Below are 65,424 nucleotides of genomic sequence, written 5' to 3'. Positions count from 1 at the left end.
AAATAAGGTATTTATATTTAATACATTTGCAAAAAATTCTAAAAATCTGTTTTCGCTTTGTCACTATGGTGTATTGTGTGTGTAGATTATTTAGGGGAAATACATATTTTATCGATTTTAGATAAGGCTGTAACGTAACAAAATGTGGAAAAAGTCAAGGGGTCTGAATACTTTCTAAATGTACTGTGTACACCTGCCTCTGATGGTTATTGTGCGTGTGTGTAAAAACATCCACCATTGCCATACAATGCACAGCTCAAAGTTTCAGCAGGTGTTCAGAGTAGTAAAACTAAGCCGTTGGTAAATATACAGAATCCCCCCTCATCTGTCACACACACACACACACAGCCACTACTACTATAACTTCAAAGAGCGTTATGTCCCTTTGTCTGTCCAGGATTCCAAAGTTCAGTAGATGGGACAGACAGAGTTGCTGGCCTGTAGACTGGGTCAGAGCCATTACAAAGTCCTAGCTTGGGTATACAGTGTACTGTAGGGAGTGATGTGTGACGCTACGCCCTGTTCTGTCAATATATCACCCTGTCCCCACCCCTCCACAAAGAACAGAATTTGCATATTCACTTTAATATTTAACATTGTTACTGATTACTCACCAGGTTGACAAATAATGTATACATTTTAGGACCGTGTACTCTATGGGTAGGAATGGAACATAGTGGGAGCATGTTGGTATTTGTCAGCGTATAATAATAATAATACACTGAACAAAAATATAAATGCAACATGTAAAGTGTTGGTCCCATGTTTCATGAGATGAAATAAAAGATCCCAGAAATGTTCCATATGCACAAAAAGCTTATTTTCCTCAAATTTTGTGCACAAATTTGTTAGTGAGCATTTTCTACTTTGTCAAGATAATCCATCCACCTGACAGGTGTGGCATATCAAGAAGCTGATTAAACAGCATGATCATTACACAGGTGCACCTTGTGCTGGGGATAATAAAAGGCCACTCAAAAATGTGCAGTTTTGTCATGCAACACAATGCCACAGATGTCTCAAGTTTTGAGGGAGCGTGCAATTGGCATGCTGACTGCAAGAATGTCTACCGGAGCTGTTGCCAGAGAATTTAATGTGAATTACTATAAGCCGCCTCCAACGTTGTTTTAGAGAATTTGGTAGTACGTGCAACCGGCCTCACAACCACAGACCGCATGTAACCCCAGCCCAGGACCTCCACATCTGGCTTCTTCACCTGCGGGATCGTCAGAGGTGGGGGAGTGGGGGTGCTGAGGAGTATTTCTGTCTGTAATAAAGCCTTCAGGTGGGTGGGCCTGGCTCCAAAGTGGTTGGGCCTATGCCCTCCCAGGCCCACCGATGGCTGCGCCCCTGCCTAGTCATGTGAAATCCATAGATTAGAGCCTAATTAATTTTTTTCAATTGACTGATTTCCTGATATGAATTGTAACTCAGCAAAATCTTTGAAATTGTTGCATGTTGCGTTTATATTTTTGTTCAGTATACATGGGATTTAAATAGCGCTTTTCAAAGACCCTAAGTCGCTTTACCATTGTAGAAATGAAAAGAAAAACAGGAGTCAAAACAAAACATCAGACTAAACAAAAACATGAATAAAGAGAGGGGTGGGCTCAAATAATGGAGAGAGTTTGATTTATCAGTGTATGGGGAGGGTTGGGATTTGGATACGAACCCTGTTTAGGGTAAAGGGCGGGATCGGGGTTAGGATACGAACCTGGTGTAGGGTAAGTGTTTGCGTTAGGTGCTGCTCAGTATGGTGAAGAGAGGAGTTTCTTTGTAGTGTATTTCTTTGCGTGTGTGTGTGAGAAAGAGAGAGTGTGTGGGTGATTTGCATGAGAGTTTAGCAATGTTTGCAGTGTGTCAGAAGAGGCTTTTAAGCCCAACTTTGGTGAATGATGACTTTCTTGGGGCCCTGTGTTTGTGGAAAGGGCCTCAATCGGGACTTCTTAGTCATACGACTGACTTTGGGCGAGTGTGTGCTGTGGTGACTCAGAAAATCATGTCTGTTTCCAAAGCAAGCAGCAGAAATGGTCTTCAAGTCTCAACCATGGGAACATGGTGCCTCTACTCTGCAGTTGTTACTGCTCTCCAGTGTGGCTGTGTGTGTGTGTGTGTGTGTGTGCCAGTGACACGACTGCAAACAGGATACGGAAGGAACCCTTTGAGCCGAGTCCAGTGCTGTGGTCACTTTTATGGCAGAAAACACACACACACACATTCAGTGTGTGGCAGACCACTAGAGAGCTTATTAATGGAATCTTTCCCAGACCTTTCCTCCTTTTCTGGTTGTCCATGTTTTACTATCCCTTTATGAGTGGGTTGCCTGTAGAAGAAATTAGGGTGGGTGCAGGCTTATTTCTTGAACATGCATGACCAATGAATTATTTGCTTTTGCCTTTTGGGCAATGTTTAGCCTTGAACACACACACACAGCCAGATGGCTCTGTGGCTTTAGCCATGTTTGGTGTCAGAGGCTAAATTGAAGCGTTGAACTGTTAGCGATATGTTCAGAGTTTAATGTTCAGAGTTTAAGTTGAGGCATTTCATTGCTACACTAGTCAGTTCCAGCTCCTAATTGCCCCTCTGCTAACTGTAGGGAGGCTCGCCACAAATATGCCTTGCTCAGCGGGAGCTTACGGGAATGGCCAGGGAGAGAGAGAGAGAGAGGGAGGGAGGAGGAGAGACAGAGAGAGGGGGGAGCAGAGTGAAAGACTTACATTGGCTCTAACTGAGAAAATAATACGTTATAATACATACATTTTAAACATATACTTTTTTTTTTACTCTCATTATAAAGCTCTCATCAATGAAAGAGAGAAACTTTAGTGGCATAGAAAGACTGAGAACTTACATAAAAGTGTAGGCTCTATAACAGGAACAAGAGCAACAAATCATAATGTGTTTTCAAACATACACTGAACCAAAATATAAACGCAACATGCAACAATTTCAAAGATTTTACTGAGTTACAGTTCATATAAGGAAATCAGTAAATTGAAATAAATGCATTAATCTATGGATTTCACAACTGAAAATACAGATATGCATCTGTTGGTCACAGATACCTTAAAAACCAGTCAGTATCTGATATGACCAACATTTGCCTCATGCAGTGCGACACATCTCCTTCGCATAGAGTTGATCAGGCTGTGGAATTGTGGCCTGTGGAATGTTGTCCCACTCCTCTTCAATGGCTGTGCGAAGTTGCTGGATATTGGCGGGAACTGGAACACGCTGTCGTTCACGTCGATTCAGAGCATCCCAAACATGCTCAATGGGTGACATGTCTGGTGAGTATGCAGGCCATGGAAGAACTGGGACATTTTCAGCTTCCAGCAATTGTGCACAGATCATTGCGACATGGGGCTGTGCATTATCATGTTGAAACATGCGGTGATAGCGATGGATGAATGGCACAACAATGGGCCTCAGGATCTTGTCACGGTATCTCTGTGCATTCAAATTGCCATCGATAAAATGCAATTGTGATCGTTGTCCGTAGTTTATGCCTGCCCATACCATAACCCCACTGGTCTCAGACAATCCTGCTGATGAAGAAGCCAGATGTAGAGGTCCTGGGCTAGCATGGTTACACGTGGTCTGCAGTTGTGAGGCCGCTTGGACGTAATGCCAAATTCTCTAAAATGACGTTGGAGGCGGCTTATGGTAGAGAATTGTGTTGTGTGACAATACTGCACATTTTAGAGTGGCATTTTATTGTCCCCATCACAAGGTACACCTTTGTAATGATCATGCTGTTTAATCAGCTTATTGATCCGCCACACCTGTCAGGTGGATGGATTATCTTGGCAAAGGAGATGAAAACAAATTTGTGGAAAAAAATTGAGATAAATAAGCTTTTTGTGTGTATGGAAAATTTCTGGGATCTTTTATTTCAGCTCATGAAACATGGGTCCAACACTTTTCATGTTGCGTTTATATTTTTGTTCAGTATACATATACACTACCAGTCTAAAGTTTGGACACACCTACTCATTCAATGGATTTTCTTTATTTTTACTATTTTTTTACATTGTAGAATAATAGTGAAGACATCAAAACTATGAAATAACACATATGGAATCATATAGTAACCAAAAAAGGGTTAAACAAATCAACCAGCTTCATGAGGTAGGCACCTGGAATGCATTTCAATTAACAGGTGTGCCTTCTTAAAAGTTAATTTGTGGAATTTCTTTCCTTCTTAATGCGTTTGAGCCAATCAGTTGTGTTGTGATAAGGTAGGGGGGGTATACAGAAGATAGCCCTATTTGGTAAAAGACCAACTCCATATTATGGCAAGAACAGCTCAAATAAGCAAAGAGAAACGACAGTCCATCATTACTTTAAGACATGAAGGTCAGTCAATCTGGAAAATTTCAAGAACTTTGAAAGTTTCTTCAAGTGCAGTCGCAAAAACCATTAAGCGCTATGATGAAACTGGCTCTCATGAGGACCGCCACAGGAATGGAAGACCCAGAGTTTCCTCTGCTGCAGAGGATAAGTTCATTAGAGTTACCAGCCTCAGAAATTGCAGCCCAAATAAATTATTCACAGAGTTCAAGTAACAGACACATCTCAACATCAACTGTTCAGAGGGGACTGTGTGAATCAGGCCTTCATGGTCAAATTGCTGCAAAGAAACCACTACTAAAGGACACCAATAAGAAGAAGAGACCTGCTTGGGCCAAGAAACACGAGCAATGGACATTAGACCGGTGGAAATGTGTCCTTTGGTCAGGTGTCCAAATTTGAGATTTTTGGTTCCAACTGCCGTGTCTTTGTGAGACGCGGTGTGGGTGAACGGATGATCTCTGCATGTGTAGTTCCCACCGTAAAGCATGGAGGAGGAGGTGTTATGGTGTGGGGGTGCTTTGCTGGTGACACGGTCTGTGTTTAATTTAGAATTCAAGGCACACTTAACCAGCATAGCTACCACAGCATTCTGCAGCGATAAGCCATCCCATCTGGTTTGGGCTTAGTGGGACTATCATTTGTTTTTCAACAGGACAATGACCCAACACACCTCCAGGCTGTGTAAGGGCTATTTTACCAAGAAGGAGAGTGATGGAGTGCTACATCAGATTACCTGGCCTCCACAATCCCCTGACCTCAACCCAATTGAGATGGTTTGGGATGAGTTGGACCGCAGCGTAAAGGAAAAGCAGCCAACAAGTGCTCAGCATATGTGGGAACTCCTTCAAGACTGTTGGAAAAGCATTCCAGGAGAAGCTGGTTGAGAGAATGCCAAGAGTGTGCAAAGCTGTCATCAAGGCAAAGGGTGGCTATTTTAAGAATCTCAAATATAAAATATATTTTGATTTGTTTAACACTTTTTTGGTTACTACATGATTCCATATGTGTTATTTCATAGTAAAAAATAAAGAAAAACCCTTGAATGAGTATGTGTGTCCAAACTTTTGACTGGTGCTGTATATCTGTTTATTCACTGTGTGTTTGGATGTACTGTACAATTTCAGATATGACGTCACCGATGCAACACATCTCTGCTTCTTTGCATCATCGTTATCAGAAGCAAAATGTATGGTCTCTGTCACAGCTGAGGTGGTGAGCAGAGCTCTAGACTTAGCTCCAGTAGGTTCCGTTGTGTCACGGAAACCTGCAATGACAGAATTAGAACTCCAAAAATACCTGTCTGTTCTGTGTTCCTGGAACATGGAGTTCTATCAAGTTCCAGAGAATGCCTCCAGGAAATATTATCCCGCTCTCTCTCACCTAGTAAAAAAATAAGAAAAAATAAAGAAAACAAGAGCGTAAAGCCTCTGAATTTGCATGTGAGGTTATGCTTGTCCCTGGCAAGGGAGAGGAGAGAGTGGCGCAGAGCTGAGAAAAGGTGAAGAAAGCCTTCCTTCTAAAATAAAGTGACGGTTATGCAAATATTAAATTACACCTGAGGGCTTAGAATGGATGCAGGAGGAAGGGAGGGAAGAGGGGTGGGCAGGGGGAGCAAGGTAGAGAGGATAGATGAGGCTGTTACAGAGGATCCCCAAATACCACTCACCCATTTTGTTACATATAAGATACCAGCCAGCGTAGAAGGCAGGAGAGAGACAAGGGGAGCAGTAGCTGCCTAGTGGTGGCTATTCAGCAGCCTGATGGTCTGGGGGTAGAAGCTATTGGCCAGTCTCACAGTCTGACTAGGATCCTACAATGGCAATGAATATATTACAACATTCCTCACAGAATGTCATGTCAGTTTAAGACAGTAGAGAGGAAGAGACAAACTAGATTTAAACAATTATGTTCATTTAAATTGATAATATGGGTTCATTTACACTGTGAAACAACATTAGGGCCTACTTTAGGTGTGAGACTCACATTTACAGTATGTCTGAGGCAATCGACACCCACACACACATTATGTCTGAGGCAATCCAACACACACACACACACTGATTATTTTCTTCAATGGCATGGGAGGAGTTTAGACTGTGGGAGAATCTCAATTGTATACTCCTCGCGTCCTCTCTCCTTGTCTCCTCAAAACCCATTGGAGGAGAAGGTCAGAGAGGCGGGACATCTGGCTTTCTCATCCAATGGGTTTTGAGAAGGAGACGACGCGAGAGGACACGGTGAGAATGCAATTGAGATGGTCCCCAGCTCGCTCTCCCCTAGTCCTAGTAAATTTACTGTGTTTCCACCAGAGGCTGCTCACTCAAGAACGCGTGGGTGACACTAGAAGAGAGCAGAGCGTGCATTACCGGGCATGCGAAGCGAGAATGCCAGACTGGTTTGGAGGCGCCACACTGTATCCCCAAAGATCCCTATAATTACCGACAAAAACAGATATCCCTATAATTACCGACAAAAACCGTACCGGTTACTTTGATATCGACAATATCAATAATCCTAAATCTGTACAAGACAATTGGATTTCTTCTCTGATTTGTGTCTCTAGCAGGAGAGATGAGAGTTAACTTCCCTACCAGTTGGATATTTCAAGGCTGGGTCACGCATCTGGTTCTCACTCTGTGCGCACAGGTAAGTCATAGGCTACTCAAAAACTCATCGCATACATAAAAAAAAGTGCTGTATATAGATACTAGTTTTATTTAGTTGATGTATAGAGTTTTCTCTAGATCTAGAATAGGCCTTCATCTAGCCATTGTTATTGCTCTGGAGGAGTTGGAAGAAAAAATACATTAAAAGATTACCGTAGTTTATGCTTGAGCATCAAGTGGAAACATTTATGTTTGGGTCGCATCCATGCGCCCCCCGCCCTCTACCGGTACGGTAAACCACAGAAGCCGCGCTAGGCTTGATGCAGCTGGATGCACTCTTGCTGGCCTTAAGGTTGTTTTTACCGGACGTTCCCGTTTCGGCTCCAATATGTTGTGGGGGTGTTGTCTTGTTACAGTGTAAGTCAGGATCATGTGTCTGGGATTTAGGACGTTTTCTCTTCCGTCTTTCTCCCCATCCTACGGGTTTGTGTTGCAACTGTCTGGGGAATAGGCTGCATGTCAGATATTCCATTGAGAAATGCAGGACCTACAGTTGCCTTCAAGTAAATTGGCACCTTTGCACTTACCCCATTCATAGACGGCTACCTACCTTTAGGACCTATTGATGATAGTATCGTCTGGCCTGCGAAGTTTTGTTAAAAGCCCCGACGCTTGTTCTAAACGTACGGTTTTGGAAACAAAAGGAACGTATCTTTCATATCAGCCAGAAATAATTTTCCAAAAACAAAAGCTTAAATTACTACACACCTGTATAGTGTTAAGGTTCCCACATGGCCATATGCCCATGTTGCAGCGCTTGTTTGGTGAAAGAGGGAAGAGAGAGTGGACTACCTGTACTAATTAGCTAGGACTATCTGCGTTTCCAAACACCTGTGAGTAAGTCGGACACGCCACAAAAGTGTTGTCACTGAAAAATACTGTTGGCTGAAATTGTGTTACAACAGTGTACAGTAAGTGTGTATTTAGTATTTGTGGAATTATTTTGATCTGATGTGAAGGTAAAGGGCTTTATGTTTCTAGAACCTTACCACAATTGAGAATCGATTCAAGTTTAGATGGAGAATTTGGCTGTTTTGGCTGCCAGAGTCAATTCGCCTCTAAACAAAACATGTAAGGTTATTGGACAATAAGGAGTAACTTTAGGCTCCTTTAGTGCAGTTGTACACCAAACGTTTTTTGTAAATGTCAGTCTATTTGGCCTCAACTGTATACCATTTTTAAGTCACTGAGTTGTACATGTCCATCTTTTTAATGGCAAAGCTCTTGTTGTTACCAAAACATACATTTCTTGTCATATTTTCTCTTGTACTGACTCTCTTCTAATGAGAGATAATTTGTCAGTCTTTTATGCAATACCAAACACTAGTATTCATTCAGTCATTTATGTTGTGTCTACTGTGCAGGCAAACGATAAGTGTCTACAATATCTAAACGATAAGTGTCTACAGTACTAACTAGACCAGCCCAGGTGTTGCCTCATTCTCACTCCTGTAGGACAAGTCTTAACCTGACAGAGTGACAGACGAAGAAACCAACCAAGTTATGGACTGTGATACACATGGCTTCTATTTTGGGAGAAAATACATTCTTTAAAACGAAAATATATTGTAGAACCTAGATATAGGCCTATATATAGTATAGGCTGTTTTTAACCTTCAGCCTTATGACAGGTTTAAATGAGTTCCCCAGCCAGCCGTTCCGCACACTAAAATCACAATGTTTCCATTCCTTTAACCATTTATATACAATAATTATAACCGTACATGATTTAATGAAAAGCATTAAACATACACATTGTTTCACATTCTTTAATAACAGACTCATAAACACAGTCACGCAATAGGGTACCGCTTGCTTCACAGTTTCCCGGGTGTTTCACAGCTTCCCCCAGGAAAACGTGACTTAATGGAGCCTCGCGCGTACTAAAGAGTAGTGGACGAAGGAGTTCGCTTCTGCTGTAGCGTTCGTGGTAAAATATAACGCGTTGTGGTGGTGCTTCGATGACAGACAGACAGTCTACCACTGCCCACGTCCAGAGGCAAACAATACTTTAGATGGAGATCTGTATATAAAGGGCTGTAAACCATTGTTACATTTGTTAACCATTAGTAAACTGTTTGTAAGTCGTTACATATCATTTATATCACTTGTTAAGTAACATGAATGGACATGATATTATCATGCAATAATTCACAAAGTACCTAGATTTTAGTCTCTAGTCTACAAAGACCCAGGTGTTAAATCCTTAATGTGAGGGAAGTTGTTCTTGGCCAGATGTCAGAGCTTGGGGTGGCAGTTATGCAAATCTGAGAAAGTCTGGAATATATCTCATGTCAGAGGAGATGATGGGGATCAGGGATCACATCTCTCTCTATCTATCTCTCTCTCTCTCTCTCTCTCTCTCTCTCTCTATCTCTGTCATCTGATCAAAACAAATAAAGATAGTATTCTACAGGTGCTACTGGTTGTGAGAACTGTCAGACACTCTTTCTCTAGTCCGCTATCTCGCTCACTCACTCATTCACACATGCACACTCAGTCAGTCACTCATCTCTCTCTTTCTCTCCCGCTCTCTCTTCCCCTCTCTCTCTCTTCCTCTCTATTTCTCTATTTTATTCTCTCGCTACCTCTCTCTCTGAATTCAATTCAATTCAAAGGGCTTTATTGGCATGGGAAACATATGTTTACATTGCCAAATCAGTGAAATAGATAATAAACTAAAGTGAAATAAACAATAAAAAATGAAAAGTAAACATTAAACTCACAACATTTTCAAAGGAATAGAGACATTTCAAATGTCATATTATGGCTATGTACAGTGTTGTAACGATGTGCAAATAGTTGAAGTACAAAAGGGAAAATAAATAAACATAAATATGGTTGCCCTTTTCTTGTGACAACAGGTCACAAATCTTGCTGCTGTGATGGCACACTGTGGTATTTCACCTAATAGATATACGAGTTTATCAAAATTGGATTTGTTTTCGAATTCTTTGTGGGTCTGTGTAATCTGAGGGAAATCTGAGTCTCTAATATGGTCATACATTTGGCAGGAGGTTAGCACCTCGTTTTGTGGGCAGTGTGCACATAGCCTGTCTTTTCTTGCGATCCAGGTCTCTCTATCACGCACTCTCTCTTCCTTTCTCTCTCTCTCTCTCTCTCTCTCTCTCTCTCTCTCTCTCTCTCTCTCTCTCTCTCTCTCTCTCTCTCCCTCTCCCTCTCCCTCTCCCTCTCCCTCTCCCTCTCCCTCTCCCTCTCCCTCTCCCTCTCCCTCTCCCTCTCCCTCTCCCTCTCTCTTTCTATCTCTCTCTCTTCTCTTTAAGCTTTCGATGGTTCACAGCACACACAAAAACAGTTTGGGAACCACTGTTTGTAACAGAACTGACTGTAGTTGCACTCTCAGATCAAGTTAGAATGGATGGAGGTTAGAGGAGCCTATGTTATATCCTGGCCTTTCTCTCTAGCCTGTAATCATTTAGGGTGGATCCAGCCATGCTCTTATATATTTAGTGAATTAAAACATATTGCAGCAACGTCTCATAATTATGGCCTGATGTTCGGAGGCAGTGGAAACAGAAATACGATTCCTAGCATTCTTTTGGTTTCCTGTCCCCTTTCGCCCAAATCTGTCACTGACCAATACTGTCTGTCAAGGTTGGGTGTCAATAGTCTCACCCTGCCTTCTTCCCTCACCTCCTTCCTTCATATCCTTCCCTCGTCTCTGAAACAATGATCCATCACAGTTATACAGTAAGGCAGCGTTTCTAAAACTCGGTCCTCGGGACCCCAAGGTTTTTGCCCTAACACTACACAGCTGTTTGAAATTATCAAAGGTTGATGATTAGCTGATCTGAATCAGCTGTGTAGTGCTAGGGCAAAAACCAAAACATGCACCCCTTGGGGTCCCGAGGACCGAGTTAGGCCTATCTATATATGGCCCATCCAGGAATCAAACCTTCTTCTTCTTCTTCTTCTTCTTCTTCTTCTTCTTCTTCTTCTTCTTCTTCTTCTTCTTCTTCTTCTTCTTCTTCTTCTTCTTCTTCTTCTTCTTCTTCTTCTTCTTCTTCTTCTTCTTCTTCTTCTTCTTCTTCTTCTTCTTCTTCTTCTTCTTCTTCTTCTTCTTCTTCTTCTTCTTCTTCTTCTTCTTCTTATGGGAACTGTGTCCTTCTCCAACAGCTGTATGTTGATGCATGGCAGCATTGCTCTGATCTCAGTCAGCTTGTCTCCTCTAACACATGTTGATCATTATGACTGTGGTCACAACTATGAGTGGCATTCATCATTAAAAGCAAAACAATGACTGATGTGAGACACTGTGGAAGTAATTAAACACTGGTTGGGATCTCTGGCACTACAGACACACAGACTAAAACCATATCAGTGGGGTTTTTCAAAGGGTTGGTCGCAGAAAGCTGATTTGTTCTGAGTTGCAGCTTAAGACGTGGCCACAGACTTTGTTTTTGTTTACTTGGTGGGTCACAAGAAAAACTTGAATGAGAAAAGCTTTAGATGAGTTTCTGTAGTCTTTGACTGGGGTATGGGACAGGCATGGGGGAGAGGGGCACCGACAGCAGAGGGAGGGATGGAGAGGGGCAAGTGTTGTGACAGTAAAGTAAATCTACTGTAAGATGCTTTAGGTTGGGGGTCAGTAATATTAGGCAGAAGCACTCTGTGCCTGTGGTGTTTGTGAAGGTTTATATAAATGGAGTATGAGATGTTTTTGTTAGTTCAATTCCTTCACAAAGAAACTGTTGGTTCGGCATATTTTCTCTCATAACACAATTATTCTGTAATTCAGCACACTGGCTGGCTGGGGGGTGGGGGGGGGGTGGGGCTACATGCATATGTGTGTTTGTGGTGAGGGGTATTATATTAGCTTACCATTGCACCCCTGCCAACAGCAGTGGGTGGGTAGACCACAACACGATCAGTGTTCACAGCAGAGAGATACTCATAGACTCATATTTTAAGTGTCCATTATACAGATGTAGGATCTTAATTTGAGCCAGTTTGCTACAGCAGGAAAATAATCCTGCAGCAACAGGAAATGTGAATTATTATGTGAGTTATAATTAATGGCCATTTATGTAGTGGTTGATACATTTTTCATAAGGAAAAATCAAGTCTGAAATTTCGAAGTGGAAATTACAAACTTCAGAAGCCTTTTTAAACCTCAAATACAGTGCATTCGGAAAGTATTCAGACCCCTTGACATTTTCCACATTTTGTTACATTACAGCCATATTCTAAAATTGATTAAATTGTTTTTTCCCCTCATCAATCTACACACAATACCCCATAACGAAAAAGCAAAAACAGGCTTTTAGAAATTTTAGCAAATGTATAAAAAATAAACAACTGAAATAATACATTTACAGTGGCTTGCGAAAGTATTCACACCCCTTGACATTTTTCCTATTTTGTTGCCTTACAACCTGGAATTGATTTTTTGGGGGTTTGTATCATTTGATTTACAAAACATGCCTACCACTTTGAAGATGCAAAATATATTTTTTTGTGAAACAAACAAGAAATAAGACAAAAAAACACGGACTTTCAACTCCCTCCAAATATTTTCTATGGGGTTGAGATCTGGAGACTGGCTAGGCCACTCCAGGACCTTGAAATGCTTCTTACGAAGCCACTCCTTCGTTGCCCGGGTGGTGTGTTTGGGATCATTGTCATGCTGAAAGACCCAGCCACGTTTCATACATGGCCCCATTCATTCTTTCCTTTACACGGATCAGTCGTCCTGGTCCCTTTGCAGAAAAACAGCCCCAAAGCATGATGTTTCCACCCCCATGCTTCACAGTAGGTATGGTGTTCTTTGGATGCAACTCAGCATTCTTTGTCCTCCAAACACGACGAGTTGAGTTTTTAACAAAAAGTTATATTTTGGTTTCATCTGACCATATGACATTCTCCCAATCCTCTTCTGGATCATCCCAATGCACTCTAGCAAACTTCAGACGGGCCTGGACATGTACTGGCTTAAGAAGGGGGACACGTCTGGCACTGCAGGATTTGAGTCCCTGGCGGCGTAGTGTGTTACTGATGGTAGGCTTTGTTACTTTGGTCCCAGCTCTCTGCAGGTCATTCACTAGGTCCCCCCGTGTGATTCTGGGATTTTTGCTCACTGTTCTTGTGATCATTTTGACCCCACAGGGTGAGATCTTGCGTGGAGCCCCGGATCGAGGGAGATTATCAGTGGTCTTGTATGTCTTCCATTTCCTAATAATTGCTCCCACAGTTGATTTCTTCAAACCAAGCTGCTTACCTATTGCAGATTCAGTCTTCCCAGCCTGGTGCAGGTCTACAATTTTGTTTCTGGTGTCCTTTGACAGCTCTTTGGTCTTGGTCATAGTGGAGTTTGGAGTGTGACTGTTTGAGGTTGTGGACAGGTGTCTTTTATACTGATAACAAGTTCAAACAGGTGCCATTAATACAGGTAACGAGTGGAGGACAGAGGAGTCTCTTAAAGAAGAAGTTACAGGTCTGTGAGAGCCAGAAATCTTGCTTGTTTATAGGTGACCAAATACTTATTTTCCACCATCATTTGCAAATAAATTCATGAAAAATCCTACAATGTGATTTTCTGGATTTTTTTTCCTCAATTTGTCTGTCATAGTTGACGTGTACCTATGATGAAAATTACAGGCCTCTCTCATCTTTTTAAGTGGGAGAACTTGCACAATTGGTGGCTGACTAAATACTTTTTTCCCCCACTGTACCTTCTTCCATATGTTTGGGGAGTCCCCCTCTGTAGCTCAGCTGGTAGAGCACGGCGCTTGTAACGCTAAGGTAGTGGGTTCGATCCCCGGGACCACCCATACACAAAAATTTATGCACGCATGACTGTAAGTCGCTTTGGATAAAAGCGTCTGATAAATGGCATATTATTATTTATTATTATTATTTATGCCTTTTGGCGAACACCAAACGTGTTTGCTTATTTTTTTCTTTAAGCAATGGCTTTTTTCTGGCCACTCTTCCGTAAAGCCCAGCTCTGTGGAGTGTACTGCTTAAAGTGGTCCTATGGACAGATACTCCAATCTCCACTGTGGAGCTTTGCAGCTCCTTCAGGGTTATCTTTGGTCTCTTTGTTGCCTCTCTGATTAATGCCCTCCTTGCCTGGTCCGTGAGTTTTGGTGGGAGGCCCTCTCTTGGCAGGTTTGTTGTGGTACCATATTCTTTCCATTTTTAAATAATGGATTTAATGGTGCCCTCGTGGGATGTTCAAAGTTTCTGATATTTTTTTATAACCCAACCCTGATCTGTACTTCTCCACAACTTTGTTCCTGACCTGTTTGGAGAGCTCCTTGGTCTTAATGGTGCCGCTTGGTTAGTGGTGCCCCTTGCTTAGTGGTGTTGCAGAATCTGGGGCCTTTCAGAACAGGTATATATATACTGAGATCATGTGACAGATCATGTGACACTTAGATTGCACACAGGTGGACTTTATTTAACTAATTATGTGACTTCTGAAGGTAATTGGTTGCATCAGATCTTATTTAGGGGCTTCATAGCAAAGGGGGTGAATACATATGCACGCACCACTTTCCCGATATTTATTTGTTTGAATTTTTTGAAAGAAGTTATTTTTTTCATTTTACTTCACCAATTTGGGCTATTTTGTGTATGTCCATTACATGAAATCCAAATAAAAATCAATTTAAATTACAGGTTGTAATGCAACAAAATAGGAAAAACGCCAAGGGGGATGAATACTTTTGCAAGGCACTGTACATAGGTATTCAGACCCTTTACTCAGTACTTTGTTGAACCACCTTTGGCAGCGATTACATTCTCGAGTCTTCTTGGATATGACGCTACAAGCTTGGCACACATGTATTTGGGGAGTTTCTCCCATTCTTCTCTGCAGATCCTCTCGAGCTCTGTCAGGTTGGATGGGGAGCGTCGCTGCACAGCTATTTTTAGTTCTCTCCAGAGATGTTCGATCGGGTTCAAGTCTGGGCTCTGGCTGGGCCACTCAAGGACATTCAGAGACTTGTCCCGAAGCCACTCTTGCATTTTCTTGGCTGTGTGCTTAGGGTCGTTGTCCTGTTGGAAGGTGAACCTTCACCCCAGTTTGAAGTCATGAGCGCTCTGGAGCAGGTTTTCATCAAGGATCTCTCTGTACTTTGCTCATTCATCTTTCCCTCGATCCTGTCTCCCAGTCATTACCACTGAAAAACATCCCCACAGCATGATGCTGCCACCACCATGCTTCACCATAGGGATGGTGCCAGGTTTCCTCCAGACGTGACGCTTGGCATTCAATCAGAGTTCAATCTTGGTTTCATCAGACAAAATCATCTTGTTTCTCATGGTCTGAGAGTCCTTTAGGTGCCTTTTGGCAAGCTCCAAGCGGGCTGTCATGTGCCTTTTACTAAGGAGTGGCTTCCGTCTAGCCACTCTACCATAAAGGCCTGATTGGTGGAGTGCTGCAGAGATGGTTGTCCTTCTGGAAGGTTCTCCCATCTCCACAGAGAAACTCTGGAGCTCTGTCATAGTGACCATCGAGTTCTTGGTCACCTCCCTGACCTCCACCTCCCCGATTGCTCAGTTTGGCTGGGCGGCCAGCTCTAGGAAGTCTTGGTGGTTCCAAACTTCTTCCATTGAAGAATGATGGAGGCCACTGGGTTCTTGGGGACCTTCAATGCTGCAGACATTTTTTGGTAGCCTTCCCCAGATCTGTGCCTCGGCACAATCCTGTCTCGGAGCTCTACAGACAATTTTTTCGACCTCATGGCTTGGTTTTTGCTCTGACATGCACTGTCAACTGTGGGACCTTATATAGACAGGTGTATGCCTTTCCATATCATATCCAATCAATTGAATTTGCCACAGGTGGACTCCAATCAAGTTGTAGAAACATCTCAAGGATGATCAGTGGATGCACCTGAGCAAAATTTAGAGTCTCATAGCAAAGGATCTGAATACTTATGTAAATAAGGTATTTCTGTTTTTTATTTTTAATAAATTAGCAAAAAAATATACAGTACCAGTCAAAAGTTTGGACACACCTACTCATTCAAGGGTTTTTCTTTATTTTTACTATTTTCTACATTGTAGAATAATAGTGAAGGCATCAACACTATGAAATAACACATATGGAATCGTGTAGTAACCAAAAAAGTGTTAAACAAATCAAAATATATTTTATATTTGAGATTCTTCAAATAGCCACCCTTTGCCTTGATGACAGCTTTGCACACTCTTGGCATTCTCTCAACCAGCTTCTCCTGGAATGCTTTTCCAACGGTCTTGAAGGAGTTTCCACATATTCTGAGCACTTGTTGGCTGCTTTTCCTTCACTCTGCGGTCCGACTCATCCCAAACCATCTCAATTGGGTTGAGGTCGGGGGATTGTGGAGGCCAGGTAATCTGATGCAGCACTCCATCACTCTCCTTCTTGGTAAAATAGCCCTTACACAGCCTGGAAGTGTGTTGGGTCGTTGTCCTGTTGAAAAACAAATGATAGTCCCACTTAGCCCAAACCATGGCGTATCGCTGCAGAATGCTGTGGTAGCCATGCTGGTTAAGACAGTGTCACCAGCAAAGCACCCCCACACCATAACACCTCCTCCTCCATGCTTTACGGTGGGAACTACACATGTGGAGATCATCTGTTCACCCACACCGCGTCTCACAAAGACACAGTGGTTTGAACCAAAAATCGGCAATTTGGACACCAGACCAAAGGACACATTTCCACCGGTCTAATGTCTATTGCTCGTGTTTCGTGGCCCAAGCAGGTCTCTTCTTCTTATTGGTGTCCTTTAGTAGTGGTTTCTTTGCAGCAATTCAACCAAGAAGGCCTGATTCACACAGTCCCCTCTGATCAGTTGGTGTTGAGATGTGTATGTTACTTGAACTCTGTGAAGCAGTTATTTGGGCTGCTTTTTCTGAGGCTGGTAACTCTAATGAACTTATCCTCTGCAGCAGAGGTAACTCTGGGTCTTCCATTCCTCTGGCGGTCCTCATGAGAGCCAGTTTCATCATAGCGCTTGATGGTTTTTGCGACTGCACTTGAAGAAACTTTCAAAGTTCTTGAAATGTTCCTTATTGACTTCATGTCTTAAAGTAATGATGGACTGTCATTTCTCTTTGCTTATTTGAGGTGAGACCATGGCCGTTGAGGAACGGGTAGGGGTTGTAACTTCCCCCTGGGCAGGTGTCTAGGCGCCTTACACTGGGCGCACACCGAGCAGGAGGAAACATAAACCCTCACATCCTTCGCTAAAGTAGTCCACCAGTACTTCCCATTAAGGCAGTGCACTGTCCGACCAATACCCGGATGACCAGAGGAGGGTGACGTGTGAGCCCAGTATATCAAACGATCGCTAACCTCGAACGGCACGTACTTCCGACCCTCTGGACACTGTGGAGGAGTAGGATCGGAACGTAACGCCCGCTCGATTTCCGCATCAACCTCCCACACCACCAGTGCCACCAGACAAGACTCCGGGAGTATGGGAGTGGGCTCAATGGACCTCTCCTCTGTGTCATATAGTCGGGACAGGGCATCTGCCTTAGCGTTTTGGGACCCTGGTCTATAGGTGAGCTTAAATACAAAGCGGGAGAAAAACATAGCCCACCTTGCCTGGCGAGGGTTCAGCCTCCTCGCTGCCTGAATGTACTCCAGGTTACGATGGTCAGTCAGCATGAGAAAAGGGTGTTTAGCCCCCTCAAGCCAATGTCTCCACACCTTCAGGGCTTGAACCACAGCTAGCAGCTCCCTGTCCCCCACGTCATAATTGCGCTCTGCCGGACTGAGCTTCTTAGAATAGAAAGCACAGGGGCGGAGTTTAGGTGGCGTACCCGAGCGCTGAGACAGCACAGCGCCGATCCCAGCCTCGGAAGCGTCCACCTCCACCTGGAATGCCAAAGAGGGATCCGGATGCGCCAGCACCGGAGCCGAGGTAAACAGGTCCTTCAGACGTTTAAACGCCCTGTCCGCCTCAGCCGACCACTGCAGGCGCACCGGACCCCCCTTTAGCAGAGAGATAATGGGAGCTGCTACCTGTCCAAAGCCCCTGATAAACCTCCGGTAGTAATTGGCAAAATCCAAGAAGCGCTGCACCTCCTTTACCGTGGTGGGAGTCTGCCAATTACGCACGGCAGAAACGCGGTCAATCTCCATCTCTACCCCTGACGCGGACAACCGATGTCCCAGGAAGGAGATGGACTCCTGGAAGAACAGACATTTCTCCGCCTTCGCATACAGGTCATGCTCCAACAGTCTACCAAGCACTCGACGCACCAGGGACAAATGCTTGGCTCGTGTAGCGGAGTATATTAGAATGTCATCAATATATACCACTACACCCTGTCCATGCAAATCTCGTCCACAAATGATTGGAAGACTGAAGGAGCATTCATTAAACCGTATGGCATGACGAGGTACTCATAGTGACCCGAGGTGGTACTGAATGCTGTCTTCCACTCATCTCCCTCCCTAATGCGCACCAGGTTATATGCGCTCCTGAGATCCAATTTTGTGAAGAATCGCGCCCCGTGTAATGACTCCGTCATACTAGCAATCAGAGGGAGAGGATAGCTGTATTTGATTGTGATCTGATTGATACCACGGTAATCAATACACGGGCGTAAACCCCCATCCTTCTTCTTCACAAAAAAGAAACTTGAGGACGCAGGGGAAGTGGACGGCCGAAAGTAACCCTGTCTCAGAGGTTCGGTGACGTAGGTCTCCATAGCTGCCGTCTCCTCCTGAGACAGGATACACGTGACTACGTGGAAGCGCAGCGCCTACTTGGAGGTCTATCGCACAATCCCCCTGTCGATGAGGTGGTAATTGAGTTGCCTTCTTTTTACTGAAGGCGAGTGCCAAATCGGCATACTCAGGTGGAATGTGCAAGGTGGGAACTTGGTTCGGGCTTTCCACCGTCGTTGCTCTACGGAAACGCCTACACACCGCCCAGTACACTGATCAGACCATCCCTTGAGAGCTCTCTGTTGCCATGAAATGTTGGGGTCATGAGATGTTAACCAGGGAAGCCCCAAAACCACGGGAAACGCAGGAGAATCAATCAAATACAAACGTAATATCTCCTCATGGCCCTCCTGCGTTTTCATCCGGAGAGGCGCCGTGACCTCCCTAATCAATCCTGACCCCAAAGGGCGGCTATCTAGGGCATGGATATCGATACAATTCCCAGCTGCGCCTGAATCTACTAGCGCCTTATGCTGGGAGTGAGGAGAAACCTCGGGAAACACCACTTTAATACACATATGAGCAACAGAGAGCTCTGGGTGAGTTGGGTGTCTACTCACCTGGAATGACTCATCAGTGCGTCGCCCACTGCCTCGATTCCTAGGAGACCCTCCCCAGCACCGACCAGCAGTGTGTCCTCTGCGGCCACAGTTGGTGCAGGGGACGGCTTCCCTCCTGGTCTCCCTCTTGGTCTCCCTAGCACCAGCACCCCCGAGCTCCATAGGGGTCGGCTCGGAAGTGCTGGGGGATGGAATGGACGGCCCCGAATCCGGACGTCCGCGGGTAGCCAACAGGGTATCCAGGCGAATAGACATGTCCACCAGTTGATCAAAGCTGAAGTTGGTGTCCCTGCAGGCCAATTCCCTGCACGTCCTCCCTCAGGCTACATCTATAGTGGTCGATGAGGGCTCTCTCATTCCATCCCGCGTTGACAGCCAGCGTCCGGAAGTCCAGCGCGAACTCCTGCGCGCTCCTCCTCCCCTGTCTAAGGTGGAATAGACGCTCACCCGCCGCTTTACCCTCTGGTGGATGATCGAATACTGCCCGGAAGCGGCGTGGAACTCCGCATAGTTGACCGTAGCGGCGTCTATCCCACCCCACTTGGCGTTGGCCCACTCCAGTGCCTTGCCGGACAGACAGGAGATGAGGGCGGACACTGGTGAATGGTTGCTAGGTAGAGTTCAACCTGGAGTAGGAAACCCTGGCACCCGGCCGCTGTGCCATCATAAGCCCTCGGGAGCGAGAGCCGAATCCCACTGGACCCCGGAGGTGAAACGATGGGCATCGCCGATGGTGGTGGTATCGTTGGAAGGGGTATAGGTAGACCCCCTCTTTCCCATCGCTCAATGGTGTTCACCACCCATTCCATGGCGGTGCCGAGAGCCTGGATCATGGCCACTTGGTGTTCGACGCGTGCCTCCATAGATCCAGCTGGCACCGCCGCTCCTGCTGACTCCATGAGTGGTGTGTGATTCTGTCAAAGTGCGACGTGAATGCAGTAGGCGAAGTCAAACGCAGGACACCGAGCTACTGGAAACGTACTTTTACTAACAAAGTAACCAGAGTACAAAACAACCTCCAAACAGGGAGGAGAATACCCGCACAATAGCAACTGCCGAAAATGACGAAAACAATCACACACAACACACAATGAACGACAGAGGGTTATATAGGGAATACAATACAACATAATAGGAAACAGGTGTACACAATCAAGACAAAACAAGTCAAACACAGAAACATAGATCGGTGGCAGCTAGTACTCCGGGGACGACGAACGCCGAAGCCTGCCCGAGCAAGGAGGGGGAGCAGCCTCGGCTGATTCCGTGACAATGTGGAAAAAGGGAAGGGGTCTGAATACTTTTCGAATGCACTATACACTACAAGTAACACATTTAACAGGGAAGTTGTAAAAGGAAAGTTCTCCTGCAACAGAGTGATCAAATTAAGATCCTGCATCTGTACACCAAGCTTTAACGAGCCACTGAGGGGACCACCCTCCCTCCACAGCCTAGTATCCACTCTGTTGACTACTAAGGTGCCTGTATGCACTGCTGAGGTGGGCACTATTTGTATTTTATGGTTTTGTTTAAAAGGGCTTGATCGTTAGAACAGTTTGGAATCAAATCATTAGAAGAAAGTTTTATTCAAGCAATGTTTTATTCCAAAAGGAGTTCTGTTGACAGTGAGAATGTTTGCAGTGGTAACAGACATAAGCCATGGAATGACTTCAGGGGATGAGGGATTGGGGGTTTTCTGTTTCTTTCTTTCTTTTTTTTCAGACGACAGGAAAGAGTTGGGCAATCCTCCTCTCTTTCTCTCCTATAACCACTGTTTAGTCTTACAGATAGACGTATGTCTCATGTCTACAAATTAATGAAGGAATGAATGACCCTTACAAAATACACACATGATAAATGAGCATTTTCACATGTGGAATAGCTGTTTTTACATGTTGAGCTGAAATTTTCACATGTGAAAAGAGACACGTGAAGTCAGTTGTTCACATGTAAAACCATATGTTCACATGTATTAAAGTCCATTTAAAGTACACGTTTTCTCCTCACATGTCAATTGCACATTCACGTGTCATTTTTCATGTTGTAACGATGACACTGGGAGTCGAGAAGCAGGTGGCGCGTGGCTCCAGCCGCAGGACGACGCCTGCCAGGGGGATGGCCCTGAGGGTGAGGAGCGGGCCGGTCAAGGCGGCGAAGGTGGAAATCACGGATGATGTTGGGATCCAGAATGTCCTCCACCGGAACCCAACACCGTTCCTCTGGACCGTACCCCTCCCAGACCACCAGGTACTGGAGCCGACCCCCACGACGTCGGGAGTCCAGTAGGGATCTGATGGCATAGACGGGACCTCCCTCGACATCCAAGGCGGGCGGAGGGGTGTCGTGGGGGACAGCCTCATCCAGGGGACCAGGAACCACCGGCCTGAGAAGGCAGACTTGAAAGGAAGGTGAGATACGGTAGTCACTGGGGAGCTGTAATCTATACGTCACCTCGTTGACCCCCCGGAGAACCTTGAACGGCCCCACAAACCGGGGGCTCAGCTTCTTGCAGGGCAGGCGGAGTGGGAGGTTCCTGGTAGAGAGCCAGACACGATCACCAGGATGGAACACGGGAGTCTCAATGCGGTGGCGGTCCTTCTGACGTTGGACGGCGTGCTGGAGTCTCACGTGGGCATCGCTCCACACTTCGTCTGTGCGCCTGAACCACTCATCCACCGCAGGAGCTTCGGTCTGGCCTGGGGTCCATGGAGCCAGGGCCGGCTCATAACCCAGAACACACTGGAAGGAATTCAGTGTGTTCTGGGCGTACTCCGCCCATGGAAGGAATCGGGCCCACTCCCCCTGCTGGATCTGGCAGTGTGGTGCTAGGACAACAACCTCTCTCTCAACGTAAGCAAGACAAAGGAGCTGATCGTGTGGATGGGAAAGCAGGTCATCCGGTATTCGGGTGCCCAGTCCGTGATTTTCATCCTCAACCATGAGATGGTGGGGTTATGGCGTTGGAGCCATGGGAGGCCGAGGATGATCTTGTGAGCTGGTGCACTAGTAATGAAGAAGGGAATGTTCTCCTGATGGATGGACTCCACGGTGAGGGTGAGTGGTGTGGTGATGTGTGTGATTGTCCCGGATCCTAGTGGCCGATTATCAAGGGCTTGAACCAGAAACGGAGAGGAGAGCAAGTATGAGGTGATGTTAGGAGAGGAGGCAAGGGTCTGGTCAATAAAGTTCCCTGTGGCACCGGAATCCACTAGCGCTGTAGAAACAGTACATGAGGGACAGTCTGCTAGTGTGATCGACACTAAAAAGGGTTTGGCAGAAAGTGATGAAGAGGGGATACTCACACCTGCCCCAGGGGGTGGAAGATCACGTGACCATCCCTCTGCTCTCGTGGATCCCGAGTTGAGACGTACCGGACAGTACTGGAGCTGGTGCCCTCCTTGACCACAATAGAGACAGAGCTCCAGCTGTCTCCGTCTGCGTCCCTCCGCCGCGGGTAGGTGTGTGACCCCTACCTCCATGGGTTCAGGCTCTGAAACAGAGTGTTCACTGAGGGAGGGAGAGAAGCGATGAGGGTACCGATGCTCCCCAAGTAGGTTACCCAGACGGATGGCCATCGCGATGAGTGCGTCCAAGCAGAGGTTGTCGTCTCAACATGCCAGTTCCGTCTGGACCTCCTCGCACAGTCCTCTTCTGAATAGCATACGGAGCGCCGGCTCATTCCATCCGCTGGATGCTGCTACTGTCCGGAAGGGGAGGGCGTACTCGGCAGCGGTCTGGCCATCCTGCCGTTGTTGGAGTAGTCGCTCACCCCCCCCCTCTCTGCCCTCCGGTGGATGATCGAAGATACCTCTGAACAGAGCCATGAACCCCTCATATGAATCCAGACCCTCCTCTCCTCTCTCCCAGACGGCCGTGGCCCATTCCAACACCCGCCCAGTCAGTAGAGAAATAACGTGGCAACCCTGGACCTCTCGGTGGTGCGGGCTCCCATCTGGTGCGCAAAATAGAGGGAGCACTGTAGTAGGAAGCCACGGCATTTAGATGGGGTTCCGTCATATTTATCCGGGAGGGACAAATGGGCATCGCTGACCTGGGCGGGCTGCTGAATGGACTGGTGTGCATTGCTCGCTGGGTCGACTGGTGGCATAGTATCCTCCGCTTGTTGAAGGCATAGCCGTCCCCAGTTGCGCCAGCTGGTCGTGGTGTTGACGAAGTAGGTATGCCTGTTTGTCGACCGTCTGGGAGATGTCCTGATGGAACGATACCAAACAGGAGTAGCGTCTGGACATGAAACACATAATCAATACTGCCTGGGGAATGAACCTAAGGGAGTGACAGATATAAGGGAAGTAATCAGTGAAGTGATGGAGTCCAGGTGAATCTCATGATGAGGCACAGGTTTGTGTAATGATGGTTGTCAGAGCCAGTGATTAGTAAACGGGCAACGTCGAGTGCCAGAGAGGGGGAGCAGGAGTAAACGTGACACGTCCCAAAGCCACCTTTTTTAACATACTTTTTTTCATGTGTTTTCTTTTTGTAAGGTGATTAAACGAATGAATGACATTTTTCTTACATTTACTGTCAACTGCCAATAGTTGTTTTAGGCCTTGACACAACCAGATTGGCCATAGTAGTCTGTGTTTTGTCTTCCAGAGAGCCCTCTCCAGACCCACCTGTACCCAGCAGCAGTACCTCAAAGACAAGAGATGCTGCAGCAAGTGTGAACCAGGTAAACTAAACCAGAGAAATACATGAATGGCCATTACCACCATTGCCAACCAATATGACCACTCTACAGTACCAGTTGTCTGGGCTTTAGCAGTGAGCTTTAGCATGGAAGAAAGAAACTGCCATGTTTGATTTTTCCTGAAAGGATGTCAAAGAGGAACTGACTTGCTGCAATACATACACGTGCACACGCACACACCCTACACATGCTCTAATCCCCAAATAACTGTCCATCTCTAAGCGTGACGGAAATGTATCTATTTTAGCCTCTTCCTCTTTCCTTTCTCTTACCTCAGTAGATCACTGCAACCTTGGTATATTAACCTGTGGCTAGTCTAACCCTCTCTTCCCCACTCCCCAGGGTCCTATGTGTTTGCAGAGTGTGCTGGGTACTCTGACACCAAGTGCCGTCAGTGTGGTAGTGATGAGTACCAGCCTGACTGGACCAACGAGACCAAGTGTCTGCCACAGAAGTTCTGTGACACAGGTCAGTAGGTGACTGAGGGAGTGGAGTCTAGTCTAGTTGGATGGACTTTAAGTCTATTGTTGAAGCTTTGTTTTCTATACATTTTAGCAAAGGCTTTTAGAGATGTTGATGTCTGTGGTGTTTGCTTTGGTTAACCACTAACCCCTGACCCCTGACCTGTGTGTGAACCCCAGGTAAGGGTTTTAACCGTGAGAGGCCCAGTAACCCCCAGGCTGCGGTACCCTGTCAGTGTCAACCTGGTCTAGAGTGTTCTCCTATCAACTGTGAGTTCTGTGAAAAGATTCCTACCTGTGGACCAGGATATGGACTGGAGACTGACACTGGTGAGAGGGACATACAAACGCAGACATGCACATGCACACACTCGCACACACACACACACACACATGCTGGCATACATATACACACACACATGAAGGCACAAACACACACACACACTTATGTGTTGCACGTCTGTGTTGCCACTGTTGTCAGCTGTCCAGTTTTTAACTATTCTCTGTCGTGTGTGTTTTAAACTCAGAGGGCAGGAGAACTTGTGTTGCGTGCAAGAGAGGATATTTCTCTCCCAACACCTCTATAGAACCATGCAGACTGTGGACCAAGTGAGTTAACACACACACATATACCGTGTCCCTTCATACACTGTCCCATTCAGTAAGGCAGGAACAGGGTTCTGCAGGCGCCCAAAGCTCCACCACACCGGTGTTCTGACTAATGCTGCACCACTTCCACTGGAACACAGAGCAGCTTCTACCACTGCCAGGCTCTGTGGTCAACCAAGAGAACAGAGAGAGAGAGCAGAGAGAGAGAGATAGAGGGAAAGAGAGAAGGATAGATGGAAAGAGAGAAGGATAGAGGGAAAGAGAGAAGGATAGAGGGAAAGAGAGAAGGATAGAGAGAAGAGGGAGAATGCCTGAATTGCTATAAAACAGAAATAATTACCATGTGTCCTTGGGTGTTTTCTCCTTCCAGTTGTAAAGGCCTGGGGAAGAGTGACAAAAAGACTGGGAGTGACCAGACTGACGCTGTCTGTGGACCCCATCTCTCTGGTTCCTCTACCTCCTGGGTCCTAGTGTGTGTTCTGTCAGCCATCACTGTCCTCTGTCTCCTCATCCTCCTGCTCTTCTGCTACAAGGACAAACTCAAACTACTCTCAGGTACCTGAGTGGGAGATTACATTTGTCCGCCTTGTCTCATAGACTAGACGTAACATAGTAGAACTTAAATCCTGGACACTCGCGGTCGGGGTGGATGGGTGGGTATATAATGTGAACATCTAGCAACCCAAAGGTTTTGTGTTCGAATCTCATCATGGGCAATTTTAGCTAATTAGCAACTTTGCAACTACTTAGCATGTTAGCTAACCTTAACCCTTTAACCTAACTCCTAATCCTAACCTTAACCCTAACCTTAACCCCTAACCCCTAGCCTAGCTAACATTAGCCACCTAGCTAACATTAGCCACAACAAATTGGAATTCGTAACATATCATACGAAATGGATGCTGGACATCCACAAATGAATTACATACCATACGAAACATAACATATTATACTAAATGGAGGGAGACAGATTTACGTTTACTATGTTATGTCTACCCAGGTTGAATTTGTTGCAGAGGACAATAGTCTTGAGGGAATCATTTTTTATAGCAATATGCCTTGGCATAAAATGTATCTGAAATTAATGACTGTCATCCTCTTATGTCTTACAGTGAATTTGCGATTATGTGTCCAGAATCTGAAAAGGACCAGGATACAGCAGGTAGGGTAGACTCTTTTTTAGTGGCAGAGATGACATGCATAAACAGTAGACTAAATAAAACATTGAGTGGCTCTCAGACTAACCTATCTGTCTGTCTTTCTCTCCAGGAGACTCTGGCCCCTCTCTACCACAGTGGGGGTGAAGGAGGCGGGGTAGGGGGTCAGAACTGCACCCTGTGTGAGAAAACCTGTCTGATTGGCCTGGCACACACCCCCTCTGAAACACTACACACCTGTCCTACAGCCATACCTGGTGACCGGGTCAAACTACCACCCATTAAAGAGATGAAGGAGGAGAGGAGGGAGGAGGAGGATGAGGGGATGGGAAGTGAGGGGTCAGGGGAGGCGGAGGAGGTTTCCGAGGAGGGTGTGTGTGAGGAGGGTGTATCAGAGGGTGTGTGTGTGTCTCCAATGTGGGCTGGCTCCTGTGTGTGTGTGTTGTCTGTGAGGGAACCTTTAGAGGTAGGAGAGAATGAAGACTGTAGTCAGGCCGTCAACCCTGGAACCCTCGGGACCTGCTCCTGTGGAGGAGAGGGGGAGAGCAGGGATGGAAAGAAGGATGAAAGGAAAGATGGAGGGAGGGAGAGGGCCAATGTGGTTGAGGGCTTGCAAGGGAAGAGCTCTGAGAGGAGCTGTAATATCTCCCCCTACTCCCTCTCTCCCATCTCCTCTCCCCTTTCCCCCGCCATGCCGTCATGTGACCTCTACCTGCCGCTGACCCCAGCCAGGTCAGAGGTAAAAGGTCAGCTGATTGACAGCTCACAGGGGAAAGGGGATGGGCTATACAGACTGAACTCTAGCATAAGCTCCACCCCCACCCCCACCCCCACCCCCACCACAGACACCACATCCACTTCAACCTCCACAACCTCTCCTGAACCCTCTGTAACCTCTGTAACTGTGGGAGACTGGCAGTTCAAGCTGAGCTCTGAGGCCTCCAGCAGTGAGCCAGACCAGGGACTTTCCTGGAGGGACAGTGGAGGAAACAAGCTCTTATCTGGGGGCGCGGAGCTGGAGTGTGCCCCTGATAGCCTCCAGAGCCAACTCGCGGAACCAGCACTCACCTCAGGTAGATACTGCACAGCAGAGCCACACTTTTACAAGAAAAAGGCTAAATACAGTATTCATACCCCTTGACTTAGTCCACATTTTATTGTGTTACAGCCTGAATTCAAAATTGATTAAATTGTTGTTGTTTTTTCTCACCCATCTACACACAATACCCCATAATGACAAAGTAAAACATGTTTTTAGAAATGTTTGCTAATTTATTGAAAATGAAATACAGAAATATCTCATTTACATAATTATTCACACCCCTGAGTCAATCATTTGTAGAAGCACCTTTGGTGGAGATTACAGCTGTGAGGCTTTTTGGGTAAGTCTCTTAAGAGCTTTGCACACCTGGATTGTACAATATTTGCTCATTATTCTTTTTTAAATTCTTCAAGCTATGTCAAATTGATTGTTGATCATTGATAGACAGACATTTTCAAGTCTTGCCATAGATTTTGAAGCTGATTTAAGTCAAAACTGTGACTATGTTGTCTTGGTAAGCAACTCCAGTGTAGATTTGGCCTTGTGTTTTAGGTTATTGTCCTGCTGAAAGGTGAATTTGTCTCCCAGTGTCTGTTGGAAAGCAGACTGAACCAGGTTTTTCTCTAGGATTTTGCCTGTGCTTATAGCTGTATTCTGTTTATTTTTATCCTAAGAATCTCCCTAGTCCTTGCTGATTACAAGCATACCCATAACATGATGCAGCCACCACCATGCTTGAAAATATGAAGAGTGGTACTCAGTGATGTGTTGTGTTGGATTTGCCCCAAACATAGCGCTTTGTATTCAGGACCAAAAGTTCATTTCTTTGCCAAATATTTTGCAGTATTACTTAAGTGCCTTGTTACTTTTATTTTTATTTATTTTTGTTACAAACAGGATGCATGTTTTTGAATATTTTTATTCTGTACAGGCTTCCTTCTTTTCACTCTGTCATTTAGGTTAGTATTGTGGAGTAACTACAATGTTGTTGATCCAACCTCAGTTTTCTCATATCACCACCATTAAACTCCCTGAGCAGTTTCCTTCCTCTCTGGCAACTGAGTTTGGAAGGACGCCTGTATCTTTGTAGTGACTGTGTGTATTGATAAACCATCCAAAGCCTAATTAATAACTTCACCATGCTCAAAGGGATATCAGCGGCTGCTTTTTTAATTTTTACACATCTACCAATCGGTGCCCTTCTTTGCGAGGCATTGAAAAACCTCCCTGGTCTTTGTGGTTGAATCTGTGCTTGAAATTCACTACTCTATTAAGGGACTTTACAGATAATTGCATGTGGGGTACAGAGAGGGGGTAGTCATTCTAAAATCATGTTAACCACTATTATTGAACATGGAATGAGTCCATGCAACTTATTATGCGATTTGTTATGCAAATATTTACTCCTGAACTTATTTAGGCTTGCCATAACAAAGGGGTTGAATACTTATTGACTCAAGTCATTTCAGCTTTTCATTTTTTATTAATTTCAAAAATGTTCTACAAACAAAATTCCCACTTTGACATTTTGGGGTACTGTGTGTAGATCAGTGACACAAAATCTCAATTTAGTCCATTTTAAATTCAGGCTGTAACACAACAAAATGTGGAAAAAGTAAAGGGGTGGGAATACTTTCTGAAGGCACTGTACACATACATTCCAACCATTGTTAAAGAGGAAAGATAAATACATCCACTGGTGTTTCTCCTGGGTTATTGCATCTGGGTTATTGTACACTGTTTTGTCTAGGACTGTAACTGTGAAAAGACGTTTCTGAAATCTCAATGTTGCTCCTCCAAAATAATTATATTGGTTTCCTCCTAATATCCTACACTGTTGGCTTGTTTTAAAGACCACACACAGTAAGAATGGGAATCTGTGTGATGAGCCAGTGATTACACCAGAACCACGCTGTAACATTGTGTGTGTGTGTGTTTAACTCTCTGAGTGTTAGCTCTGCCCACCACAACACTCCTGTTTACCCAGTTACAGAGTTCCACAGGGTTTTGGAAAGTGACCACAGGTCTAATTGAAACAAGATGTGGTCTGAATACACATCCCTTGAGTAATACCCAGACTCACACACTTTCAGACTCTCGTTGATCACTGTATACTTTAATTATGCCCCAAAGCAGCAGTAAGTAAATAAACATCATTTCTCATAATGCAGTAATAACATGTCATTAACTGGACTTCCCGCTCAGAGAGGTTAATTATGGCAAAACCTCCCAAACATTTTCACTCAGAGCCCCCCTTCCAGCATTGGGGAACATCCCACTCCCCCCTGCGTGCGCACGCACACACAACATGTCTATTTCTATAGAAACAAGCACTGTTCATGACACAAACTGTTCACACCCCTCTTGTTGGTGGAAATGTTGCAGGTTTAAAGCTTATTTCCTGCAATTCTACACATTTTGTCATGGGGTGCAAATAACATTTAGCTGTTTTAAATCACATTTTCTTGCAATTCTATATATTTTGCCATGTCTAATGTGTATTCGTGATATTTGAGTGACAAAAAAATTACAACAATATCTATGGGCTAAAAAATCTAATTAGAAAAACGTTAGTTGACGTAGGCTAGTTGATCTGGACATACAGTGGGGAGAACAAGTATTTGATACACTGCCGATTTTGCAGGTTTTCCTACTTACAAAGCATGTAGAGGTCTGTAATTTTTATCATAGGTACACTTCAACTGTGAGAGACGGAATCTAGAACAAAAATCCAGAAAATCACATTGTATGATTTTTAAGTAATTAATTTGCATTTTATTGCATGACATAAGTATTTGATCACCTACCAACCAGTAAGAATTCCTGCTCTCACAGACCTGTTAGTTTTTCTTTAAGAAGCCCTCCTGTTCTCCACTCATTACCTGTATTAACTGCACCTGTTTGAACTCGTTACCTGTATAAAAGACACCTGTCCACACACTCTCAAACAGACTCCAACCTCTCCACAATGGCCAAGACCAGAGAGCTGTGTAAGGACATCAGGGATAAAATTGTAGACCTGCACAAGGCTGGGGTGGGCTACAGGACAATAGGCAAGCAGCTTGGTGAGAAGGCAACAACTGTTGGCGCAATTATTAGAAAATGGAAGAAGTTCAAGATGACGGTCAATCACCCTCGGTCTGGGGCTCCATGCAAGATCTCACCTCGTGGGGCATCAATGATCATGAGGAAGGTGAGGTATCAGCCCAGAACTACACGGCAGGACCTGGTCAATGACCTGAAGAGAGCTGGGACCACAGTCTCAAAGAAAACCATTAGTAACACACTACGCCGTCATGGATTAAAATCCTGCAGCGCACGCAAGGTCCCCCTGCTCAAGCCAGTGCATGTCCAGGCCCGTCTGAAGTTTGCCAATGGCCATCTGGATGATCCAGAGGAGGAATGGGAGAAGGTCATGTGGTCTGATGAGACAAAAATATAGCTTTTTGGTCTAAATTCCACTCGCCGTGTTTGGAGGAAGAAGAAGGATGAGTACAACCCCAAGAACACCATCCCAACCGTGAAGCATGGAGGTGGAAACATCATTCTTTGGGGATGCTTTTCTGCAAAGGGGACAGGACGACTGCATCGTATTGAGGGGAGGATGGATGGGGCCATGTATCGCGAGATCTTGGCCAACAACCTCCTTCCCTCAGTAAGAGCATTGAAGATGGGTCGTGGCTGGGTCTTCCAGCATGACAACGACCCAAAACACAGAGCCAGGGCAACTAAGCCGTAAGAAGCATCTCAAGGTCCTGGAGTGGCATAGCCAGTCTCCAGACCTGAACCCAATAGAAAATCTTTGGAGGGAGCTGAAAGTCCGTATTGCCCAGCGACAGCCCCGAAACCTGAAGGATCTGGAGAAGGTCTGTATGGAGGAGTGGGCCAAAATCCCTGCTGCAGTGTGTGCAAACCTGGTCAAGACCTACAGGAAACGTATGATCTCTGTAATTGCAAACAAAGGTTTCTGTACCAAATATTAAGTTCTGCTTTTCTGATGTATCAAATACTTATATCATGCAATAAAATGCAAATTAATTACTTAAAAATCATACAATGTGATTTTCTGGATTTTTGTTTTAGATTCCGTCTCTCACAGTTGAAGTGTACCTATGATAAAAATGACAGACCTCTACATGCTTTGTAAGTAGGAAAACCTGCAAAATCGGCAGTGTATCAAATACTTGTTCTCCCCACTGTATTTGAGAAGTTATAAATACTGTAGTTTTCTAAGGTATGCAATGACTAACATGACAAGAGGAACTGATGATGCATTACCCAATTTCAAAATTGCACCTTGTGCATTTTACTATTACAACTTTCAAGAGTAAGTTTAAAGCCGGACTAAGTTCCTTTAAAAGTTTTTTTTTTACGTTGTTTTTTGCCGACCCATTGGTGGCGCGCCCCACAGTTTGGGAACAACTGAATTATGGGATCACACCTCGGAGAGAAGATGGGCTGCATCTCAATAGTCTATAGAGGTTTCCTCTCCTTGTCTCTCCTGGACATAGACCTGCACGATAGGTGAACATTGTATAGCGAGCGAAGCAAAGACAGTTCTTCCACATAACTACATCAGCTCCATAAGGAGATGAGAAGCGGAAGCCACTTTAGACTAGAATGAGATGCAGAGCAAGTTTCACAATCAGTTTATGTCTGTTCCATTCTTTCCCTATCATAGTTGATGTTATCTGCCCTCCTAGGGTAGTTAAACTGTAGACAGTCTGCTGTAAACAGAGACACAAGGGGTTGTTTGTTTTCGTGATGGTGGTGAAGTGACATTTTTACACCAGGCTGGCCAGACTGGTATTCCAGTTCCAGTAAATGATTTCAGATGGGATTCCAGACACTGACACATAATATGTTATGATGTGTGTGCATGCATGTGTGTAAATGAGGAGAGAGAGAGAGAGAGAGAGAGAGAGATGTAGTTTTCCAGTTGTGTTTATAAATACCGTCAGCGGTGTGAACTATGAACATGGAAATAAGGGACTAGATGGCAGTTTGTTCCTCTTCATTTGAATGCAAATGCCAGAGTTGTTCCGATGGCTCAGTTGGTTGGAGCATGGTGCTTCTCACAAGTTGTGGGTTTGATACTACATTAGCTGTAATTTGCTTACGATACAAGCGTCTATAACAGTAATTCTATTTCAGCAGTGAAACGGACATGTCGTCTGTAATAATGTTATGACAAACTATACTTCTCTACGTCTAAGTGGCGGCTTGAATAAAGTTTGACATTTTCACATACAATGAAAACTGCTGGTCACACTGAAACCCTGATGTTAAATGATATGGTGATGATGTCCTTGACCAGGACTATGGTCAAAGGAACCGCAGCCGACCACGGTCTTTCTATGGTCACTGTGCACAGTCATCATCACTCCTACTCGCTATTAGTCATCTGAGGTCGCCCCTAACATAAACCGTTTTTTATATCACAACTTAGAGGACGCTGTGTGTTTGTGTGTGTTACTGCATAATTACACAACCATATCATGCATTGGCCTCTGTACATATTTCAAAAGAGGTTTGGCTCTCTGCGTTGGTTACGTCCCTTAACCTCTGGTAGTGAAATCAAACCTGATACCAGCTTGGGAAAGAGGCCACAATGCCTAGACTCTTAACTAGGCTAACTGGCTAAACTGACCCCTTAATTCTCTCTCTCTCTCTCTCTCTCTCTCTCTCTCTCTCTCTCTCTCTCTCTCTCTCTCTCTCTCTCTCTCTCTCTCTCTCTCTCTCTCTCTACGCCAGGTCAGGTGACGGGGAACAACAACACCACCTTCATCTCCAGCGGTCAGGTTATGAACTTCAGCGCTGATGTCATCGTCGTCTACGTCAGCCAGACATCGCTAGGCAACGAGGAAGAAGGGCCAGATGATGCGTTCGGAATCCCCGTCCAGGAACAGACCAATGAGAGAGCTCCATTGTTCCAAAGTTCTGTGTCCTCCAAAAGTGTTGGTCATTCACCACCACTGTCTCCAGGGAACTCCATTACCCATAACTCCCCACAGCAGGATGACAACCTGCCAGTTCAGGAAGTGACTGATGAGTGGCCCAGTGACTGATGAAGTGAGACAAGAAAATGGTGGATAGTGTACCATAAAGCCATGAGAGTAGTGACGTGACACACTTGTTGCCACTCCAAAACCTATCGCTACGACCTACTCCAAACAATAGTCCATAATCTTCCTGGGTAGGTGCTAGGAATTGGAACTGGGCCATAGACTTAGAACTGGAACCTGGAGGACTGTGATCCTCATCTGGACCTTATGGCTGTCTCAATAGTCTCATGTAGCTTCCTTTCCTTCATTGTCTCCTTTCTTTCATTCTCACTGATCTAAAAGAGCTGGACAACTGAAATCAGGTCCATAAGTTTGACTCTCTTCTTGTTGTTATCCTTGGTGTTGATTTGTTCTCAGAGCACCACGAGTGCGTTTAGTTTTTAAGAAAAATGCTATGCATTTGTTGAGTTATATACTATACATGTAAATGTGTTGTTTGTTTTCTAAAATGTTTTTGATGCTGTCTGATGTTGGACTAATGAAGAAATCTTTGGAATGAAAAGCCTTATTGTCGTACTACAAAAACCATGGAAGTGGATCGGTGATCCACACTCGTGTGATGAGTAACCTTGTCTAAAAATACTTGTGTTAGCTTTAGCTCAGAGGGCTAACACAGTCGTGTGGACAGCAGGAGACCCGGGATTCATCCACCTTAATCAGTTGTGTTGACCCAAAGAGAATACTTTGACCCAAAGTAACTTAATCTGTGACTTAAAACTACCCTATGCAGAAATCACTCTGCCATATCCTGGTTGCTAAAATTGGAATAGTTCACCTAATTTCAGTTGATGTGACAAAACAAGCATGTATAGTGTAGAGAATCATTGTAGCATCTAAATCGCTGCGAAATATATTTTCCATAACCAAAAATATTGTATTTTCAGCTGTTTGAAGCTGGTGTACAAAACTGAAAGTAAAAGAAGCAAAAACCAAACTTAAGAACGGGAAGCATAGAAATAGCGCATATAGAACAGATCTACTGCTTCTTAGACTTGCTTTGAATGATAATGACAGATCGATAACTCCCGTTTCTATGTGAATTTGGTTGGGTCGCCCAAAAAGTTACATATTGCAGCTTTAAGACTTTACCTAGTTGAACAACATAGTGTCTCAGAGCATTTCGTATTATTCTATATGTAAATCTGAGATGCTCCATTTAGTATGATCTGTTACGTTTTGTATGGTATGTATTCATTTGTGGATGCCCATCATCCATTTCGTATGATATATTACGAATTACAATTTGTATGATATGTTACGAATTTGCTAAATGTACAATATGTTACAAATTTGCAAAATGTACAATATGTTACAAATTTGCAAAATGTATGATATGTTATGAATTCCAATTTGTTGAGGCTAACGTTGGCAAGGTGGGTAGGATGCTAACATTTGCTAGCTGGCAAACGTCAGCTATGCTAGGGGTTAAGGTTAGGAGTTAGGGGAAGGGTTAGCTAAAAAGGTTAAGGTCAGGGGAAGGGTTAGCTAACATGCTAAGTAGTTGCAACGTAGCTAAAAAGTAGTAAGTTGTTGAAAGTTGCTAATTAGCTAAAATTGTCTGTGATGAGATTCGAACACACAACCTTTGGGTTGCTAGATGTTTGCATTATACGCCCACCCATCCACCCCCTGTCCTTTCCTTTTTGCCTTAAGTAAGCTTCTGTCTTATGTAACCATACCAAACGTAACATATACTCATTCTACTGTCTCGGTTTTACATTTACTATGTTACGTCTAGTCTATGAGACCAGGCTCGGTTGAAATGAAAACCAGCTCACACAGTAAATCTACAAGACCAAGTCTGAGACCAGCTATTGAATAGCTAACCAATCAAATAAAGCTTTCGAGAGTTGAAAGTGGAAACTTTTACCTTGTCTGTAAATAAACTATAAATATTGATTCAAATCAAATTTCAATAAATTACAGAACTGTTTTGATTAAAATGTAATGTTTTTTTGTGACAGCAGTCTTACCGTTATTCCATGGTTTACTGTCTGCTATCTGGTAATTACATTGAAGAGTTATTTATCTTCTCTCTGAGCCATAATGACTGGAAAACAGAACTAATTACACATGTGGCCGGGCTTCAGTTTCTGTCACTGTCCCAATGCAGACAGACAGACAGACTGACAGTCTTTCATTATCACACAAGATAGCTGCCAGTATAGGGCCAACGTAGCATTGGCCACGTTTAGCTAGCGTAGCATCTAGGATAGGGCTATTTTCTCTAAAACCACATGAGAAGGGCTGGCGACGCTGATTTGGGGCCTGGTTTGGGTCGTTTGTGTTTGTGTGCAAGTGTGCATGCGTGTGTGCCCTTGGGAACCAGAGGCCCACCAGGAGAGGAGGGTATTTTCTGTTGTCTGTGAAAACAGGAAGTTATGACTAGCCTGCACATGGTTTACATCAGATGCCATCAACTCAGCTGCTTCTAGAGAACATAAGAATAGAGAGTGTGTAGATTTAGAGGGTAATGTATTGGAGAACATTGGCACTAAACTATGATAGGCTGCCACCTAGTGGAGGATTTATTACTTGTATTACATGTATTGTACACAAACACATACACACACACACACACATACACACACACACTGCATTCCATGTAGGGATGCAGTGTTCTGGTTCGCTGCTGGTGACACAGGTCAACAGGTTCTCGCCTGGAAACTACCAGAAACTTCTTAGACAGAAATGCTGAAAGTGGAATATCTTCACCTGCTGTTTAGACAGGCTTGAATTACACCTGAGGTGAAACAGAACCTGTATGGAAGTGTGAGACTCCATTCTTATGTAGGGACCTGGGTTTTTACTGACCATACATGTGACACTAGGATTTCACAGTCAAGTCACATGGTCAGGATAAAACATGGTGGCCCACTAATAGGAGGAGCCTACAGCTGGATATCTCTCTTGACTAACTCCCTCCACATTTCTACTTATCACAGAATACTGTTACTATTCAGATACACATTTTGTAAGAAAGAGTTTCTCTATGACACACTAATGAATTAGATACAACTCTCCCCTGATGAAAGAATGGTTTATCTGGAGCCTATCAATAGTCCGTTAAGAATTTGGAGGCATGACACACACACACACACACATAAGAGTCTCAACACAGCTTCCTCCAACACATCAGTTTCTGTGAGTGGACAGAAAGACAGACTGGTTGAAGAGGGGATTTCTGAAGTCTCCCCAGAGGATATCAGTTTTCTATCAGAAAAAACAGAGATGGAAAAGATCAGGTAAAACCAATCCCTATGGTGCTACTGTAAATAGATGTAAGGACATCAGAGAGAAAATAACTTGAATTCAACATTTATGTTGTTAATATTAATGTAATTAATTGTGTTGTTCCAGTCAATATCAACAACAAATGTCAAACAGTTTATTTGTTTATCATATCAGTTCTCTCTTTTTCAAGGTCCCTAATTACTAAGCGCTGGTCGTCTGACGTTCGTCTGGATGGGAAAACTGCGATCGTGACGGGAGCTAACACTGGCATCGGCAAGGAGACCGCCATGGACCTGGCCAAGAGAGGTAGACCATACCATCTTTAATTCTCTTCCTCTATATTCTATTGCTTCCCTTCTCTTCCTTACAGTCGATATCTGCGCCCCTCGTGGAAATCAAATTAGCATAATAAAAACATCCCCATAAAGATCTGTCTGTTTAAGCTAGACACATGGGCTGCGTCTCAATCCACCACATCCTCCGATGTCGGCCTTCTGCATCTGCGGTGAAATGTGGCAGTGCTACAGCAGTGTTTGTCAGATCATGAGACATTTCGAAAATTGGTCTTCTCACGAAAACGTCTGTAGCATCCAAACTATTATGACCCCTCTATGGAAAGACGAGACTCTGAGCCCCACAATCGTCACTGGACTGAAGTCGGTACCGCCGATCTGCCAACCTCTGTCTGTAGCGTCCGAACAGTTTGGGCTACACACTAATATGACCCCTCTATGGAAAGATGACTTTAGGGGTATATTATTAATGAGAGAGGTAGGAACCAGTGGTGGTGCATTGCCAGTGTATATGCCGGGAGTTTTACAGGCTACTGAAGTGTCAGAAATGTGCTAGACATCATGGACAGTATGGTAGTTTGATACTTTTTGTAAGTGTAAAGATAATTGAATAAAAAAGGGTTTCTCTTTCTCTAGGTGCACGTGTCATCCTGGCCTGCAGGGACATGGAGAATGCGGAGCTAGCGGTCAGTGACATAGTCAGGGAAATGGGAGGGGCCAAGGTGGAAGCCAGGAAGCTGGACCTCGCTGACACCAAGTCCATCTGTGAATTTGCTGAAAACATCTACAACAGTGGGTTAAAACACACACAAACAACACCATATAATGTAAAACCTATTAAATACCATACTGTCAGGGTTCCGATAAAGAGGCGTTCTGACTCTTTTTGTTCCCTAGCGGAGAAGGTGCTTCACTTCCTGATCAACAATGCAGGCGTGGCCATCTGTCCCTACAGCACCACTGTGGATGGATACGAGATGCAGCTTGGAGTCAACCACCTGGGTACGAGGCAAAACATCTGGTTTATTAACAAGACTGCAAGCAACACTTTTTTCCATTGCCACATAAAGAGAAGATATTATCACTGATTGATTGCCATTGATTGAAACCTATCCATATTAACTACTTCCTGTTTCCCTTTTCCAGGTCACTTCTTTCTGACTTTCCTCCTATTGGATCTGCTGAAGCACTCTGCCCCCTCCCGTGTCATCACTGTGTCTTCATCGGCCCACACCATGGGCAGGATCCACTTTGAGGACCTGAACAGTGAGAAGGAATACCACCCTGTCAAGGCCTATGTCCAGAGCAAACTGGCTAATATACTGTTCACTAGAGAGCTGGCCAAGAGGACCGCGGGTGGGTATGGGTGTATGTGTTTCCATGCGTGTGTGTTCACCCTGCAGCATCCTGTAGAGAATGGATCTAAGCGTACACCAGTGCGAGTGTCTCATGTCTTAACCACCATCACTCTGTGGTTGGAAATAGAGCAAAGATGCCCTGAGTACTTGGACAATGTATGTGTTTGTGTGTGTGTGTGTGTGTGTGTGTGTGTGTGTGTGTGTGTGTGTGTGTGTGTGTGTGTGTGTGTGTGTGTGTGTGTGTGTGTGCGTGTGTGTGTGTGTTTGTGTTTGTGTGTGTGTGTGTGTGTATTAACAGTTCTAGGTGTGACAGCCTATGCAGTGCACCCGGGGGTAGTGAACACTGATCTGATGCGTCACATAAAGCGCCCCCTACAGGTCATGCTTAAGAAGTTCAACTACTTCCTCAAGACACCAGCAGAAGGAGCCCAAACCACTCTGTACTGCATCCTGACCCCTGATTCTGAACTCACCTCTGGGGGTTACTACAGGTCAGTGACCTTTCACCTCTCATCCCTGACCCTGAACACTAACCTGTACTGTACTTGATTACCCCTGAAAGAAGGGTGTAAACTAAAATAATTATTTCTCTCTCTCTCTCTCTCTCTCTCTCTCTCTCTCTCTCTCTCTCTCTCTCTCTCTCTCTCTCTCTCAGTGAGTGTGCACAGGCAGTGAGTGCCAGGGCTGGTAGTGATGAAGGCACCGCTCTCAAACTCTGGGCTGTTAGCTGTCATCTACTGGGCATCTGCTGGAGATGAACAGACATACAATAATACTATCTTTACACCAAATTGCTTCTTTCTGTCACGCCAAATACTGCGAAAATATTGCTGTCATAAGTCCTACTATGTCAAATGATAAATGTGATGGTACAATGTGAAGAGGGAGACAGACAGGTGATGTATGATGGGGCTGATGGTGAGCATAGGTGGAAGTGGTACAGACAGGTTCTAGAATATTGAGAGACTGTTGCTGTCAGTAAACTATCTGAGACTGGTCAAGGAAAGCTATATGTCATACATTCAGTTAAGCTAAATCATGTATTTCTCTTCTGTTTTTACGTCTTTGATTCCTGAGCTTTCTGGAGAAAATAAAATGCTATCAAATGCTGTACCAACAGTCTGTTGCCTTTTCTTGTTGGGAATAATTTAGGCTTTCTAACAATTATTTAGACCAGCAATAGCTTTCTCTACAGAAATTATCTATTAGAACACGATTTAAGAGGTCTGACAAGTATCACTAAAATTGGCCTATGGGGACATCTAGTGGCCAAAGCTTCAGACTACAAGACGAAGTCTTAAAATGAGCGCTCAATCTGCTCACTGACATAGCATAACAGCGGTAGAAAATGATGATGATGATGTAGCCAATTGAACCTCGGATTATAAAAAGGAAAGGTTGTGAGTTTTCTACAGGATACTCTGTTAACCGCGTCTCACAAACGTTGTTAGTCACTCAGGATGTGTGGGCCAGATTTTTCCAGGAAATGAAAGTTATATTATTTGAACAAGGAAATATAGTTTGTAAACATTTGTTCTCTGACTGTCAAGGTGTGCCTACCTTGTTCAGGGCGAAACGAGTAGTAATGTCAACTGCCATAATAAACCAATTCGTTTAGTGTCCTTTTATATTCTAGGGAAAAGGAACACACATTGTGGGCTAGGCCTTTACAAAACCTGAATTGGCTACCAGTAGGCTATCTCAGAATTGTTAAAAAAACTGAACGGATCCGATAAAAGGCAATAATTTCACTGAATCAACTTCGAGCGCCTCATTTATCACATCGTCTGGTGCGCACTGACCTAAATCTCACTCCACTCATGGGGAAATTGGTCAGAGAGGACCCCTGAGCAGTCATCAGTTCGAGACAGTAATTCAACATAGTCATGCTGCGCATATATTGTAAGATCTCACAACATCTGGAGAATAAGTTAAACTATTTTCTTAAGTCATTCATTTAACCATTGTTCAAACAAACAACCATAACCAGTTCTCAATTAACCACTACTATATTATGGTAATAATAAAATAAATATTATTTGCGCAGTACAAAGACGGGCTGGAACACACCCATAGTGTGACAGACGTCGGGTGTGCGGGCTGCAACGCTGAGGAATGTATCCGTTGATAAAACCTTGGGTCGATAGGAAACTCTTGTTTAGATGAACTTGAGGTGTTGAGGAGAAAGTTTGTTCACTGGGAAAGGAATGCATTCAATCAGGTAGGTCAATTACTATTTATATTTGGAAAAACAAAGATGCTATGGTGGCAGTCATTTTCTCTTTCAGTAAACAGAACTATTTTATGTTATTTTTAATGTTATTTTCAAATTTGAAGTGTTATTACTGTTGTAACTATGAAACATTGAGCAAATTGTTGTTACCACTATAGGGTACTGATATTAAATTGCTATTAGACTAGTCCAGGGCTCTCCGACCCTGTTCCTGGAGTGCTAGAGTCACTCCAACCCTAATCTAGCACACCTGATTCTAATAACTAGCCGGTTGATAAACTGAACCAGGTCAGTTATAACTGGGGTTGGAGCAAAAACTTACAGGAGGGTAGCTCTCCAGGAACAGGGTTGGAGACCCATGGGCTAGTCTATATCATATTAAAGTAAATTAAAACAAAAACATATTTCTACTTCATAACACATTTTATTATTGGTTTTCACTAAAACAATATTATTTATCCAGTTTTGATAGCCGATCTATTGAATTATTTCCATCTATCTGTAATATTTAATCTAGTCTTATGCTCCATAGAAGATCATAATCTTTTTCACTTATCTACAGTTAATCATAAAACTAAGTATTTATATTTTATAATGTGGTTCCGTGCTTAAGCTGGTATTCTTACTAGTAGCTAGTTACTTCATTGACTTGCTGACATCTAAGTTAAATTGACATTCTGATTGTTGTCTGCTCTGGGTGTTAGAGTAATGTCGTGTGTCTTATGTGTGTAATATGTATGCTGTTGCGTTATGTTGTAATATCACTACATTTCCTGTCTCTGTAATAAGCTGTCTTACCACATCCCCGAAACGATTTCTACTGTGTTTAACTCTGTGTTGATTGACTGTGTTGATTGACTGTGTTGATTGACTGTGTTGATTGTGTATTTGACTCTCTTGCTGTGTGTATCTGACTCTGTCAGGAACTTCTTCTGTGGCCGCTGGTCATGTGACGTGCGTCTGGACGGTCAGACTGTCATCATCACAGGAGCTAACACTGGCATTGGCAAAGAGACAGCCAGGGACCTGGCCAAGAGAGGTAGAGAAAACACACACACAGTTTTGTATTGCTATCGTTGTGGGGACCAAATAATTGATTCCCATCCAAAATAATGTTTTCCCCAACGCCTCACCCTAAACCTAACTGTAACTCCTAACCCTAACCTTAATTCTAACCCTAACCCTATTTGTAACCCTAACCCTAAACCTAACCCCTAAGCCTAAAATAGCCTTTTTCCTTGTGGGGACCGGCAAAATGTCCCCACTTGTCCAAATGTTCCTTGTTTTACTATCCTTGTGAGCACTTCTGGTACCCACAAGGATATTTAAACAAACACACACACAAACACACGCACAAACACACAAGCCGAAGTCTACTCCCCTTCGCCGGTGATTGGTCAACAGTACTACTCCTAGTCGGAGTGGGAACTATGGACAAGATTCTTCAATTAAGTATTTGTTGTCATTCAACGAGACGACTAATTTTCATTCACATTTTTTCACTTGAGAAATGCTGCACCAAACATCTTAGTTCGATGTAAAATTGTGTGAAGAAGACCTCCTTGGCAAAAACGTCCAAATTAATTACAGATTTCTTGATTTATCTTAGATTAATTCGGACTATTTTGAGGAAGGCTATGTTGTTGCTATGGTGTCTCAAGAGGGACACATTTTTTATGTTTATTTTTTTAAAGCCATTTTCTTTTTTCTAAACCTAGTGTGTGGGCGCCTTTAGCCTAATGATATTCTCAGTAGCAGTCAATAAGGATCCAGGAGAGGTGAAGACAGAGAGGGCATTGTCAGAGTAGACCGTTAACCATCCGTCCTTTGCATGCGATGGGGCACGCACACACACACACACACACATGCATGCACACACACAGAGGGAGATTAAAGCTGGTTCTGTGTACGTGGTCTGATTTGTTCCGTTGGCTGCACTTGAAAAGCTCTGTGTGGAACCAACTTCCTCTTACAAAACACAACCGTTTGTGTTTGTGTGTGAGTGTGAATATGTGTGTGTATTGCAAGCATCGGGGCTCTGTTAAAAGACGTTATCAGAATGACGTTTCACTCATTCACGACTGAGGTTAGAGCTGGGAACGAAAGATTCATAACTGTCTGTCATTTTATTTCCTAAAGTAATTTGTTATATGAGGAAATATTGATCATACTTTACGATGTCAAGAAGTAGGCTAGAGGAAATAAATGAAAGAGAGTGGTTATATTAAATTATCAATGTAATTGTATAACCAATAGGGTAAATTGAGATTTGGTTGTCTTTTTTTAGACAGGCCGGGCCAAGACAAAGCCTTGCATGCATCACATTCTATTTCCTGGCTTACTGGAAAACAGTCTTTTACTTAAAGATCTGAAACTAGAATCCTCAAGTTACCTTCCTCTGTCCTTCAACTCACTTTTGTGTAATTTAAAATGTTGATGTATATTTTAATTTAACTCAATGAAAATTGCTGTGACGGTATAACAAAATAGAATCACTAAATGTGTTAATTATGTACTGTAAACAACAGCTAGATAAAAAAAAACTTTGCAGTGTCCAATGCACACATACACACACACTACTCACCCATGTGGAACAAATAAACGCTGTCAGCATAAAATCCCCCTGGATCATCACTGTGTGTGCGATTGGCTCAACTCAAACTCTACCTTTCCTCTTAATTGTTTGTTTATCGTTTGTGTTTTAATTTTGATTGGCTGCTCTGCCAGGGAATTTGGGAAACAATTCCGATTCCCACATCGGAGCAAAGAGAGGGGAACAAAAGCACTTTGATAGCTTCCAGACGGAACGCTCCCATGGAATAATGACGCTTTCTATTCCATAATTACTGGGCCACCACAGCTATTGTGTGTGTTTGTGTGAGCGTGTGTGTGTGTGTGTGTGTGTGTGTGTGTGTGTGCAAGCATGCGTGTGTGTGTGTGTGTGTGTGTGTGTGTGCAAGCATGCGTGTGTGTGTGTGTGTGTGTGTGTGTGTGTGTGTGTGTGTGCAAGCATGCGTGTGTGTGTGTGTGTGTGTGTGTGTGCAAGCATGCGTGTGTGTGTGTGTGTGTGTGTGTGTGTGTGTGTGCAAGCATGCGTGTGTGTGTGCGTGTACTCATAGAACCTCTCAGCAGGGCTGGGCTCATTAAAATAGGATAAGCAGTACATTGTTTGCCAAGTGAAGATGAGAAACACTGTGAAATGAACAGTTAAATATTCTGTAAACTGAGATATTAAGCTTGTGTTTTTAGAGATTTCTATGATATTTAGTTAAACTGTAGAGAACGACCATCCTATGATGTTCAGGGATTTTAAACACAAATGAACATCTTTCACATTTGTCCTCCCGTGTGCTATTAACCTTATGACCTGCCTATGTGTAACCTCTGACCTCTCTGAACCCCCTCTCAGGTGCTCGCATCATCATGGCGTGTAGAGACATGGAGAAGGCGGAGGGCGCCAGGAAAGAGATCACAGAAGATTGTGGAAATGAAAACATTGTCATTCACAAACTGGATCTGTCTGACACCAAGTCTATCAGAGAGTTCGCTGAGCTGATTAACAAAGGTATGTAACATTCAGGGTATAGGAATGGATGGATGGATGGATGGATGGATGGATAGATAGATAGCTGGAGGGAGGGAAAGCTTTTGCAGTGACTGTTTTTCTTGTGTTTGCAGAGGAGAAGCAAGTCAATATCCTGATCAACAACGCTGGCATCATGATGTGTCCCTACTCTAAGACCAAGGACGGCTTCGAGATGCAGTTTGGAGTCAACCACCTGGGTAAGATAAATCAATCAATCAACTTGTATTCATGTAGCCCCTTTCATAATGCATTTGCCATAAAATGCTGAGGTGCAACCAAAGCTTAAACCCTTCCCCATAGTAAGCTGGTAGTGGGAAGGGAAAAACCCCTAGACGATTCAACGTTCCATTACTTATTAAGCTATATACAGTGGGGAGAACAAGTATTTGATACACTGCCGATTTTGCAGGTTTTCCTACTTACAAAGCATGTAGAGGTCTGTAATTTTTATCATAGGTACACTTCAACTGTGAGAGACGGAATCTAAAACAAAAATCCAGAAAATCACATTGTATGATTTTTAAGTAAATAATTTGCATTTTATTGCATGACATAAGTATTTGATCGCCTACCAACCAGTAAGAATTCCGGCTCTCACAGACCTGTTAGTTTTTCTTTAAGAAGCCATCCTGTTCTCCACTCATTACCTGTATTAACTGCACCTGTTTGAACTTGTTACCTGTATAAAAGACACCTGTCCACACACTCAATCAAACAGACTCCAACCTCTCCACAATGGCCAAGACCAGAGAGCTGTGTAAGGACATCAGGGATACAATTGTAGACCTGCACAAGGCTGGGATGGGCTACAGGACAATAGGCAAGCAGCTTGGTGAGAAGGCAACAACTGTTGGCCCAATTATTAGAAAATTGAAGAAGTTCAAGATGACGGTCAATCACCCTCAGTCTGGGGCTCCATGCAAGATCTCACCTCGTGGGGCATCAATGATCATGAGGAAGGTGAGGGATCAGCCCAGAACTACACGGCAGGACCTGGTCAATGACCTGAAGAGAGCTGGGACCACAGTCTCAAAGAAAACCATTAGTAACACACTACACCGTCATGGATTTAAATCCTGCAGCGCACGCAAGGTCCCCCTGCTCAAGCCAGCGCATGTCCAGGCCCGTCTGAAGTTTGCCAATGACCATCTGGATGATCCAGAGGAGGAATGGGAGAAGGTCATGTGGTTTGATGAGACAAAAATATAGCTTTTTGGTCTAAACTCCACTCGCCGTGTTTGGAGGAAGAAGAAGGATGAGTACAACCCCAAGAACACCATCCCAACCGTGAAGCATGGAGGTGGAAACATCATTCTTTGGGGATGCTTTTCTGCAAAGGGGACAGGACGACTGCACCGTATTGAGGGGAGGATGGATGGGGCCATGTATCGCGAGATCTTGGCCAACAACCTCCTTCCCTCAGTAAGAGCATTGAAGATGGGTCGTGGCTGGGTCTTCCAGCATGACAACGACCCGAAACACACAGCCAGGGCAACTAAGGAGTGGCTCCGTAAGAAGTATCTCAAGGTCCAGGAGTGGCCTAGCCAGTCTCCAGACCTAAACCCAATAGAAAATCTTTGGAGGGAGCTGAAAGTCCGTATTGCCCAGCGACAGCCCCAAAACCTGAAGGATCTGGAGAAGGTCTGTATGGAGGAGTGGGCCAAAATCCCTGCTGCAGTGTGTGCAAACCTGGTCAAGACCTACAGGAAACGTATGATCTCTGTAATTGCAAACAAAGGTTTCTGTACCAAATATTAAGTTCTGCTTTTCTGATGTATCAAATACTTATGTCATGCAATAAAATGCAAATTAATTACTTAAAAATCATACAATGTGATTTTCTGGATTTTTGTTTTAGATTCAGTCTCTCACAGTTGAAGTGTACCTATGTTAAAAATTGCAGACCTCTATATGCTTTGTAAGTAGGAAAACCTGCAAAATCGGCAGTGTATCAAATACTTGTTCTCCCCACTCAAAAGTCAAAAGTTTGGACACACCTACTCATTCAAGGGTTTTTCTTTATTTGTAAAATGTTCTACATTGTAGAATAATAGTGAAGACATCAAAACCATGAAATAACACATATGGAATCATGTAGTAACTAAAAAAGTGTTAAACAAATCAAAATATATGTTATATTTGAGAGTCTTCAAATAGCCACCCTTTGCCTTGATGACAGCTTTGCACACTATTGGCATTCTCTCAACCAGCTTCATGAGGTAGTCACCTGGAATGCATTTCAATTAACAGGCGTGCCTTCTTAAAAGTTACTTTGTGGAATTTAATTTCCTTCTTAATGCGTTTGAGCCAATCAGTTGTGTTGTGACAAGGTAGGTGGGGTATACAGAAGGTAGCCCTATTTGGTAAAAGACCAAGTCCATATTATGCCAAGAACAGCTCAAATAAGCAAAGAGAAACGACAGTCCATCACTTCTTTAAGACATGAAGGTCAGTCAATCCAGAACATTTCAAGAACTTTGAAAGTTTCTTCAAGTACAGTCGCAAAAACCATCAAGCGCTATGATGAAACTGTCTCTCATGAGGACCGCCACAGGAATGGAAGACCCAGAGTTACCTCTGCTGCAGAGGATAAGTTCATTAGAGTTACCAGCCTCAGAAATTGCAGCCAAATGTGTCCTTTGGTCTGGAGTCCAAATTTGAGATTTTTGGTTCAAACCGCCATGTCTTTGTGAGACACGGTGTGGGTGAACGAATGATCTCCGCATGTGTATTTCCCACCGTAAAGCACGGAGGAGGAGGTGTTCTGGTGTGGGGGTGCTTTGCTGGTGACACTGTCTGTGATTTATTTAGAATTCAAGGCACACTTCACCAGCATGGCTACCACAGTATTCTGCAGTGATAAGCCATCCCATCTGGTTTGTGCTTAATGGGACTATCATTTGATTTTCAACAGGACAATGACCCACATGCCTCCAGGCTATGTAAGGGCTATTTTACCAAGAAGGAGAGTGATGGAGTGCTGCATCAGATGACCTGGCCTCCACAATCCCCCGACATCAACCCAATTGAGATGGTTTGGGATGAGTCGGATGACAGAATGAAGGAAAAGAAGCTGGTTGAGAGAATGCCGAGAGTGTGCAAAGCTGTCATCAAGGCAAAGAGTGGCTATTTGAAGAATCTCAAATATAAAATATATTTTGATTTGTTTAACACTTATTTGGTTACTACATAATTCCATATGTGTTATTTCATAGTTTTGATGTCTTCACTATTATTCTACAATGTAAAAATAAAGAAAAACCCCTGAATGGTAAGGGGTGTCCAAACTTTGACTGGTACTGTATGTATATATATATATATACAGTGGAGAAAAAAAGTATTTAGTCAGCCACCAATTGTGCAAGTTCTCCCACTTAAAAAGATGAGAGAGGCCTGTCATTTTCATCATAGGTACACGTCAACAATGACAGACAAAATTAGGAAAAAAAATTCCAGAAAATCACATTGTAGGATTTTTAATGAATTTATTTGCAAATTATGGTGGAAAATAAGTATTTGTTCAATAACAAAAGTTTCTCAATACTTTGTTATATACCCTTTGTTGGCAATGACACAGGTCAAACGTTTTCTGTAAGTCTTCACAAGGTTTTCACACACTGTTGCTGGTATTTTGGCCCATTCCTCCATGCAGATCTCCTCTAGAGCAGTGATGTTTTGGGGCTGTCGCTGGGCAACACGGACTTTCAACTCCCTCCAATGATTTTCTATGGGGTTGAGATCTGGAGACTGGCTAGGCCACTCCAGGACCTTGAAATGCTTCTTACGAAGCCACTCCTTCGTTGCCCGGGCGGTGTATTTGGGATCATTGTCATGCTGAAAGACCCAGCCACGTTTCATCTTCAATGCCCTTGCTGATGGAAGGTGGTTTTCACTCAAAATCTCACGATACATGGCCCCATTCATTCTTTCCTTTACACGGATCAGTCATCCTGGTCCCTTTGCAGAAAAACAGCCCCAAAGCATGATGTTTCCACCCCCATGCTTCACAGTAGGTATGGTGTTCTTTGGATGCAACTCAGCATTCTTTGTCCTCCAAACACGACGAGTTGAGTTTTTACCAAAAAGTTCTATTTTGGTTTCATCTGACCATATGACATTCTCCCAATCCTCTTCTGGATCATCCAAATGCACTCTAGCAAACTTCAGATGGGCCTGGACATGTACTGGCTTAAGCAGGGGGACACGTCTGGGCACTGCAGGATTTGAGTCCCTGGTGGCGTAGTGTGTTACTGATGGTAGGCTTTGTTACTTTGGTCCCAGCTCTCTGCAGGTCATTCACTAGGTCCCCCCGTGTGGTTCTGGGATTTTTGCTCACCGTTTTTGTGATCATTTTGACCCCACGGGGTGAGATCTTGCGTGGAGCCCCAGATCGAGGGAGATTATCAATGGTCTTGTATGTCTTCCATTTGCTAATAATTGCTCCCACAGTTGATTTCTTCAAACCAAGTTGCTTACCTATTGCATATTCAGTCTTCCCAGCCTGGTGCAGGTCTACAATTTTGTTTCTGGTGTCCTTTGACAGCTCTTTGGTCTTGGCCATAGTGGAGTTTGGAGTGTGACTGTTTGAGGTTGTGGACAGGTGTCTTTTATACTGATAACAAGTTCAAACAGGTGCCATTAATACAGGTAACGAGTGGAGGACAGAGGAGCCTCTTAAAGAAGAAGTTACAGGTCTGTGAGAGCCAGAAATCTTGCTTGTTTGTAGGTGACCAAATACTTATTTTCCACCATAATTTGCAAATAAATTCATTAAAACTCCTACAATGTAATTTTCTGGAGAAAAAAAATCTCAATTTGTCTGTCATAGTTGACGTGTACCTATGATGAAAATTACAGGCCTCTCTCATCTTTTTAAGTGGGAGAACTTGCACAATTGGTGGCTGACTAAATACTTTTTGCCCCACTGTATATATACACACACTAGGCCTACTCGTGTGTATCTGTGTTATCAGATTAGCTAGATTAAATCAGTGCAGGCATGTTCTTAAGCAGGCTAACATGGTATATTAGCCCCTATTTCCTTCCTAAATGGAGAACTAATTAGGGGCTACCTTACATGGCTGTAGTAATTGCTCTCTGTCTCCGGCAGTAAAGCTATTAGCAGTCACAGATTAGGACGGAAATTCAATCTGATTTGAATGGAAGTGAGTCTGTGACTTTTGCTGAAGTTCAGTTTCTGTAAAAACTGTTTGAATTCTCGCCATACATCCTTGGTCCGTAGATATACACACACTGATGAACTATTCATACTGAAGAGGACAGAATTAAGGACAGTTCATTCCCAGTCTTACAGATAACATAAACATTCTTATGCATGCACGCGCGCACACGCACACACACACACACACACACACACACACACACACACACACACACACACACACACACACACACACACACACACACACACACACACACACACACACACACACACACACACCCTGACAACATGCACATTTGCCAGAAAGAACGCACACACACAGCTCATTGATCCTTCCCTAACCTCTGACTTCCTGTAGGTCACTTCCTGATGACCAACCTGTTGTTGGACCTGATTAAGCGCTCGGCGCCAGCCCGCATCATTAACGTGTCGTCAGTGGCTCACACCTGGACCAGCATGAGACTGGACGACATCAACAGTGAGAAGAGCTACGACCAGGTCAAGGCCTATGGACAGAGCAAACTGGCCAATGTCCTCTGCACACGCTCACTGGCCAAACGACTGCAGGGTAAGAGCTGCACTCGACAGCCATGTCCGACAATGGCCGAACTGGAGAATGGGAGTTGACTCAAAAAATGTCCTCTTCCTCATAATCTCCACAGGATGTTTAATGTAGTCACCTCTGTGTGTGTGTGTGTATTAATAACAGGATGCTGTACTGTGTCCCACACATAGACTGCGTCCTGTTAAGATCCCTCATATAGACCATGTCATGTTTTCGCTCCAAAGCACCCTCCATGAACTCTGAAATGGACTTTGTTCATTTAGGCCACTGCATGTTAGTTTCTCCAACTTGAAGACTCTCTCAAACCTCCTCTGTTAGCTACTCAGAATTAGATGATCTATGGATAACCCTGTATACCTACAAACCTAAGATTGATCAAATATCTGACCCTGTAACAGTGGCTAGAAGCAACTTGTTCCTACTACTCATCATGACACGACTGAACGTCCAGTTTATGTGTGTTATGTGCAGGCACTGGTGTGAGTGTGTTCTCCCTCCATCCGGGCGTGGTCCAGTCAGAACTGTGGAGACACCTGAACAGTCCTGTCCAGGTAGCGGTCAAGGTGTTCCGGCCATTCACTAAGTCCGCTGTAGAGGGAGCTCAGACCTCCATATACTGTGCTGTGGAGCCAGGACTGGAGAAGGAGAGTGGAGGATACTACAGGTACACACACACACGCATGCACGCACATACTGTTAGATTTTGTGAAAGTGTAACTTACAGTGTTAATCAGGTAAGTTATTGTATACCTGCTCATTGACACTCATTGTGTTTGTGTGTGAACAGTGACTGTGCACCTGCGAGGTGCTCCAGGACAGCCTCTGATGACGACTTGGCCCAGAAACTGTGGGAGCTGAGCTGCAAGATGCTGGCCATCACCTGGGAGTAAACACACGACACTAGGCTGCATCTCAAATGGCACCCTATTCCTCATGTAGTGCACTGAATACATTCCGGATGTAGTGCACAACGTGGCTTTAGCCAACAGTAGGGCACTGTATGGCAAAAATGCTATTTGATATTTACCCAGTGTATTTCTACAGGTAGTATATTCTCACTATGTAGATTACAATGTGTAAAGAGCATTACTACTGTATGTGTGTATATATATACAGTGAGGGAAATAAGAATTTGATCCCCTGCTGATTTTGTACGTTTGCCCACTGACAAAGAAATGATCAGTCTATAATTTGAATGGTAGGTTTATTTGAACAGTGAGAGACAGAATAACAACAAAAAATTCCAGAAAAACGCATGTCAAAAATGTTATGAATTGAATTGCATTTTAATAAGGGAAATAAGTATTTGACCCCCTCTCAATCAGAAAAATGTCTGGCTCCCAGGTGTCTTTTATACAGGTAACGAGCTGAGATGAGGAGCACACTCTTAAAGGGAGTGCTCCTAATCTCAGTTCGTTACCTGTATAAAAGACACCTGTCCACAGAAACAATCAATCATTTACATTACAGTCATTTAGCAGACGCTCTTATCCAGAGTGACTTACAGTTAGTGAATACATTTTTTTTTTGATACTGGCCCCCCGTGGGAATCGAACCCACAACCCTGGCGTTGCAAACGCCATGCTCTATCAACTGAGCTACATCCCTGCCGGCCATTCCCTCCCCTACCCTGGACCAATTGTGCGCCGCCCATGAGTCTCCCAGTCACGGCCGGCTGCGACAGAGCCTGGATTCGAACCAGGATCTCTAGTGGCACAGTTAGCACTGCGATGCAGTGCCTTAGACCACTGCGCCACTCAGGAGACATATCAATCAATCAGATTCCAAACTCTCCACCATGGCCAAGACCAAAGAGCTCTCCAAGGATGTCAGGGACAAGATTGTAGACCTACACAAGGCTGGAATGGGCTACAAGACCATCGTCAAGCATCTTGGTGAGAAGGTGACAACAGTTGATGAGATTATTCGCAAATGGAAGAAACACAAAAGAACTGTCAATCTCCCTCGGCCTGGGGCTCCATGCAAGATCTCACCTCGTGGAGTTGCAATAATCATGAGAACGGTGAGGAATCAGCCCAGAACTACACGGGAGGATCTTGTCAATGATCTCAAGGCAGCTGGGACCATAGTCACCAAGAAAACAATTGGTAACACACTACGCCGGGAAGGACTGAAATCCTGCAGTGCCCGCAAGGTCCCCCTGCTCAAGAACGCACATATACAGGGCCGTCTGAAGTTTGCCAATGAACATCTGAATGATTCAGAGGAGAACTGGGTGAAAGTGTTGTGGTCAGATGAGACCAAAATCGAGCTCTTTGGCATCAACTCAACTCGCCGTGTTTGGAGGAGGAGGAATGCTGCCTATGACCCCAAGAACACCATCCCCACCGTCAAACATGGTGGTGGAAACATTATGCTTTGAAGGTGTTTTTCTGCTAAGGGGACAGGACAACTTCACCGCATCAAAGGGACGATGGATGGGGCCATGTACCGTCAAATGTTGGGTGAGAACCTCCTTCCCTCATCCAGGGCATTGAAAATGGGTCGTGGATGGGTATTCCAGCATGACAATGACCCAAAACACACGGCCAAGGCAACAAAGGAGTGGCTCAAGAAGAAGCACATTAAGGTCCTGGAGTGGCCTAGCCAGTCTCCAGACCTTAATTCCATAGAAAATCTGTGGAGGGAGCTGAAGGTTCGAGTTGCCAAACGTCAGCCTCGAAACATTAATGACTTGGAGAAGATCTGCAAAGAGGAGTGGGACAAAATCCCTCCTGAGACATGTGCAAACTTGGTGGCCAACTACAAGAAACGTCTGACCTCTGTGATTGCCAACAAGGGTTTTGCCACCAAGTACTAAGTCATGTTTTGCAGAGGGGTCAAATACTTATTTCCCTCATTAAAATGCAAATCAATTTATAACATTTTTGACATGCGTTTTTCTGGATTTTTGTTGATGTTATTCTGTCTCTCACTGTTCAAATAAACCTACCATTAAAATTATAGACTGATCATTTCTTTGTCAGTGGGCAAACGTACAAAATCAGCAGGGGATCAAATATTTTTTCCCCTCACTGTATATATATATATATATATATGTATATATATATACATACAGTTGAAGTCGGATACATTTAAGTTTTTCACAATTCCTGACATTTAATCCTAGTGAAAATTCCCTGTTTTAGGTCAGTTAGGATCACCACTTTATTTTAAGAATGTGAAATGTCAGAATAATAGTAGAGAGAATGATTTCTTTCAGCTTTTATTTCTTTCATCATATTCCCAGTGGGTCAGAAGTTTACATACACTCAATTAGTATTTGGTAGCATTCCCTTTAAATTGTTTAATTTGGGTCAAACGTTTCGGGTAGACTTCCACAAGCTTCCTACAATAAATTGGGTGAATGTTGGCCCATTCCCCCTGACAGAGCTGGTGTAACTGAGTCAGGTTTGTAGGCCTCCTTGCTCACACACGCTTTTTCAGTTCTGCCCACAAATGTTCTGTAGGATTGAAATCAGGGCTTTGTGATGGCCACTCCAATACCTTGACTTTGTTGTCCTTAAGCCATTTTGCCACAACTTTGGAAGTATGCCTGAGGTCATTGTCCATTTGGAAGGCACATTTGCGACCAAGCTTTAACTTCCTGACGTCTTGAGATGTTGCTTCAATATATCCACATAATTTTCCTTCCTCATGATGCCATCTATTTTGTGAAGTGCATCAGTCCCTCCAGCAGCAAAGCACCCCCACAGCATGATGCTGCCACCCCCGTGCTTCAGGGTTGGGATTATGTTCATCGGCTAGCAAGTACCCCCTTTTTCCTCCAAACATAACGATGGTCATTATGGCCAAACAGTTCTATTTTTGTTTCGTCAGACCAGAGGACATTTCTCAAAAAATTAAGATCTTTGTCCCCATGTGCAGTTGCAAACCGTAGTCTGGCTTTTTTATGGCGGTTTTGGAGCAGTGGCTTCTTCCTTGCTGAGCGGCTTTCAGGTTATGTCGATATAGGACTCGTTTTACTGTGGATATAGATACTTTTGTACCTGTTTCCTCCAGCATCTTCACAAGGTCCTCTGCTGTTGTTCTGGGATTGATTTGCACTTTTCGCACCAAAGTACGTTCATCTCTAGGAAACAGAACGCGTCTCCTTCCTGAGCGGTATGACGGCTGCGTGGTTCCATGGTGTTTATACTTGCGTACTATTGTTTGTAGAGATGAAAGGGGTACCTTCAGGCATTTGGAAATTGCTCCCAAGGATGAACCAGACTTGTGGAGGTCTACAAATTGTTTTCTGAGGTCTTGGCTGATTTCATTTGATTTTCCCATGATGTCAAGCAAAGAAGTTTGAAGTTAGGCCTTGAAATACATCCACAGGTACACCTCCAATTGACTCAAATGATGTCAATTAGCCTATCAGAAGCTTCTAAGGCCATGACATCATTTTCTGGAATTTTCCAAGCTGTTTAAAGGCACATTCAACTTAGTGTATGTAAATTTCTGACCCACTGGAATTGTGATACAGTGAATTATAAGTGAAATAATCTGTCTGTAAACAATTGTTGGTTGGAAAACGTACTTGTGTCATGCACAAAGTAGATGTCCTAACCGACTTGCCAAAACTATAGTTTAACAAGAAATTTGTGGAGTGGTTGAAAAACGAGTTTAAATGACTCCAACCTAAGTGTATGTAAACTTCCGACTTCAACTGTATATTATAGTGTTACTGTAGCTGTATTTAAACCATGAGTAGCTATACTTTCATAAACAGACAGAAAAACAGATTTGTTGAGGACTGAATAAAGACAATGGTTGTGACTCGTGTCTCAAATCCTGTTCCCCATATAGTGGCCAGCTTTTGGCCCGAGCCCTGTGTAGACGGAGATGTCCTGTTTCAAAACTCCGAAAATACATCCTTTCTGTTCCTCCCTTTTCAGACATGAAGGCTGCATTTACAATTACTAGCAAAAGAGCTGATTTGATTAGCCAATTACGGGGAAAATATTCAGAATTGGGCTGTCTGTTTAAACGCAGCCTAAGGGTTCAATTCAATGTGTAGCGCAGAAGATCAGCGTTACAGCGGGATTCACCTTTAAAGGCAATTTTTCCGCGTTCGCAGAGACTGCATTCACGGAAAAACGCTGAATATGTCGGCTCAATCGGAAATTACCTTTCAATTTAAACTGCGCTACAATGCAGATCTTCCGCGCTACGGATTGAATCGAGCCCTTAGGCTGTGTTAACACAGACAGCCCAATTCTGTTATTTTGCCCAGTTACTGGCAAAAGAGCTGATCTGATCGGTCAAAAGACTTAGTGAATAAAAGATCAGAATTGGTCTGCCTGTGGTAGACGCAGCCTATGTTAGATGGCATTGGATTTCATTTTGTAGCACATATTATTAAAGGTATTGTATCAATATGTTGTAGCCTATGGCATTGTATTAGACGGCATTGTATTTTTACAGTAAAAGTACAATCTGTTAGAATTATTTGTAACAATGTGATGTATATTTTTGTAATAGCTGGATGCACTCTTGCATTTTGGAAGTGGTTATATTCCTATCTTCTATGGCTGCGTTTAGACAGGCAGCTCAATTCTGATATTTTTTTAACTAATTGGTCTTTTGCCCAATCAAATCAGCTCGGAAAAATATCTGATGTGAAAAGATCTGATATGACTGGTCAAAAGACCAACTACTGGAAAAAATATCAGAATTGAACGCAGCCTATTTCATAAGGGTGGTGTTCTTGCTTGAGATCTGCACGCTGAACTCTGTCGAAGTTACACACACTTATTTCTACGGTCTTTCTGAATGGCCTGTAACAGAAGAATACTATGACAAATGACAAACCATATTCAACCACTTAGAGAAAAAGTTGTTTATAGAGAGTGACAGTTGAACTGTAGGCCTACCACTGTTATCAGGCAGGATTAGGCCTGGCTACACGTATGGTGGAATTTGCCTTTGTACCCCCGGGCCTGAGTGTTTAAGCTTAGCCCGGGACATTAATGAGTGAGTTTATGGACTGCCCACACACATACTCACTGTCACGCCCTGGCTCTGGGGACACTGTTATGTTGAGCCAGGGTGTGTAGATCTATGTATTCTATTTCTATGTTGGCCTGAGTGACTCCCAATCAGAGGCAACGAGTGTCAGCTGGGGCTGGTTGTCTCTGATTGGGAGCCATATTTAAACTGTCTGTTTTCCCGTTGTGTTTGTGGGTTCTTGTTCGTGTTGGTTTGTGTTAGACCGTGAACTGTCACGTTATCGTTTTGTTGTTTTGATCGTGTTCATAAATAAAGAGTATGTTCGTCTGCAACGCTGCGCCTTGGTCCTCATCTGTTCCCGACGATCGTGACAGAAGAACCCACCAAAACTGGACCAAGCAGCGTGTCCAGGAGCCATCGCCAGGGGAATCGCTAGCAGATCTCCGTGGCAACCTCGACTGGGTCAAGCCTAGTGAGGAGCAGAGAGGGTGGACTTGGGAACAGTTGAGGAAGAGCTTCGACTGGGTCAAGCCAAATGAGGAGCTGAATGGCGGGAGTTGGAAGCAGAAGAGCGAGAGTTGGGCGAGAACTATAGAGGCCTGGCCCACGGGGAAGAGAGACCCCCAGAAAAATTTTAGGGGGGGGCTCACGACGTCGGGGCAGCAGGAGGCCGCGATAGAGCGGTCCAGCGGGTTGGCAGAGGAGGCCGCCAGGTTACGGGGGCCACTGGTCGAAGAGGGGATGGAAGGTGTAGAGGCACGGCGAGAGGTACTGGGGTGTGTTACCAGTCCGGTCCGGCCCGTTCCAGATCCCGGTGTAGGGCCAGTGGTGTGTGTCCCCAGTACGGTCCGGTCTGTTCCTGCTCCTCGCACCAAGCCTACGGTGCGCGTCGCCAGCCCGGCCCGGCCTGCTCCTGCCCCTCGCACCAAGCCTACGGTGCGCTTCACCAGCCCGGCCCGGCCTGTTCCTGCTCCCCGCACCAAGCCTATGGTGCGCGTCGCCAGCCCGGTCCGGCCTGTTCCTGCCACTCGCACCAAGCCAGGGGTGCGCATCGTCAGCCCGGTCCGGTCCGCTCCTGCTTCCCGCACCAAGCCAATGGTGCGCGTCGCCAGCCCGGTTCGGCCCGCTCCTGCTCCTCACACCAAGCCAGTGGTGTGGGTCGTCAGTCCAGCACGGCCCGTGCCTGTTCTCCACACCAAGCCAGTGGTGGGCGTCGTCAGTCCGGCACGGCCCGTGCCTGTTCCACTGGTGCCTGGTCCGGCACCGGTCAGATGCGTTACGCCGGAGCTAGAGCAATCCGCTCCATCAGTGTGCAGTCCAGCTCCGGTCAGCGGGGCCAGACCGGACCAGGGGTACTTTGGGGGGTTGGAGAGGGAGTGGGGATCAGGCCCGGAGCCGGATCCGCCGCCAAGGCGGAGTGCCCACCCGGTCCCTCCCCTGTGGTATTTAGTTGGCGCGGTCGGAGTCCGCGCCTTTAGGGGGGGGTACTGTCACGCCCTGGCTCGGGGGACACTGTTATGTTGAGCCAGGGTGTGTAGATCTATGTATTCTATTTCTATGTTGGCCTGAGTGACTCCCAATCAGAGGCAACGAGTGTCAGCTGGGGCTGGTTGTCTCTGATTGGGAGCCATATTTAAACTGTCTGTTTTCCCGTTGTGTTTGTGGGTTCTTGTTCGTGTTGGTTTGTGTTAGACTGTGAACTGTCACGTTATCGTTTTGTTGTTTTGATCGTGTTCATAAATAAAGAGTATGTTCGTCTGCAACGCTGCGCCTTGGTCCTCATCTGTTCCCGACGATCGTGACACTCACATACAGGTATGTACGCACTCACACACATGCACACATAGAAACACACACACACACATCCCATGATGATCAATCCCATGATGAAGTTTTGATGCATGAAAATCACCCCTGGGTGGTCTTTCTCATAAAAAAAGAAAAACTACAAAATTGGAATGTGTATGATTTTATTTTTAAAAAATTGTCATTTAGCAGCCACTCTTATCCAGAGCAATTTACAGTAGTGAGTGCATACATTTTCATATTTTGTTTGTACTGGTCCCCCGTGAGACGTGAACCCACAACCCAGGTGTTGCAAGTTCCATGCTCTACCAACTGAGCCACATGGGTGTTATTGTCAGTGTTATTGAATGTTGAGTGTAATAAACGATAAATTAACAATTGATCATCTCTTATCAATGACTAATCTCGGTTAACCCAGAAGTAAAATCTTGCGTAATTTGTTCAGCTGCGTGATTAACTTCTGGGTCTATACGTGTTAGAAATGGAGAGTTCCGGGGGATTGTGAAGTCTCCAGCCTCGCAAAAGGAAACTCTCAGCCAAATCCATCAACTGATTTCCTGGTCCTCACTCTATGCAAATTGCTTGACAGCTATTGTTTCAAAATAATATAAATGTATTTATTTAAAAACTGTAATATCATATGTTTCACAGTGAACAAGAACATGGATAACATATAGTTAGCTGGGTTTTCCGTGCATCAGCAATACAGAACAGCAACCTCTGGTAAGATCAAGGGAGATGGGTTGTATGTCTTTGTCAACAGCAGCTGGTTGCCGATCGCTAATATTAAGGAAGTCTCAAGGTTTTGCTTGCCTGAGATAGAGGAGAGATGAGAGAGGAGAGGAGATGAGAGAGGAGAGAGAGAGAAATCTCAGTAACAAAAATAATAGTGTGCCAAAAAAGGTCCAGTTGCCAGGACCACAAATACAAATTCCATCTAGACACCGTTGCACAAAAAACTGTACATACCTCGGCCTAAACATCAGCGCCACAGGTAACTTCCACAAAGCTGTGAATGATCTGAGAGACAAGGCAAGAAGGGCCTTCTATGCCATCAAAAGGAACATAAAATTTGACATACCAATTAGGATCTGGCTAAACATACTTGAATCAGTTATAGAACCCATTGCCCTTTATGGTTGTGAGGTCTGGGGTCCGCTTACCAACCAAGAATTCACAAAATGGGACAAACACTAAATTGAGACTCTGCATGCAGAATTCTGCAAAAATATCCTCTGTGTACAACTTAAACACCAAATAATGCATGCAGAGCAGAATTAGGCCGATACCTGCTAATGATCAAAATCCAGAAAAGAGCCATTCAATTCTACAACCACCTAAAAGGAAGTGATTCCCAAACCTTCCATAACAAAGCCATCGCCTACAGAGAGATTAACTTGGAGAAGAGTCCCCTAAGCAAGCTGGTCCTGGGGCTCTGTTCACAAACACAAACAGACCCCACAGAGCCCCAGGACAGCAACACAATTAGACCCAACCAAATAACCAAAAGATAATTACTTGACACATTGGAAAGAATTAACAAAAAAACAGAGCAAACTAGAATGCTATTTGGTCCTAAACAGAGAGTACACAGTGGCAGAATACCTGACCACTGTGACTGACCCAAACATAAGGAAAACTTTGACTATGTACAGACTCAGTGAGCATAGCCTTGCTATTGAGAAAGGCCGCCGTAGGCAGACCTGGCTCTCAAGAGAAGACAGGCTATGTGCACACTGCCCACAAAATGAGGTGGAAACTGAGCTGCACTTCCTAACCTCCTGCCAAATGTATGACCATATTAGAGACACATATTTCCCTCAGATTACACACACCCACAAAGAACTCGAAAAAAAAAACACTGTTTGGAAAGGATGTAGCCCTGGGTAGATTTAGGCTATGCCATGTTGTCTTCAGGAGATGTTTTGTTTAATATATTTATTTCACATTAGCTGATGCAAGTCAGTGGAACAATTCCTATTCCATATGATGGGCTAACATATTATAGGATCATTTGTGTGGTTGTCTGCAAAAACAGTACTGTATTCCTCATTCTTCTTCTATTTTTCCACTTCTTCCCAATGTTGCTGGTGTAACTATTTGAAATCTAATATGCCTACTTGTGTCTTTGGAAATAAATCCCAAGAGGCTATGCAAGGTAGTCTATGTCATGGACATGTTGATTTTAAGTCATGAGAATAGGCTACATTGAAATGCCTCTTCCCTCAATTATTTTGTCATTTTAGTAGTGTGCACAAGACTCTAAATAGCTCATAAACACAAAAGATCTTGCCTATGCAGGCCTACTGTAAGATGACAAGTGTCTGCAACTAGTCAGCCTCAACCACCTTTAGATGTTTTTTGAAGGTGGGGTGACAAATAAATGAATTGTTATAGCATGAACATTTTCAAAACCCCTGCACTTGGAAACCCTATTTTAAAGGGATAGTTGACCCACATCATTTATTTCTATTTTATTTATTTATTTCTAAATAAAAATTATTAGTAGATCTTATCTCTCAATGTTCATCTCAAAGTGCACCAGATCGATGCATTTAGCTGTTCAAATTCAAAAAATGTTCTTCTGGCGAGGATCCCTCCAGACCAATAGGAGCTCAACGCATCATCATTCTGCTCTCGCGCCTGAGGGGGGACAGAGGAACACAAGGACTCATCAGCCTTAGACACAACGCAGTACAGTAGCATACAGTGCCTTGCAAAAGTATTCATCCCCCTTGGTGTTTTTCCTATTTTGTTGCATTACAACCTGTAATTTAAATGGATTTTTATTTGGATTTCATGTAATGGACATACACAAAATAGCCCAAATTGGTGAATTGAAATGCAAAAAATTACTTGTTTCAAAAGATTCTTAAAAATAAATAACGAAAAAGTGGTGTGTGCATATGTATTCACCCCCTTTGCTATGAAGCCCCTAAATAAGATCTGGTGCAACCAGTTACCTTCAGAAGTCACATAATTAGTTAAATAAAGTCCACCTGTGTGCAATCTAAGTGTCACATGATCTCAGTATATATATACACCTGTTTTGATAGGCCCCAGAGTCGGCAACACCACTAAGCAAGGGGCACCACCAAGCAAGCGGCACCATGAAGACCAAGGAGCTCTCCAAACAGGTCAGGGACAAAGTTGTGGAGAAGTACAGATCAGGGTTGGGTTATAAAAAAAATATCCGAAACTTTGAACATCCCACGGAGCACCATTAAATCCATTATAAAATTTTTTAAAGAATATGGCACCACAACAAACCTGCGAAGAGAGGGCCGCCCACCAAAACACACGGACCAGGCAAGGAGGGCATTAATCAGAGAGGCAACAAAGAGACCAAAGATAACCCTGAAGGAGCTGCAAAGCTCCACAGCGGAGATTGGAGTATCTGTCCATAGGACCACTTTAAGCCGTTAACTCCACAGAGCTGGGCTTTATGAAAGTGGCCAGAAAAAACTCTGGTCAGATTGAGCTTTTTGGCCATCAAGGAAAATGCTATGTCTGGCGCAAACCCAACACTTTGTAGCATGGTGGTGGCAGCATCATGCTGTGGGGATGTTTTCCATCGGCAGGGACTGGGAAACTGGTCAGAATTGAAGGAATGATGGCGCTAAATACAGGGAAATTCTTGAGGGAAACCTTTTTCAGTCTTACAGAGATTTGAGACTGGGACTGAGGTTCACCTTCCAGCAGGACAATGACCCTAAGCATACTGCTAAAGCAACACCCGAGTGGTTTAAGGGGAAACATATAAATGTCTTGGAATGGCCTAGTCAAAGCCCAGACCTCAATCCAATTGAGAATCTGTGGTATGACTTAAAGATTGCTGTACACCAACGGAACCCATCCAACTTGAAGGAGCTGGAGCAGTTTTGCCTTGAAGAATGGGCAGAAATCCCAGTGGCTAGATGTGCATAGCTTATAGAGACATACCCCAAGAGACTTGCAGCTTTAATTGCTGCAAAAGGTGGCTCTACAAAGTATTGAATTTGGGGAGGGGAATAGTTATGCACGCTCAAGTTTTCTGTTTTTTTTGTTTTACTTGTTGTTTGTTTCACAAAGAAAAATATTTTGTATCTTCAAAGTGGTAGGCATGTTGTGTAGATCAAATGATACAAACCCCAAAAAAATCCATTTTAATTCCAGGTTGTAAGGCAACAAAATAGGAAAAATGCCAAGGGGGGTGAATACTTTCGCAAGCCACTGTACATCCAGGGGAGGGAGTTGTCTGACTGACACTAGTCAGGTCAATGGGGTTCAATGGGCTTTTTTTAAGCAGTGGGTGGGGAACAGAGGAGGCTATTGGGAGGAGCTATAGGAGGACGGGCTAATTGTAATGTCTTGAATGGAATCAATGGAATGGTACCAAACACACAGAAACAACGTGTTTGACTCGGTTCCACTGATTCCATTCCACATGCTACCCATCCGAAACAGTTAGAAACAGTTTGTGCATATGTTATGACGACATTTTGTGACATTGTGGTCTTCGGCAAGGTTTTTTCCGGCTGTTCGTGTACATACATTTTTTTTCTCTAGGCAAGTCGAAGTCGGTAGCCGAAGTCTACACCCCTTTGTTGGTGATTAGTCAACAGTAGTGATTCTTCAATGAAGTGTTTGTTGTCATTCAACCAGAGAGGCACATTTTTTCACTTGAGGAATTGTGCACCAAAAATATTGCAACTAAGATCTCCTCGGCAATTTTAGAGTTATCTTTGATTAATTCTGACTATTTTGAGGAAGTCATCATACTGGATACAGCGTCTCAAAATGGACAAACATAGCTGGACCTACCTAACTGGCCGGGCGGCCGGACCTACCTACCTGGCAGGCCGGCCAGACCTACCTGCCCGGGCCGGCCGGATATACAGTGAATTTGGAAGGTATTCAGACCCCTTCACTTTTTCCACATTTTGTTACATTACAAACTCATTCTTAAAAAAAAAATTCCCCTCATCAATCTACACACAATACCCCATAATGACAAAGCAAAAACAGGTTTTTAGACATTTCTGCAAGTATTCAGACCCTGTAATCAAATCAAATCAAATTTTATTTGCCACATGCGCCGAATACAACAGATGTAGACATTACCGTGAAATGCTTACTTACAGCCCTTAACCAACAATGCATTCATTTTTTTTTATAAAAAAGTACAATAAAACAACAACAACAAAAAAGTGTTGAGAAAAAATGAGCAGAAGTAAAATAAAATAACAGTAGGGAGACTATATACAGGGGGGTACCGGTACAGAGTCAATGTGCGGGGGCACCGGCTAGTTGAGGTAGTTGAGGTAATATGTACATGTGGGTAGAGTTAAAGTGACTATGCATAAATAATTAACAGAGTAGCAGCAGCGTAAAAAGATGGGGTGGGGGTGGGGGGCAGTGCAAATAGTCCGGGTAGCCATGATTAGCTGTTCAGGAGTCTTATGGCTTGGGGGTAGAAGCTGTTGAGAAGCCTTTTGGACCTAGACTTGGCGCTCCGGTACCGCTTGCCGTGCGGTAGCAGAGAGAACAGTCTATGACTAGGGAGGCTGGAGTCTTTGACAATTTTGAGGGCCTTCCTCTGACACCGCCTGGTATAGAGGTCCTGGATGGCAGGAAGCTTGGCCCCAGTGATGTACTGGGCCGTACACACTACCCTCTGTAGTGCCTTGCGGTCGGAGGCCGAGCAGTTGCCATACCAGGCGGTGATGCAACCAGTCAGGATGCTCTCGATGGTGCAGCTGTATAACTTTTTGAGAAATCAGTACTTTGTTGAAGCACCTTTGGCAACGATTACAGCCTTGAATATTTTTGGGTATAACGATACAATCTTGGCACACCTGTATTTAGGGAGTTTCTCTCATTCCTCTCTGCAGATCCTCTCAAGCTCTGTCAGGTTGAATGGGGAGCGTTGCTGCACAGCTATTTTTAGGTCTCTCCAGAGATGTTCGATCAGGTTCAAGTCCAGGCTCTGGCTGGCCACTCAAGAACATTCAGAGACTTGTTCCGAAGCCATTCCTGCGTTGTCTTGGCTGTGTGCTTAGGGTCGTTGTCCTGTTAGAAGGTGAATCTTCGCCCCAGTCTGAAGTCCTGAGCGTTCTGGAGCAGGTTTTCATCAAGGATCTCTGTACTTTGCTCCGTTTATCTTTGCCTTGATCCTGACTAGTCTCCCAGTCCCTGCCGCTGAAAAACATCCCCACAGCATGGTGCTGCCAGGTTTCTTCTAGATGTGACGCTTGGCATTCAGGCCAAAGAGTCTTGGTTTCATCAGACCAGAGAATCTTGTTTCTCATGGTCTGTGAGTCTTTAAGTGCCTTTTGGCAAACTCCAAGCGGCCTGTCATGTGCCTTTTACTGAGGAGTGGCTTCCATCTGGCCACTCTACTATAAAGGTCTGATTGGTGGAGTGCTGCAGAGATGGTTGTCCTTCTGGAAGGTTCTCCCATCTCCACAGAGGAATTTTAGAGCTCTGTCAGAGTGATCGGGACCAACCGACCTGGCCAGCCGGGCCTATCTACCTGGCAGGCCGGCCTGATGGACCTACCTACCTGGCCAGCAGATCTGTCCCATCTGGCCGGCCGACTGGACCTATATGGCCGGTTGACTGGACCTATCTGGCCGGCTGACTGGTCCTATCTGGCCGGCTGACTGGTCCTATCTGGCCGGCTGACTGGTCCTATCTGGCTGGCTGACTGGTCCTTTCAGGCCGGTCGACTGGTCCTCTCTGGCCGGCCGACTGGTTCCATCTGGCCATCAGGCAGACCGGTCCCATCTGGTCGGCCGACAGGACCTATCTGGCCGGCCGACAGGTCCTTTCAGACTGTTCGACTGGTCCTATCTGGCCGGCCGACTGGTACTATCTGGCCATCCGGCAGACTGGACCTGTCTGGCCGGCCAACTGCACCTATCTGGCAGGCCAACTGGATCTATCTGGCCGGCCGACTTGCCCTATCTGGCAGGCCGACTGGTCGTATCTGGCAGGCCGACTGGACCTATCTAGCCGGCCGACTGGACCTATCTAGCCGGCCAACTGGTCCTATCTGGCCGGCCGACTGTTCCTATCTGGCCGGACGGTTGGTACTATCTGTCTTGCCGGCCAACTGGTCCCATCTGGCTGGTGGCAACCCTATCTGGCCGGTTGGACCTATCTGGCTGATCCTACAGTGGCTTGCAAAAGTATTCACCCCTCTTGGCATTTTTCATATTTTGTTGCCTTACAACCTGGAATTAAAATGGATTTTTGGGGGGTTTGTACCTATCTGGCCGGCCAACTGGTACTATCTGGCCAGCCGGCTGACTGGTTCCACCTGGCCTTCCGGGCCGACCAGTACTATCTTGCTGGCAGACCGGTCCCATCTGGCTGGCCGACTGGAACTATCTGGCAAGACGACCGGTCCCATCTGGCCGGCCAACCGGTACTATCTCACCAACCGACTGGACCTATCTGGCAGGCCGACTTGTCCTATCTTGCCAGCTGACTGGGCCTATCTGGCCGGCCGACTGGACCTATCTGTCTGGCTGACCGGTCCTATCTGGCCGGCTGGCGACTGGTCCTATCTGGCCGGCCAGCCAACTGGACCTATCTGGCCGGCCGACTGGATCCATCTGGCCAGCCGACTGGAACTATCTGCCAAGACGACCGGGCCCATCTGGCCGGCCAACCGGTACTATCTCGCCAGCCGACTGGACCTATCTGGCAGGCCGACTTGTCCTATCTTGCCAGCTGACCGGTCCTATCTGGCCGGCCGGCCGACTGGTCCAATCTGGCCGGCCAGCCAACTGGACCTATCTGGCCGGCCGACTGGTACTATCTGAACAGCCGACTTGTCCCATCTGGCTAGCCGACTGGTACTATCTGAATGGCCGACTGGACCTATCTAGCCGGCCGACTGGA

The 65,424-nt window shown here is 44.5% G+C and overlaps 3 protein-coding genes across 4 annotated transcripts; all 3 read left to right on the top strand.

The window, feature by feature from the left end:
• The first annotated feature begins 6,683 nt into the window (after positions 1-6,683).
• tnfrsf11a (tumor necrosis factor receptor superfamily, member 11a, NFKB activator) lies at positions 6,684-34,121 on the top strand. Its single transcript, XM_041861260.2, has 9 exons — positions 6,684-7,002; positions 23,895-23,970; positions 24,331-24,456; positions 24,630-24,779; positions 24,977-25,058; positions 25,429-25,613; positions 26,171-26,220; positions 26,328-27,288; positions 33,012-34,121. Exons 1-9 carry the CDS (start codon positions 6,928-6,930, stop codon positions 33,323-33,325), a joined length of 2,019 nt encoding a protein of 672 aa, XP_041717194.1. The 5' UTR covers positions 6,684-6,927; the 3' UTR covers positions 33,326-34,121.
• A 2,308-nt stretch (positions 34,122-36,429) lies between these two features.
• si:dkey-73n8.3 (uncharacterized protein LOC100150965 homolog) lies at positions 36,430-39,312 on the top strand. 2 transcript variants are annotated; one of them, XM_041861642.2, is made up of 7 exons: positions 36,430-36,567; positions 36,747-36,862; positions 37,486-37,641; positions 37,747-37,851; positions 37,996-38,205; positions 38,512-38,698; positions 38,863-39,312. In XM_041861642.2, exons 1-7 carry the CDS (start codon positions 36,554-36,556, stop codon positions 38,963-38,965), a joined length of 891 nt encoding a protein of 296 aa, XP_041717576.1. In that variant the 5' UTR covers positions 36,430-36,553; the 3' UTR covers positions 38,966-39,312. The 2 variants fall into 2 exon arrangements, with proteins under 2 accessions (XP_041717576.1, XP_041717575.1); XM_041861641.2 differs by having other exon boundaries at positions 36,432-36,567; positions 38,506-38,698.
• Positions 39,313-40,321: 1,009 nt separating this feature from the next.
• On the top strand, positions 40,322-50,929 carry zgc:112332 (uncharacterized protein LOC553712 homolog). The gene is made up of 7 exons (XM_041861643.2): positions 40,322-40,428; positions 41,364-41,479; positions 43,850-44,005; positions 44,119-44,223; positions 49,567-49,776; positions 50,245-50,437; positions 50,561-50,929. The coding sequence occupies exons 1-7, from the start codon at positions 40,415-40,417 to the stop codon at positions 50,661-50,663; spliced, it is 897 nt and encodes a 298-aa protein (XP_041717577.1). The 5' UTR covers positions 40,322-40,414; the 3' UTR covers positions 50,664-50,929.
• Positions 50,930-65,424: the final 14,495 nt, after the last annotated feature.

Source organism: Coregonus clupeaformis, chromosome 34 (assembly GCF_020615455.1).
Source record: "Coregonus clupeaformis isolate EN_2021a chromosome 34, ASM2061545v1, whole genome shotgun sequence".
In the NCBI taxonomy this organism is placed as follows: domain Eukaryota; kingdom Metazoa; phylum Chordata; class Actinopteri; order Salmoniformes; family Salmonidae; genus Coregonus; species Coregonus clupeaformis.
This window is presented reverse-complemented; position numbering and strand designations above follow the sequence as displayed.

Excerpts from the sequence above, each read along its gene's own strand:
- zgc:112332 (XM_041861643.2), top strand. Across the intron at positions 49,777-50,244 it reads ACTGGCCAAACGACTGCAGG|GCACTGGTGTGAGTGTGTTC; the intron begins GTAAGAGCTGCA and ends TGTTATGTGCAG. Across the intron at positions 50,438-50,560 it reads GAGAGTGGAGGATACTACAG|TGACTGTGCACCTGCGAGGT; the intron begins GTACACACACAC and ends GTGTGTGAACAG.
- si:dkey-73n8.3 (XM_041861641.2), top strand. Across the intron at positions 36,863-37,485 it reads CATGGACCTGGCCAAGAGAG|GTGCACGTGTCATCCTGGCC; the intron begins GTAGACCATACC and ends CTCTTTCTCTAG. Across the intron at positions 37,852-37,995 it reads GCTTGGAGTCAACCACCTGG|GTCACTTCTTTCTGACTTTC; the intron begins GTACGAGGCAAA and ends TCCCTTTTCCAG.
- tnfrsf11a (XM_041861260.2), top strand. The coding sequence starts at position 6,928 with ATGAGAGTTAACTTCCCTACCAGTTGGATATTTCAAGGCTGGGTCACG. Across the intron at positions 7,003-23,894 it reads TTCTCACTCTGTGCGCACAG|AGAGCCCTCTCCAGACCCAC; the intron begins GTAAGTCATAGG and ends TTTGTCTTCCAG. Across the intron at positions 24,457-24,629 it reads ACAGAAGTTCTGTGACACAG|GTAAGGGTTTTAACCGTGAG; the intron begins GTCAGTAGGTGA and ends TGTGAACCCCAG.